We start from the raw sequence: 60,948 nt of genomic DNA, 5'->3' as shown, positions 1-60,948 counted from the left end.
GTCGGGTGCATTCTATCTGTCTACCTAACCTACCACCAGCACCGTACTGCTTTTTTTGCTGCCTACATCAGGGGGGGGCTTAGCTTCGTTTTTTTTGTGCCACGATATAAATTTAATCAGTGAAATAATTTAAATATTTTCCGATTAAACTGTGTTGTGCAACTTAACAGACGTCTACATTTCTTTTAATTCGAATATATCGAGTAACAGTCAAGGGTTGCCAGATGGGATTTTTTCTATATTTCAAGCAATGGGAGAAGTAAATTTTAAAGAGTTATGAGAAATAATTTTGTCCGATTATAGACTAACCGGTAACCGTTTACCGAATTTTGTAAATCCAGTGAATTTAAATTAAAACTTACTAGAGCAATAAAAGTGAATCCTAAGGAGTGAATTATTCAAAACTTACCAGGGTTATGGTCGTTTTTAGGTCTTTGGGAATACTTGTTCGATACCTACCTCGCGTAGGCGGATCCTTAGGAATAAGTTATTTAAAACTTACCAGTGCTATAATCGTAGATTTTTTGGAATACTTTGTTCAATACTTACCAAATCAATAAAAGTGGATCTTTAAGAGTATACTATTCAAAAACTTACCTGAACAATAATCGTAGATTCTTGCGAATACTTTTTTCAACACTTACCGAATCAATAAATGTGGATATTTAAAGGAAAATGATTGAAAACATACCTGAGCTATAATCGTAGACTTTTGAGAATACTTTGTTCAATACTTACCAGAGCAATAAACGTGGATCCTTGGGTGTAAATTATTCAAAACTTACCAGGACAATAATGACGGATATTTTGAAGTATATTATGCAAAACTTACCACAGATAAGTTATTCAAAACTAACCAGAGCAATTATGGTGGATATTTAGTAGGAAATTATTCAAATCTAACCAAAGCTACAATCATAGATTCTTGGAAATAATTTGTTCAATACTTACCAGAGCAATAAAAGTGGATCCTTCAGAGTAAGTTATGCAAAATTTACCAGAGCTATAACTGAATTTAATTCTTTTTCAATAGTTACCAGAGCTTTAATTGTGGGTTCTCAGAAATAAATTATTCAAAACTGTAATCGATTTTATATTGTTGGGAACACTTTTTTTCAAAACTTACCAGGGTGCATCCTTAGGAGTGAATTATTCTAAACTTACCAGGGCTATCATCGTAGATTCTCGGGTTTACCTTATTCAGTACTTACCAGAACAATACGTCTGCATTTCTATTTATTCCAATATAACGAGTAACTGTTAAGGTTTGCAATACTTTTTTTAATTCTTACCTGTGCTATAATCGTGGATTCTTTTTCAATACATACCAGTGTTTTGAGAATATAATCCAATCTCCCCCTTCGATTGTCAATTCTATTCTCTGGATCGATGATGAGAAAAGAAAGTACAACCTTATTTTTCGGATTAAAAATATGTTTCTTAAGTACTTGTGAAACTAATCTAACTTAACCTAATCGCAGCCACACATTTATTCTTATCTATCTAATATTGAATGGAGAACAGGACTGCTTATCATTTCATTCTTGTGGACTTATGCATCTACTAAGCGCATCGATATCTGTGCGTGTGGCTCATAACCATTATTATCTGAAAAATATGGAAAATGGAAAATATGTAATTTTTGAATATTGATTGTTTATTGTTAGATTTTCACAGCGCCTCAATCGCACTCAAAAGTATGTACAAAGTATTTTGTACACCAGAGTTATAATCGTGATTGGAATACATTTCAAAACTTACCAGAGCTATAATCGCGGTTGGATTTCCACGAATATATTTTCAAAGCTTATCGAATTTGTAGTAGTGCATTTGTAGAAATTTTCTCAAAAAAAAAGTGCAACAAAATCAAACGCCATAAAATTTTAGATAAGTTTAGATTTGTTCGAATTGATCACCTTTGGCACGAATTATGGCCTTGAAACGGCCGAATGTTGCTCTGCTTGAGTTGATCGACCCTTTGGTAGTTTTTAGCGCCAACCTAGCTTTCCAAAATACTTCAGACACAATAGTCCAACGGATTGGTATCTGAAGATTTTGGTGGCCATTGTGCGCTGGAAATAAAGCGAGGAACCTGAATTTCTAACCATTCTTGGGTGGCGCGTGCTGAGTGCGATGGTGCTGAGTCCTGTTGGAATGTTCAAGGTCTGCGGCCAAAATGTTTGTGTGCCCAAGGCTTTAATATACCCTCCAGAATATTTTCGCAATAATATTCGGCATTTATTCCGATGCCACGGTTGATAAATACGAGCAGAGAGCGACCATCGGCTGTTATGGCGGCCCACACCATCACCATGGCCGGCGCTTGAGTTCTGTAGTGGGATTCTTTAACGAATTTTTTGAGTTACCGACAAATATCGGTAAAATTAAAACGCAAATATGTGAATGAAAAGTCCAAATTAAAGTTGGCAACACTGTTGCTATCGGTAGGACTTAACGACTACTTAGTTTTGGTCGGTAACTTGATGAAATTTGTCGCTAATTACGGGAATTATAAGCATTTTAATTAACTCAAAAAATGAGTTAGAGAATCGCACTACTGGTGGCCTACGGAAATTGCACCTTTTCGTCGGAGAAAACCAAATTCGACCAAGCGAAGAAACTCTTTTGAGTCTATTTTCTTTCTTTTGTGCTGTAAGTTCTTGTACTTTTTGAAATTTCAATGGCTTTACCCCGAGTTCGACGGGGTTTCGATCATGTCGCTTCTTTATTTTTCGAACCATTTCTGCTGATGTTGCTGTTTTCTTCCGTCCACTTCCTTGACGTCGTTCTACGCTACTAGTATCACGGTAATGAGCGATGGTACGAGACACAAGAGATTTATTTAAATTTAAATGCTGGAGTGCTCTAACGACAGCCACTTGTGGTTTTCCAGCCAAATATAGGGAAATCACACTATCACGCTTGAATTCCATCACGAAAAACTCAATGTGCAACTATTAGTTATAAGAATTTTTTCTGGATTACTCTCTTTTGAAAAGGTTCTCTTTCTCATCTTCTTATATCTTCCCATCCCCCTCTTTCATTTCTTTACAAAACAAGAATCTTTTATACCCCAATCTGGCAACTCGCTTCCTCAAAAAAAACTTCATATGAAATAGTAATTCTAGGATCCGCAAACCTAAAGTGTAACTTCACGACAGACAACAAAAAATCCAACAACAACAACAACATTTCAGTGGAGTATACTTTTTTCATGCCTACCAATCAACACCTTGGCGCGTTCGCATGTACGATGCAAATCAGTCTTACATCCAATGACTCTTTGAGCTGTCGTCTCCTACGTTGTTTTTGGTGCGGTCAGCTGCCGTTCTGGTTTTTAGACGTTGTTTTAGTTTTAACTGGTTATGGATGTGGTTAAATGTGTGTGTGTGTGCGCGCAGTGGATAATCTGACCAACATCCATAGTTGTTGGTGCGGCTGCTGTTGTTGTTCGGTTGTCGTCTGAGACGAGTCGGGCCAGACTAGATATGTTTGTTTGAGGCATCAGATGTCAGGTTTGTTTGTTTTGGTTTTATTTCTTGCACTTTTGTGTGTTAAATCTGATTTCCACCTTTAACTAATGAATCATTTTATTTTAGGATATCTTGGGTGTTGGGGGTTTCTGTTGCCAGTTTAGTGTGTGTCGATGGCGAGGAGAAAAATGGAAATGCTTTTAGTGAAGTCGACTTTTAAACACCCTGTGGATTGCAAATTTGATTCTAGAGCTATAATCTGTAGCGAACAATGCCAAATAGTATTATTTTTAATTCCACCACATCCCTTGTATAGCACCCAATAATCATACCGTTAAGTGTGTCCCTTACTATTTTCAGAATTGCTCTACAAGTCAAGGAGGAAAGTTCGCTAGTACACTAAGCATTCAACAAGCATTTGCCAGACCAAGGACAGTTTGAATTGGCATCGGTTAACTGGAACACTGTACATCATCCTAAGATGTGGCGCAAACTCACATCACGTGTACTGGGAAGCAGCTACACGAATGTTAAAGGGGAGTCAGTGTTCACTTTTATTCTCCAGCGACCACAGTAGTGACACAAATATCAAAGAGGAGTCAGTATACAATTTTATTCTCCGTTATTTCAGGATAATGTATGAGGGAAAGTCATTGAGATCACCTTCACTAATCTGGACGACTCTGCTATTAGCAATTGTATTGTACGTGAAAATTTCTCCTTCTCAGACCACAAGATGATATTATTCGAGGTTGCTAAATGCGGTGCCCGACATAAATCTTATAGGAATTCCACGAGAGACAGACTGCTGCAGATTAAAAAACCTCACGTCAGAATTGAAACAGGATCCTCGAGGTCTGAAATCAACCAATGATGTCGAGAGAGCAGTGAATGTTGTCACAAGTGTATTTTGCTCAAGTTATGAGAATTGTTGTCCTATCACCTGCTCCGGGAGGAAATTCCAGCCGGTTTGGTGAACTATTCTCCGGAAAAAAACTAAGGGGGTCTTATAACAGGACCAGCCAAACTAAAATTAATACTGATCGAAACGCCTCTATGGCAGAATTAAATATATATAAAAGAGAGCCAGATCTCGAATCAGCTTTCGTGAGAGAGGATAGATAGGATATAGGTTACAGTGATCTTACCTGTTCTGACATATGGGTGCTTCTGATGACATTCCATTAAATACAGGACACTTATGTCCAAATTAAGCACTGGTGACAAAGTCAATAGCAAGGCGGTAGTGATTAACTGTATACAGATCGACTGAATAGGCTAAGGGTATTTTGTATAGCATAGCATTTTTTGTGGGGAGCGCCTAAATGTATGCTACAAAATTCTAAAAATAATGTTTAAACATGTTTTTCTTTGTACATTTGTTTATAACATGGAGAAGGAAGCGAGATAGACCCATAGTCACTTTTGGGGATCTTCATAAAATCACTTTCTGAGTCGATTTATGCATGTCAGTCCGTTTTCCCGCCCGTCTGCCCAAGAATACATGGATTCTTGTGGACAAAATACAGGTCACATTTAATATCCGATTGAGATGAATTTTTCCAAACAATATTTGTTTGGCTCAAGCACGAACCCTATTGAAATTAGTGATAATCGCACCAGATTTAGATAAAGCTCCCACATGTCTTCAACCGATTTCAGGTTAATTGTGCACCAAATAGCCAATATAAGTCCAAATTACCTGAATTTTGGTACATCCCACCAAATTTAGTCTAAAAGCAAGTACTTTAAATTTGGTTAAAATCGGCTCAGATATAGCTATAGCTCCCATATATATGTTTATCCGATTTGGGGTTTAAAGTCCCTCAGAGGCGTAATATGCATTCTACAACAATGATCTTTGGTACCAGATATCATATACAGCTCTGAAATAAATGAATCAAATACTTCGCAGAAATAGCTCTGCCAAATTTTATAAAGATCAGTTCAGATTTGGATGTAGTTCCCATATATATCCTCGACCGATTTCGGGTTAATTGTGCACCAAATAACCAATATCAGTCAAAATTACTTGAATTTTGACACATCCGACCGAATTTTGTCTAGAAGCAAGTACATCAAATTTGGTGAAAATCGCTTCAGATATAGCTCCCATATATATGTTTCACCCGATTTGGTGTTTTAAGTCCCTCACATGCGTAATATGCAATCCACAAGAATGATGTTATGTACCAGATATCTTATAGAGCTCGGAAATACCTTTGCCAAATTTTATAGAGATCGCCTAAGATTTGGATATACCTCCTTATATATCCTTAATCCGATTTCAGGTTTATTGTGCAAATAATGGCTAATATCAGTCCACAAGGAGTGAATTTCGGGACGTACGTTTCCATTTTGTGGAACTCAGCTCCGATATATTCATTTTTATACCTTCCATTTCATGATTTTCATGATTTTAGCGACAATATTTATCGGAATAGTTTCAAATGTGGTATTTGAAGTTCGAAATGGATTTTACAGCCTAAGACAGAAAATTATCTGAGCAGGGCCACGTCTTCGTATAGCCCCTATATTACGGTACCTCCGGATATTCGGTACTTTGTTGATTTTAGCGACATGTTTCATGTGAATTGTTTCAAAATTGGTATTTGAAGTTCATAAGGGATACTACAGCCTAGGACAGAAAATTGTATGTGCAGGTTCATGCTTTCATATAGCCCCCAAATAACTGTACCTCCCGATATTCGGTATTTTGATGATTTTAGCTACCTTATTCACCGGAATTGTTTCAAATTTGGTATTTGAAGTTCGAAATGGATTCTACAGCCTAAAATTGTCTGTGTAGGTCCATGTCTTCATATAGCCCCTATATTACGGTACCTCCCGTAATATAGCCCCCAGGCCCACGTCTTTTTATAGCCCCCATACAATGGTATTAGGTATAATGATGATATTAGCGACAATATTCACCAGAACTGTTTCAAATTTTGTATTTAAAGTTCGGAATCGTAACTACAGCCTATGACAAAAAATTACTTATGCAGCGCCACCCCTTTGTATAGAGTCCATATAAAAGTTTTCAATAAGGGATATATTTCGGCGGATTTTTTTAAAATTTTCATGTGCCTTCCAAATGGTGGAGGGTATTAAAAGTTCGGCCTGGCCAAACTTAGCAGATTTTTAACTTGTTTCATTTTCTGTATATCAGTTCTGGTATATCGATCTCTGTTAATTTACTCACTCTCCTCTTCGTCCGTCCATCTGTTGATATTTCATTCGTGGTCTACACATGTACAGGTAGTTTGTAGGTTTGTTGTTTTTTTTTTTTTTTGTTGTCGATCAGCAGAGTGGTCTTGAAGTTTGGCGAATTAATTATGCACACCTTCTGAGCTTTGTTTTGCTCTGAAGAAGGTCCTCACCTTTGGACTACTGTCTTAATTGCTGATATCGTAGTTTCGGTGGGGTACAAACATCATCATGAACATCAAATGGCTTTATTTAAATCTCTCGCAGACACACAGAGCCAGAGAACAGAGAACACCCAGATCCTTCATCATTCATGCTGCTGTTCGATGGGAGAAGTGGTGGGGCAGTGTAAGGGGTATGGTGGGGATTTGGAGTGCGGTTGCATGTCATTTCCTGTCGTGATGTTTGGAGCTGTGAATATAATTTGAATTGGCGCCTTGTTTTGAGTTTTTTCTTTCGGTTTTTTTTTTGGGTTTTATTAAGAAAACGGAGTTAGAGCATATCACGGAAATTTTACTTAATTGGCCCACCCAATATTTCGGGGGGTAAGGGGAATATAAGTTACCAGAAAATTTGCCACACATTTACATTGAAAATCTGTATATATATTTATTGGTATGTGTTGCAAAAAAATTTGCCACAACTTCTGTTAGCCTTATTTTTTCCCTCACAAAACTCAGCAGGAGTTAACTTGATATGACTTTCATTGAAATCAAAATCATGGAACCCATTCAGAGCTAAAGCCAAACCAACAAAACATAAATACAGTTTAAAGTTCATAACACTTAACAATGTCTTCAACACTACCCAACCATCATCATCCTCATCAGTAGATTTTGATATGCCATTTGAATTGTTGTTATTGTTTTTTTCTGCATCTGGATACAACCAAAGCTACATATTACTTTTCGCTTTAATCAAATCAGCAACTTTTAATCAGTCAAAACTGGCAAAAAAGAGACTGGAAACTACACACAGCGAAAAGAACACAGGCTGGGAACACACGCCAAAAATGAAGTCAAACCATCCATTCGGCCAGACCAGACCACATCCCCACGAAGATAGGACACAGTATGTCGCCGCCAACCTTCTGACTTGGGCACAGTTGTTGCCAGTGAAATGTGTTAAGTTGTGTGTTCTTCTCTTTTTTTTCTTCCGTCTTGTAGGATAAAGAAGTTCCTTTGAGGTAAAGGCTATGTGGTGCGCCATCACCTACAGACTTGTCTGCTCGTTTTTCAATCAGAAAAAATGTGGCTTAAAAATCACAATTATATTGAAGAATATGGCTAATATAGAACTATAGGAGAAGAAATAGGTGACCCAAGAAGTTTGTATTTTTAAGGGTTAAAAGACTAAAAGACTAAAAAATAAAAAAGAAAACTATAACTAACTTTAACTTTTAACAAAAAATCTCCAATGGTCTTTGAAATAATATATTAAAAAATCCATAACTCTGTGGTTCCTTGAAAAAATAATTTCAAAAAATCTGAAGGTTGCAGATTTTGTGTATTGAATAAAATCGAAATCAATAACATATAACCCAAATACACAATTTGCACACGAAATAGAGAACAAGTAAAAAAGCAGCTAAGTTCGACCGGGCCGAAAGTTTTTTACCCTCCACCGTCGAAAAATTCCGCTCAAATGAAAATCGTTATATGGGGGCTATACGAAGACTTGTTCCTGCATTAGTAATTTCTGTCATAGGCTGTAGTAATAGTTCCGGACTTCAAATACGAAATTTGAAACAATTCCGGTGAATAATGTCGCAAATATCATGAAAATACAGAATATCTACGGGTATTGTTATATGGGCGCTCTTCCAAGTAAAGTACTCAGAAGGAACTCCTTGTGTAGATTTTCAGACAATTCCATTGAAAAATGTGGCTACAATCATCAAAATACCGAATGTCGGAAGGGAGCGTTATATGGGAGATATACGATATCGTGGACCTGTGTAGACAATTCTCTTCCAGGGGGTAATGTACTCAGAAGGAACTCCTTGCGTGGATTGGGTTTTTGATTTTCAGACAATTCCATTGAAAGGAAGGAATTATCAAAATGCTGAATATCACGGGGTACCGTTATATCTTCTTGACCTGCTGCAGAAAAAAGACTGATCTGTGATTTTAGCTTCCTACCTTTATTCGTTTTGACTGTATCGTGATTACAACAGACGGACGGACGTGCAGGGCTAAATCGTCTTAGAATTTTGCGCTGATCCAGAATATATATACTTTATATATATTTTTTTCTTAAAAATTATTTTTTTCAAGGACAACAAACGTGGAATATTAAAAAAAAACAATTATTAATATTTTCAAGGACTAATAAACTAGGATTTTCTTTTTTTTTCTTTTTTTCTTCAAAAAGCAAGGTTAACCGTGAATTTTTTTCAAATTATTTTTTCAAGGACCAATAAACTTTGATTTTCTTAAAAATTATTTCTTCAAAGAGCGAGGATAAAATTGGATCAAAGAGCAAGGATAAACGTGAATTTTTTAAAGAATATTTTTTCAAGGACCAAGGATAAATGTGGATTTTTTCAAGAATACTTTTCCAAAGACCAAGAATAAACGTGGATTTTTTTAAGAATATTTTTTTAAGGACCAAGGATAAACGTGGATTTTTTAAAGGATATTTTTTGCAAGGATCAAGGATAAACGTGGATTTTTTAAGAATATGTTTTCAAGGACCAAGAATAAACGTGGATTTTTTTAAGAATATTTTTTCAAGGACCAAGGATAAGCGTGGATTTTTTTAAGATACTTTTTCAAGGTTTTTTTTAAGAATATTTTTTCAAGGACCAAGGATAAGCGTGAATTATTTTTAAGATACTTTTTCAAGGTTTTTTTTTAAGAAAATTTTTTTCAAGGACCAAGGACAAACGTGCAATTTTTTAAGAATGATTTTTTAAAGACCAAGGATAAACGTGTTTAAGAATATTTTTTAAGGACCATGGATAAACGTGGATATTTTAAGAATACTTTTCCAAGGACCAAGGATAAACCTGGAATTTTTTAAGAATATTTTTTCAAGGATTTTTTAAAGAATATTTTTTTCCAGGACCAAGGATAAGCGTGGATTTTTTTAAGATACTTTTCCAAGGACCAACAATAAACGTGGATTTTTAAGGACCAATTGGATTTTTTTAAGAATACTTTTCCAAGGACCAAGAATAAATGTGGATTTTTTAAGGATCAAGGATGAACGTGGATTTTTTTAAGAATACTTTTCCAAGGAACAAGGATACACGTGGATTTTTTAAGGACCAAGGATAAACGTGGATTTTTTAAGAATACTTTTCCAAGGAACAAGAATAATCGTGAATTTTTTTTAGGACCAAGGATAAACGTGGATTTTTCTAAGAATGCTTTTCCAAGGACCAAGAATAAACGTGGATTTTTCTAAGAAAAAAATTCAAGGACCAAGAATAAACGTGGATGTTTAAAGGACCAAGGATAAACGTGGATTTTTTTAAGAATACCTTTCCAAGGACCAAGGATAAACGTGGATTTTTTAAGGACCAAGGATAAACGTGGATTTTTTTAAGGATCAAGTATAAACGTGGATTTTTTAAGGACCAAGTATAAACTTGATTTTTTTACGAATACTTTTCCAAGGACCAAGAATAAACGTGAATTTTTTTAAGGACCAAGGACCTTAGATACATATTTTCAAGGAATTCATTTTTAAAAAAATATTTTCAAAGAATTCAATTTATAATAGCCCTTAGAAAATTCTTAAAATATCTTTTTAAAGCAACGTTTTATGGTTATGGTTTTATATTTTGTTTTTTTGATTTTTTGAGAATCCTCGTATCATTCCGTTGCAGTACTTGGAAAATTTTCTGAATATATTCTTAAAAAAATACTAATTTCACGCTTTTGTGGTTCTTTAGCAAATATTCCTGAAACTAAACCAAACCAACAAGACCATGCTTTAGCTTTGCAAATAAATCATCGAACCTCCAAACACACCTTGAGCGAAAAAAAGTCATACCCAACCTCCATTCACAACGTCCGAGAATCTAACAAAATTTACATACATTTCGTTTGAAAATTCGTTGGCATGAATTAGAAGATCACCAAACAAATAAAGAGAACAAAAAACCCAAAATTGTGGGGGCTTAACCCTGATGTCAATCGTAAGCACGAGACCATTAATGTTGGCTACCGTTTTTGGGGGCCGTAAAAAAAAACAAATCAAATTGCCTAACGACATTGAGATCATCGAAACGTTGTAGACTGCGTGCAGATTGAATGGACTTTCCGTTCAGTCACACACAAAATCACATGACATAAATCACCTTAAATATCGCCATAAAAATCATCAGGTTCCGAAAAGTGGCCACACGCAGTCTGTTGCATTTTTTGGAGGATTTCTTAGGAAAAAACTAATAAAGAGGAAGGAAAAATTGTCAAAAAGGAAGGTATTTTTGTGAATGCCAAGTAAATGATGGCGCATAGGTGTCTGTCAGTCGGCAAGGTTGCCGCCTTGACAAAAATTGACCAACCACACAATAATTCTTCCCAGTAACAACAACAATGCCACTGGCCAGATACATTAAAGCTGATAATAAACTTGTTAAAAAATGTGTCCAAATGTGGCGGCACAACATCAACCGAACAATAAAACTGTTGACGCAGGATTTTTTGACGCTGTTGATCAAAATGATTAAAATGCATTCACTCAGATGCACACGCACACAGACACACATTTAGAGTTCCTACCACAGACCAAGCATTCTGGCCATGGTCAAAAATAAAAATAATGTTCATAACTAAAAAGCCATGATCGCACATAAAGAAACCATAACAATTTCTTAATACTTGGAAAAGGGTGTTACAAAATGGATGATGTTTTTTTTCAATAGGGACAAATGTGGCCTTTTTTAAAATATTTTTTCAAGGACCAAGGATAAACTTGGAATTTTTAAAAAATATTTTTTCAAAGACCAAGGATAAATTTGAATTTTTAAAAAAATATTTTTTTCAAGTACCAAGGATAAACGTGGATTTTTAAATAAAATTTTTTCAAGAACTAAAAAAAATATTTTTTAAGGACCAAGGATAAACATGGACTTTAAAAAAATACTTTTTCAAGGACCAAAATAAACATGGATTTTTAAAAAAATGCAAAAACCAAGGATAAATGTGGATTTTTTAATTTTTTTTTTAAGTACCAAAAATAAACGTGGATCTGTTAAAAATATTTTTTCAAGGACCAAAAATAAACGGGGTTTTTTTATAAATATTTTTTCATGGACAAAGGATAAACTGGAATTTTTAAAAAATATATTTCAAAGACCAAAAATATACGTAGATTTGTTAAAACATGTTTTTTCAGGACCGAGGATAAACGTGGATTTAAAAAAAAATATTTTTTTAAGGACCAAAGATAAACGTAGATTTTTAAAGAATTTTTTTTCAAGGACCAAGGATAAACGTGGATTTAAAAAAAAAAAATTTTTCAAGGACCAAGGATAGACGTGGATTTTTTAAACACATTTTTTTTCAAGGACCAAGGATAAGCACGGATATTTTAAAGAATATTTTTTCAAGGACCAAGGATAAACGTGGATTTTTCAAAAAATATTTTTTTCAAGGACCAAGGATAAACATGGATAAACATTTAGAAACATTTTTTTTCAAAAACCAAGCAAAAACTTGGATTTTTTTTAAAAAAAATTTCAAGACCAAGGATAAACGTGAATTTATAAACAATATTTTTTCAAGGACTAAAAAATATTTTTTAAGGACCAAGGATAAACGTGGATTTTTTTCAAAAATATTTTTTTCAAGGACCAAGGTTAAAGCTGATTTTTTAAAAAATATTTTATCAAGGAGCAAGGATAAACGTGGATTTTTTTTCAAAAATATTTTTTTTAAGGACCAAGGATTAAAGCGGATTTTTTAAAAAATATTTTATCAAGGACCAAGGATAAACGTGGATTTAAAAAAAATCAAGAACCAAAGATAAACGGGGATTTTTAAAGAATTTTTTTTTCAAGGACTAAGGATAAACGTGGAGTTTAAAAAAAATTTTCAAGGACCAAGGATAAACGTGGATTTTTAAAAAATATTTTTTTCAAGGACCAAGGATAAACGTGGATTTTTAAAAAAATATTTTTTTCAAGGATCAAGGATAAACATAAGTCTTTTAAAAAAATTTTTTTTCAAGGACCTCGGTTTAAAAAAAAATAATTAGAATTTTTTTAAGTACCTTCTGAGCCATAATCCCCGATTTATTAAAAAAATAATTAGGATTTTTATAACATTTTTTCAGGGACCTTCTGAGCCATAATCCAAATTTTTTATAAAAACTTATTAGGATTTTTATAATATTTTACTGAGCCAAAATCCTGGATTTAAAAAAAAAGATTTTTATTTTTCAAAATCTTTCTGAGGAGTAATCCTGATCTTTTTTTAAATTATTTCTTAAATTATCATCATAGTCATAATCGTGGATTATGGAACGCCAAAACATATCCCCTATTTCATATCTTTATGTACATATGTGCATGAGCCAGACACATACAAATACACAAACATACTTTGCATCTTCATGGCATCTTAGCCACATGCCATTACACTTTAAAAAAGGCCTTGCCATTCTGTGGCGATTTTCATAACCCACCAGACGAACGGGCGGGAGTTAGTAACCTGGAAACACCGGCGGAATGGAAAAAGAATTGCTCTTTTTTGTCCATTTGTATTTTAAATCAGCATGAAAATTTCACAGTAATAAAGTTATCGTTTGCTTGGAGTTTCTTTTGAATTTGTTCGCCAGTAATGCAGAATGGCTTTTTTGTCTGCAGAGAGGAGAAAAAAAAAAAACAACAGCAACAAAAGGCCGTTCGTTTGTATTTTTTTTTGGAGATTGCGATAAAGTTAGAATTTCTTAGTTTATGGCTTGGCTGTGAAGGCTTGCATATTTGGTTTTATTTATTTTTTTTTGTTAATATTTCTTAGGAATCACTCCTTGTGAGAAAAGCAATTCTTAGACCGTTTGAAGAAGGAGAAGCAGATTCCGGTGATTTTTGGATCTTTATCGAAATAGTTATCCACACTTCTTCCTCAGCGAATGTTGTGGCGACGATGATGAGAAGAATGATTTGTGATTTTTTTTCTGCCAAAACAACTTGGCAAGGGAATATCTGTGAATTTGTCAGTAAAAATGATTTATTAGAAATTTTTGGAAAATTTGAAAACATTTGTTTTTGTTCTTAGAAGCTTTTTTTGTTTCGTTCTTACAAATGACAGGTCTTCCTCTCTCTTTGAATTTGAATCCGTCATCTTAGCTTAGAAGTTTAGTCATGGTTCTGTTAATCCATTCCAGAAATGGCTCGATACGGGTAAAGACATAAATCCTATTTGGCTTGCAGGTTGATCGACTGTAGGACAAAATTCCAAACTGCAGGTTCATCTCTGAGTTGAGCAAAGGACTACCGGAATCACCCTGAAATTGTGAAGCAAAATAGCTGGAAGACGTTTAAATATTCCTTTGTAGGTCATAGATTTTCCATAGCTAGAAGAACATTATGAGGGTCCACAATAGTTAGGTGACCAGAACAGCTTTTGAGAAATTTAATAACTAGAATAAATTTTATAAGGTTTAATCGAAACCCAGTTGAGGGAGTCTATAGCTAAGACATTTGAAAAAAAAAACTTTTAAATGACTTCTAAAGTCTAAGGACCTCCTAGTGGATTTTAAATTTTGAAGGCCTGGGAGGACTATCAAAATTTGAGAAAGCGTTTTTTTTGTTTATAGAAAGAATACTTCGGAAGCTAGTTTATATATAAACGATCTTGTAAAGCCCTTATATCTATTATATCTTCAAAAACTTCCAAGGCTAAAAAAGCTTTTAACATATTTTTTAACCTATAAGACTTCTTAAATGTATTTAAAGCTTAAAGGCCTAGTAAAAGACATCTAATGTTAGCAGAGCTTTTGAAACCTATATAAAAGCTATTAAATGTTGTCTCCAGCTGGAGGAACATTTCCAATTCTAGAAGTGCTTTTAAATCTCTTTTTAAGCTAGAAAAGTTTGTTAAGGCCTTCGCTGGCTAGAAAAGATTTCGAAGGTCCTTATAAGCTTTTTTATAGCTAGAATACCTTGCAAACCTATTTTCTATATAAATGGCCTCGTGAATCTCTTCTATAGATGTAGGGCCTTCTAAGGATATTTTTTGATTAAATAACAGTCTTAAAGCCTAGAAGGTGTGCAAAAAAGCTAGAAGGCCTTTTAAATTGTGTTCAAAGCAAGAAAAAGCTTTTGATGGTAGTTCAAAGCTAGAAAAAAATCTGAAGGTCTTCTCTCAATACCTGTGAAAACTTCTTATAGGAAAAAGGTCATGTATATCTCTTCTACAGTTATGAAACCTTCTAAGGCTCTTCTATGTTTTGAAGACCTTCCGAATCTTGTTAAATATAAGACCTTTAAAAGTTTAGCCAAAGCTTCAAAGTCTTGAGATCGATTTTTAAAGCTTCCTGTATGTAAAAGAGCTTTTGAAGCTCGTCTATTGTTAGAATATTCTGCAAAGTTAATGTATGACTGAAAGGCCTTGTGAATAAATGTTATAAATAAAAGGTTCCATGAAAATAATCTATGCATAAAAGACCTTCTTAAGGTCTTTTGTAGATAGGCGACCCTTTAAAGCTCTTATACGGATAGGTATTCTAGAAAAAGTAAAGTTTCAAAAAGTATTCTGTAGAAGGTTTTCTATGTGCAAAACGGCTTCAACCAACAGCACCAGAAGATCTTCTATACACATGAAAGCTCTAGGAGGTCTTATATACATATATAAGATCCAAAATATATTATTCGCATGGAAGGATACATATAAGAACTTCGGAAGCTCTATTATACACAGAAAGCTTTCTGCGATGTTTGTTTTGGTAGAAGCCTTTCGGAGCTCTTTTATCCATATACAACCTTCTAAAGCTCCTCTATGAACATAAGACCTTTTCAATAACTTCTTAAACTAAAAGACCTATGAAAGCTCTTCTATAGAGATGCATTTGGTTACTGAGGTATATTTTCTATGGAATAGCATTCGAAGATATAGAAGAGGTTAAAATAAGTTATTGCTATAGTAGAGATTTGACATGCTTTGTATCTGCAGAAGAGCTTAAGAAGATTATCGTTGGATAAAAGAGCTTTCGAAAGCCTTCAACGTATAGAAGAGCTGCAGAATGTCTTCAAACGTATAAAAGAAGTAGGAGATTTAGAAGCTTCGAAAGACCTTCCGAAGCTCTTTTATAAAATGGAGTTTTTCTAAAGGTTTTACTGTTAATTGAACCCCTTTGGGAGCTCCTCTTTCAATATAAGGCCTTCTGAAGCTCTTTTACAGAAAGAAGACCTGTCAAAGCTCTAACATCGTTAAAAGCTCTCCTCTATATTCGTAGCTGCTTCTACAGATAAAAAATGAAGCTATTTTATAGTTAAACGTATCTTCTTTTATACAATGACGATTTTCTGAGATTTTTTTTGTCGATGAGAGGTCTTTGGGTGCGTATCTAATAATGCAGGATCATCTATAGGTCTTTTATAGATAGAAGTCCTGCCAAAGCTCTAATATTGTTACAAGCTCTCCTATATAGTCGTACTTCCTTCCACAGATAAACAAAATCTTTTTGGGAACAAATCAAAGCTCATCTATACTTTAAATGTGTTCTATGTATAGGAAAGCTCCAGATTATCTTAAATCCATAGGGGAGCATCAAAAGGTATTCTAGGCATGGAAGAGATTCTTGGGCTTTTTTATACATAAAATACCTTCTCAAGTTCTTGTATATATCAAAGATTTTCTACTTTTTTCTGTTATTGAATGGCATTTTGAAGCTCCTCTATGAATAAAAGACCTTCTGAAGCTTTTGTATAGATGTCAGAGCTTTAAAAGCTATACTAAGGCTAGTACTCGTTTTCAAGCTTCTCTACCTATTTGTAGGTACTTCAATGCATAGAAGACCTCTTCGGAAATCAATTGAAGCTCTTCTTTATAATTTTTAAGCTATTTAATTTACTTACCTCACATGGTCCCATCGATCCTTGGGCTACGGCACACAGTTCCATTGAAGTAAGAAAACTAAATTTTCTTTGGCGACACATCTCATTGCTTATGACGCGATGCGGTATGATTTTCAAGGCGAAATTATCTCCAACTCCTTCTCTTCGATTCTCATTATCACTGGAACCAATAACATAGCCCATCTCCTCTATTTCATTATTAGCTCCATATTTGATTTTTTGAATATTACCCTCCTCTAGAATTAAGGGTTTCGCCAATTTCACCAAGGCAATATCATGACCTTGTAATGGATAGAATTGCGAATGCTTAACAAAATGAGAGATTCTGTAAAGCACCTTGATAGGTTCTGTTCTGTTGCTCAATATGGCGACATAATCACTGGGATTTTCACTTCTTTGAAAGCAATGGGCAGCTGTCAGAATTATTTCTTTGTGAACAATTGTTCCAAAACATTGATGTTTGGTTTCATTTCCAATTTGGCGAAGTTGTATTGAAACGAGAAATGTAACTGATTTTGCCACAAGGTCCACATCGTTCTTAATATGGGCAGGTTTTGTTTGAGGAGAAGTGAAGTGATTGCCAAGAATGTTGATTAGAATAAAACAGAGACGGAACATTTGCGGCTCCGAAATAAAATTGTTTTTGAAATGTTGTTGTTGAAAATCACAAAATTTAATTTTTGACATAAATGTGGATAATCATAATTTTTGTCGGAATTAGGAGTGGAAGTATATCCTATTATAGCATCTAGTTTTTCTCAAAGCGAAGCAGATTTATGGAAGCATAGCCTGAGCCATAGTTTATCTAAGAGATTTGAACTTAAAAGCAAATATTAAAGCTGGATAGTCTAAAAATAAATGAATATCAATATTTCGGATCCATATTTTCCACAAATCTTTTTCTACATCCTCTTTGCCTCAGAATTTAATTTTCCGCATCTCAAGTGTGTCATTTACCTATCGGTCTCTAACCTATAGTTTCTAACCCATGCACTGCTCCATGTCAAAAGTTATTATGTCCCACAACTCTCTTACATGTGGTGGTGTGCCAATCAAAGCTTATTCCGAAGAACACACACATATCTTTGTTTTAACAATTTGTGTGTCGGAAACGAAGGCTTAATATCTCAAAGGATACACGCCAAGTAAACAGGAACAAGGAAAAAATACAGAATGTATGTATGCCAAGCAAAGCGCCCTTTAATATGTTTGCTGAGGAGATTAGTTCATAATGTGTGTGTAACGTCAAGTCAAAGCCACAAAGGATGTTTGCTCATCACAAAAAGCTTATGAGACAACAAATTAATGTTAGCTGTCCTGAAAAGGATGTCACGTTTTGTTTGTGTTATACTAAAATATTAAAATAATAATTAAAGAGGCCCCGTGGAAATAATCAGACGCTAATGACGTAATGGCATGTAATTACAGTTGGAAGAGAGACGGCTGAGACACGGCGGCTGATATGACATGGATTGTAAACTAAAAGTTGTTTAAGGGGAAGTAGGAATTTGAATGCCTCTAAAGAAGAACTTCAGAAGGTCTGTTTTCTATAGAATAAATTCCGAAAGTCTTCTAGCTAAGGAAGAACTATGGAAGGTCTTCTAGCCTTAGACGGGTTTGAGAAGGTATTTTAGCTGTAGAAGGGCTTTGGAAGGTCTTCCGTGTCTAGAAGAGCTTTAAAAGGTCTTCTAGCTACAGAAGAGCTTCAGAAGGACTTCTAGCCACAAAAGAGCTTCAGAAGGTCTTCTAGTCAAAGATAATCTTAAGAAGGTGCTTCAGCTATAGAAGAGCTTCAGAAGGTCTTCTAGTTATGGAAGAGCCTCAGAAGGTCTTCTAACCACAGAAGAGCTTCAGAAGGTCTTCTAGCAATAGAATAGCTTTATAAAGTCTTCTAACCATAGAAGAACTTCATAAGGTCTTCTTACCGTAGAAGAGCTGCAGAAGATCTTTTGGCTGTAGAAGAGTTTCAGAAGGTTTTTTTTTAGCTATATAAGAGCTTTAGAAGGTCTTCTGGCTATGAAGAGCTTTATAAGGTCTTCTAGCTATAGAAATGCTTTATAAGATCTTCTAGCTATAGAATACCTTCAGAAGGTCTTCCAGCTATAGAATAGCTTCAGAAGGTTTTCTAGCAATAGAAGAGCTACACAAGGTCTTCTGGCTATAGAAGAGCTACACAAGGTCTTCTGGCTATAGAGGAGCTTCAAAGGTCTTCAAGCTTTAAAATATCTACAGAAGGTTTTCTAGCTATAGAAGACATGTAGAAGGTCTTCTAGCTATAGAAAACCTGTAGAAAGTCTTCTAGCTATAGGAGGCCTGTAGAAGGTCTTCTTGCTATAGAAGACCTGTAGAAGGTCTTCTAGCTACAGAAGAGCTTCCAAAGGTCTACTGTGTATAGGAGAGCTTTAGAAGGTCTTCTGTGCATAGAAGAGCTTCCGAAGGTCTTCTAGCTATAGAAGAGCTTCCACAGTCCGTCTTCTGTGCATAGAAGAGCTTCCGAAGATCTTCTGTTCAAAGAAGAAGGGCTTACGAAGATCTTCTGTGCGAATAAGAGCTTTCTTCTATCTATAGAAGAGCTTCCGAAGGTCTTATATCTATAGAAGAGCTAAACCACCTACAGAGTGTCTCTTTTATATTGGAAAGCTCCAGAAGGTTACCTCTCCCATACTAAGATTCTTTACACATGAGTCCACTAAGGTTGCCTCTAGAAAAAAACGTCCCAAAGTTATTCAATAGCTGTTAGACTTAAAATAGAACCCCTTCTGAAGCCAGAAGACCTTTTGGAGCTAGAATAGCTTATAAAGTTTTTCAGTAAGGAGCAGGAGGCTTCCTAAAGCATTTTATGACTTAAAGACCACTGCATATTTATTAAAGACCATGCTTAAAATTTGCTATAGATCGAATATCTTCCAATAGGTTGTCTAAAAATAGAACAACCGTTAAAAAGTCTTCTATGGAAGCCCGACATAGAACGCTTCCCAAAATGCAAAGTATTTACAATTCCGACCTGCCGAAGATAAAGACTGTTGCTCATATTCGCGAAAAGTGTATCTCACACATGCCTTCCTCTGCATGACTTTGTAAACAATATTTATTTTTAGTTCCGCAGAACTGGATTCTTCGTATTAAGCTTTTGTGACCCACTTCGAGCTGAAATTCTTTAAATAAAAATAAATCCAAAAAATTTAACTTTCACTTATTTTATTTGAAAACAGAGACCTAAATATCGCGCCCGAACGTACTCATTGAGATGAGTATTTGGAACGTATAAAAACGATCTTCAATGCAGACACAAGATTCAGTGGCGTTTCAGATAAGAAGATTGATAAAACCGGAACATAATGCACACAATTATTTTTGCGTTGGCTTTCATCTGCATTGGAATTCTTGCGGTGGAGGATGCAAAAAATCTCACAACAGAGGTGGAGGATAATTTGGAATTCTCCACTGTAACCGAGGAGGAAACTGAAAATCTACTAAGAGCTTGGAACAATAATTTCAATTCGAAATACAATGATTCTCGGGTCAATGGCGGCGTCACCGTTACCCAAATTGTTCCCTATCAGGTATCGCTGCAGGCATATCGTCGCAATCGTTGGCATCACTTCTGCGGTGGTTCGATAATAACTCCGGATCATGTTTTGACCGCCGCCCATTGTGTGGATAAAATGCAACCCCAGGAAATACACATTGTGGCGGGCACTTTGACTTGGGCCAAAGGTGGTGATCGCCATCGGGCCGTGTCCATACGTAAACATCCGCAGTTTTCAATGAGTTCAAAGATAATCAATGATGTGGCCATACTGAAGGTATCACCAGCATTTAATTTACACAAATCGACGATTAGTACCATACATCTGGGTTCTACGAATCGGATAGGAGAAAAGGTAAATGTTCGTATAACGGGTTGGGGTTCGACATCGCCCAGGCCAAATACTGGTTTACCGGAAAAGTTACAGGAGTTAAGATATCAAACCATATCGAACTCGGAATGTAGCAGACGTGGCTTTAAGGTGACACAAAATGAGATCTGCGCCATGGATGTAAAGGGCAAGGGATCGTGTATGGTAAGTGGAGAGCTTTAGAAGGTTTTCTAGGTATAGAATAGCTTCAGGAAATCTCTTGTCTATGAAAGAACTTTAGAGTTTCAAATGAGGTTATATTTTGGGAAGAATAGGAAGGTTTCAGAAGGCCTTCTTGTTATAAAAGAGCTTCAGAAAATCTTCTAGCCAAAGAAGTGCATCAGAAAGACTTCTAGCTACAGCTATAGGATAGGTTTAGAGGGTCTACTAGATATAGAAGAGCTTAAGAAGGTTTTCTGTGTATAGAAGAGCTTAAGAAGGTCTTCTGTGTATAGAGGAACTTCAGAACGTCTTCTGTGTATAGAAAAGTTTCAGACGACCTTCAAGCTATAGACGATTTTCAGAACGTCTGCTAGCTATATAAGAGCTTCAAAAATTCTACTAGCAATAGAAACGCTTCAAAAAGTCGTCTAGCCCTAGAAGAGCTTAAGAAGGTGTTCTAGCTATAGAAAAGCATAAAAAGGACTTCTGTATATAGAAGAGCTTTAAAAGGTCTTCTAGCTACAGAAGAGCTCCAAAAAGTCTTCTCGCTGTAGAAGAGCTTCAGAAAGTCTTCTTGTTATAATAGAGCCTCGGAATGTTTTTTGTCTATAGCAGAGCTTCACAAGGTCTTATATCTATAGAAAAACTTCGGAATGTCTTGTAGCTATAGAAGAACTTCGGAATGTCTTCTGGCTATAGAAGAAGAGAATTAGAATGTATTTTAAATATGGAAGAGCTTTCAGGGATAGACGATCTCCGGAGCTCGCCTATAGATATAGACGGCATCTAGAGCTTACCTAAAGGGATATATGCCCTTGAAAGATATCCTAAAAGGATAGACGCCTTCTACAGCTCGCCTATGAATATAGACGACCTCCATAACTAGAGCTCGCCTATAGAAATAGTCGCCCTCTAGAGCTCGCCTATAGAAATAGTCGCCCTCTAGAGCTCGCCTATAGAAATAGTCGCCCTCTAGAGCTCGCCTATAGAAATAGTCGCCCTCTAGAGCTCGCCTATAGAAATAGTCGCCCTCTAGAGCTCGCCTATAGCAATAGTCGCCCTCTAGAGCTCGCCTATAGCAATAGTCGCCCTCTAGAGCTCGCCTATAGAAATAGTCGCCCTCTAGAGCTCGCCTATAGCAATAGTCGCCCTCTAGAGCTCGCCTATAGAAATAGTCGTCCTCTAGAGCTCGCCTATAGAAATAGTCGTCCTCTAGAGCTCGCCTATAGAAATAGTTGTCCTCTAGAGCTCGCCTATAGAAATAGTCGTCCTTTAGAGCTCGCCTATAGAAATAGTCGCCATCTAGAGCTCGCCTATAGAAATAGTCGCCATCTAGAGCTCGCTTATAGAAATAGTCGCCCTCTAGAGCTCGCCTATAGAAAAATAGTCGCCCTCTAGTGCTCGTCTCGCCTATTTTTGGAAAAACTTTTAAAAAATCCTTGTGCCTTTAAAATTGTTTCGTTTTATTTATATCTAATTTGTTTTGTTTTACCCTTGTCGAAATAACACTACTAATATGTTTCACCATTTCTTCCATGGTCCTTAAATTTTGTTCTTTATTAATTTTTTTGGTCTATTTCATTTTCTATGCAGGGTGACTCAGGTGGTCCATTGGTCACGACACGCAAACCCACACAACTTGTTGGCATTGTTTCCTATGGCACTGTGCCTTGTGCCCAAGGCATACCAGATGTCTACAGTCGAGTTTCCAGTTTCTTGCCATTCATTAATAGAGTCGTACTCAATGAAATACCGTGACGTCATTAAAAAAGGAACGAACAAGTGATCTTCATATGGGAAAGTTAACCTGCCGCACTGTCAAATGGCGTCCGTCAAAAACAATAAATAGATAATAATTGCAACATAAACAAAAACCATGAAATTATTTTTGAAAATCTTCAGCGATTGAGTCGGAAATGTTAGTTCAAATCTATGCTCTAATACAGTTTTTTCCACTTGGATATGCATTAAATTGAAATTGTAGTAGAAGCTTAGAGAAAAAATAGTGGTTGTGAGAACATAAAGAGGATGAAACATTTAATGTTTAGGCTTCACAGTTGTTAAGCTTCAAAAAATATGAAAAACAATCGCATTCGCCTAAAAGTATGCACCAACCAAGGAAGTTATGGACAATAAGTGCCCATTTTAGTTATTTGCAATAAAGTGACTTAAAATGGGTCCAAAGGGGTTTTATTTTCATCACAAAGGCTCCATAAAAATTATTTATTTGTGGTATTTGTCCAATTGCCTTTTTCCACTTTTATAGAGATAGACGCCTACAGAGCTCGCCTATAGAGATAGACACCTCTAGAGCTCGCCTATAGAGATAGACGCCTCTAGAGCTCGCCTATGGAGATAGACGCCTCTAGAGCTCGCCTATAGAGATAGACGCCTTCTAGAGCTCGCCTATAGAGATAGACGCCTTCTAGAGCTCGGAAGTTATGGACAACAGGCAAGGAAGTTATGGACAACAGGTGATTATTTGAAATCAAATGACTTAAAATAGGTCCAGGGGGTCTTACTTTCATCACAAAGGCTCCATAAAAAAATTATTTATTTGTTGTATTTGTCCAATCGCCCTTTTTCCACTTTTATTAACAAACAAACATACTAATAATTTCCACTGATATTTACATGCTCGTTCGAAACTATCAACCGCTCACACAGTCACGAATAGTAAATGACAAAAACTGCAATCATAAATTAATTTAAATCAATCAATTCAATTTGTTTGTCAATAAATTCTCTTAAATGAGAATGAATGTTAGCCTTTCTTGTCATAGGGTGTACGAGTGTGTGTGTGCGGGTATATGTGTAATTGTTTCGATCTTTCTCGTTTATTTATTCATTTAAATGAATTTCCTTGGCGACCCATTTGTACATGGCTGTGCCATTCGTACACCCCTAAGTCATCAATAATGAATGGGTGGAAGAGTGGGCAATGCAAACACTACGAATAGAAGTCATTGGAAATAGTTATAAACAAATAAATGATGGAAACTTTTGTTGTTATTGTTGTACTGTATTGTTTGTTGTATGTGTATAATAAGCTGGGTTGAAATTGAGGATTTTTGGGGAGATAATTTCATGGAAAGTTCTTTGATAAATGGTAGTCTATGGGACCTCTAGAGCTTATCTGTAGCATAAACGCCCTCTAGAATGCAAATTCTGGAAAATAATCCCCCCTAGAGGTCCTCTATGGGATGTGCGCCTTCTATAACTAGTTTATGGGATAGATACCCTGTAGACCTTGATAGATACCCTTGTACGTCCTGCAGAGATAGTTTTAGAATAAAATACCTTTAGAGATAGCCTATAGGGTACCATTCCACCACAGTTCGTCTATTGCATAAACGCCTTCTAGGGCTCGTTTATAGTTTTCCTGAAAATATACACTTTTTAGAGCATACTTGGACGCCCTCTAGTGTTTGTTTATAGAGGTATATAGTTCGTCTACGCATATGAAGATCCTCTAGAGCTCGCTTACAGAAACAGTCGCCCTCTAGAGCTCGCCTATAAAAACGTCGCACGCTAGTGCTCGCCTATAAAAATAGTCGCCCTTTAGAGCTCTCCCATAAAAATAGTCGCCTCTAGAGCTCTCCCATAGAAATAGTCGCCCTCTTGAGATCACCTAGTCGCCTCTAGCGCTCGTCTATAGAAATAGTCGCCACCTTGAGCTGGTTTCTAAAGATAGTCGTCCTCTAGAGGTCTCCTATTCCTATTGAGATATATGGCCGCTCGAGCTCATCTATTGAGATAGACGGCCGCTCGAGCTCATCTATTGAGATAGACGGCCGCTCGAGCTCACCTATTGAGATAGACATCATCTAGAGCTCAGCTATTGAGATAGACATCATCTAGAGCTCAGCTATTGAGATAGACGATCTCTAGAACTCACCTATTGAGATATAGGACCTCTAGAGCTCACCTATTGAGATAGACGACCTCTAGAGCTCACCTATTGAGATAGACGACCTCTAGAGCTCACCTATTGAGATAGACGACCTCTAGAGCTCACCTATTGAGATAGACGTCATCTAGAGCTCACCTATTGAGATAGACGACCTCTAGAGCTCACCTATTGAGATATACGTCATCTAGAGCTCAGCTATTGAGATAGACGATCTCTAGAACTCACCTATTGAGATATACGACCTCTAGGGCTCAACTATTGAGATATACGACCCCTAGAGCTCACCTATTGAGATAGGCTTGGAGAACTCGCCTAAAAAAATAGACGCCATCTAGAGCTCCCTTGCGTATATAGATGCCCTCTAGATCTCGCTGAGTATCATAGTAGATCTCTAGAGTTCGCCTATTGAAATAGACGACCTCTGGAGTTCCCTGAGGGTCATAAGCGACGTCTTAACCTCGCCTATTGAGATAGTTGCCTTCTAGATCTCGACACAGAGAGAGACTACAGGCGAGCAGTGAAGAATTAAACGACTTCTGAAGTTTACCTATAGTCAAAGAGATGGACGACCTCAGGGGCCCGCCCATAGAAATTGACGAACTCTAAAAGTCACATGTGGAGATTGACGACCTCTAGAAGTCCAATAGGCATCTATTGATATGGAGTTTGACGCCATCTACAGCTCGTTTATGGCCGTAGATGCCATCTGGAGCTCTCCTATGGAGAAAGACGCCATCTAGAGTTCGCATTTGAACTTCGACGACATCTGGGGCTTAGTGCTTCAGTAAGGCCAATTATATCGTAAATTAGTTTTTTCAATATTTTATTTTTTTAATTTTTTTTGTAGCAACTTCGACCCGCTCTACTGTATTCGTCTTAACTCTTACAATGGAAATTTACATTTTGTTTTATTTGGAAAATAAAATTCTTTCGGAATGAATGAATGAATGGATGATGGTGAGTAGTGTTGCAATCAAAAGTGATCATCAGACACAATTAAAATTGATTTCACTTTGTTTCCGCTCTCTCTCTTTCCCCCTCTTCGTCATACAATAAATTGCATTTTGATTTATAGAATGTGATTTTTCATTTCAGCCAGTAGAGCTGGATCCCACGTGAAATGGGGGCTGTGACAGTAATTAAATTTGGAGCTACAATCGAAAATATTGATAGACAAGGAAAAAGTCGATATAAAGCTTCTTTGGATCCTTGAAAACAGATTTAGAAAATTCTAATCTTTAATTTCAAGTATGGAAACTGTTGATGAATGCTTTTATTGGCATTAGACCGTATTTAAATTTGGAGTTATGAAAGAAAAAATATCCCCAGGGAAGGAAAAAATTGTCCTAATCTGTGATTTCGGATCTTAAAATTTTAGATGAACATATTTTGATTCCTAATGAACATTAATAAAAGTTAATTAAAAATACAAAATATCCCTAAGGAAGGAAAAAATAGTCTCTTGGCTGTTTAGGGTCTTGAAGGCAGATCTAGAAAATCCTAATATTTAATTGTAAATTTCGAAATTCTAGATTTTAGTATTTTGATATTGAATAAAATCCAAATTTCGAAATTCTAACTCACTCTAACTCTCTCCTCTTACCCTCTTACTCTCAACACTCTGAAATCTTCCACAAACCTCCCATCCACTTGTGTTTTTTGTTTGTTATTTGGTTTGCCCTCGTTTGTTTTTTTTTTATTTTTTTTTTCGATTCTCCATTCGCCATGTCTTGGACTCTGTCATTGTCAATTAAATCATATCTCTTAACTGAACATTTATATTCATGTTAATGAATTACTTTGGCATTTTTTTTGTTGTTGTTGTGCCCTCAGTTGTTGCTGCTGCCGCTGATGTTGTTGGTGAATGACTTAATTGAAATGATTTCAATAAAGTTTGGCATTTGGTACGACTTCTGTTGAACTATATGCAATGCTGACCCTTCTGTATGAAATTGTCTGAAAATATTTGTATTGAAAAGGTTGTATACGGTTCGGATGTTTATAATCAATATAATAATAAGAAGAGGAATAAAAATTTTAATAAGCGAAAAAGATAATAGAAAAAAAAAAGAAAAAAGTAAAAAAGCTGTAGTTTCGGCCGGGCCGATCTTTGAATACCCTCCACCATTTGGAACAATTTTGACAATTTTCAAAAAAAAAAAAAAAAAAAAAAAAAATCCGTTAACAATTCTGTTCAAATCTTAAAAATACCGAATGTAGCCGTTTCATTAGGGTCTATACGACAACGTGGACCTGCATAGGCAACTATAGTCGTAAACCATTACAATACTCAAATGCGAAACTTGAAGGAAAAAATCTGTGAATAATGTCGCTAAACTCGTCAAAGTACCGAATATCGGGAGGTACCGTTATATGGGGCTATATGAAGACGTGGACCTGTATAGACAATTTTTTGTCATAGGCTGTAGTACCCATCACGAACTTCAAATACCAAATTTGGAAAAAATTCCGGTAAATAATGTCGCTAAAATCATCAAAATACCGAATATCGGAAGGTACCGTTGTATGGGGGCTATACGAAGACGTGGACCTGCACGGACAATTTTCTGCCTTAGGCTGTAGTACCCATTACGAACTTCAAATACCAAATTTGAAAAAATTCCGGTAAATAATGTCGCTAAAATCATCAAAATACCGAATATCGGAAGGTACCGTTGTATGGGGGCTATACGAAGACGTGGACCCACATGGCTCATTTTCTGGCTTAGGCTGTAGTATCCTTTACGAACTTCAAATACCAAATTTGTAAAAAATTCCGGTAAATAATGTCGCTAAAATCATCAAAATACCGAATATAGAAGAGGAACAGTTATATGGGGGCTATACGAAGACGTGGACCTACATGACCCATTTTCAATACCAAAAGTCCTGAAGACATAATACACATTTGAGTAAATTTTTATCAATTTACTTCATTTCGTTCGGAAGCTAGAGTGATTTCCACAGACGGAGTGACGGATCCCTTGGGTCATTATATAAATCGCAAAATCGACATAGAATTTTATGCTGATATATATACTTTGTGGGGTCTAAAATGTATATTTCGAGGTGTTACAAACGGAACTTAATATGCCCTCCATTCTATGCTGGAGGGTATAAAATTTTGAATAAATTAAAAATACATAGAGGAATAAATTTTAAAACTTGTCTAAAATAGAGTTGTAAACATGGGCTTTAAATCTGAACTTAAGAGAAAAATTTCTCCTAACAGAACTTTTTCCAACTACCTTGTTCAGTAGTGGAATTCTCTATCTCATTTTTCGAGTTACCAAAAAAAATCGATAACTTTGAAACTTAAAATTTTAATATAAAAAATAAGTTAAGGTTGACAACATTGGTACCATTTTAGCGATTACTTTGATTTCGTCGCTAACTTACAGACAAATTTCGTTAATTATCGAAATTATAAGTAATTTTGTCGGTAACTCAAGAAATGAGTTAGAGAATTCCATTACAGATCTCTGTTCCATTATTTTTTTCTTGATTTGAAATTGCATTGCAATTCACATCTGAATCATTCTCCCATATTATCCATCATTAATGCCTTTTTCCGCTTTGATGAGAAAAAGTCCTTCCATATTGTTTTATAATTATTTATAATTTCCTTGATTATTTATTTTGTAATTTATCACTTTGTTCAAAAGTTGGAATACATTTCTAAGCACAATTTCCATTAGCACACAAACACACATGTATGTCTGCATGTGTGTGTGATGTGTAAATAAAGGATATTGCCTTTTAATTTTCATATTTACGCGCTTTGTTAAACAAACACAATGGCAATCAAATAGAAACTAAATTAACATTTCTAACATTCAAAGTGAACAACTACAGATGACACTCGACGAAACTCGACTTTTTGAAGTGTCTTCCGTGTATGGAGGACCCTGAAGAGCCTTCTGTCTATGGAAGACATAACAAGTGTCTTGGGTCTATGGAATACATTTAAAAGGTTTCTTTGAAGACATGTGCAGGGTCTTCAGCCAATAGAAGAACTGTGGACGGTCTTCTATGTATAAGAAATCTGTATAACGCCATTGGTCTATAGACGACCTCTAAAAGTTATTTTTTATATAGTACCTGCAAAATTTATTGTGCTTTTAGACGATCAGTAAACCCCCTCTGGCTATACAAGAAAGGCCATCCATCATTAGAGTATCTGTGAAAAGTTTGATATACCACTAAAAAATCTTCTTTCTTCAGAAGACATGCGAAAAGTCGTCAGTTCATTGAGGGATGTGAAGGACTTTTTCTGTTGATGGATGAACTGTGAAGAGTCTTCTGTCTTTAGGATTGTTATTCTAAACATTTTTGCCTATAAAGCAACTGTGAGGGGTCTTCCGGTCACGGAGCTTCAATGAAGGGTCTTTTAACAATAGAGGAGCTGGGAATTAACTGCTGCTTATAAAAGATCTGTGAATCGCCTTCGGCTACAAAAGACCCCAATAACCTGTAAAAATCGTTATTTTTCCATAGGAGATCTGTTGAGGGGTTTCTATATACATTAGACCTTAAAAAGGTTTATCTTCCATAAAAGACCTTCGAAAGGTATTTTTTTTATAAAAAATAATTTCCCTCTCTGAGAGAAATGTGAAATGTCCTTGGTCCGTAAAAGACCCAATAAGGGCCTGTTAGCTATAGATTCTTCTCTCTACGAAAGAACTTTGAGGAATTTCTCGTCTACAGAACGGTGCAAAGAGTCTCTTGGCTACGAAAGACCTGAGAACCATCGATCGATATATTGAAAGATAAGAGGTAGAATTTTGTATGGACTCGACTTTTCAAACATTGTTGAGGTACCTCTGATGTAGAGGTACTAAAAAATACAAAATGGAACCACAATTTTACCGAGCGATCCGAATTGACTTGACTTTTAAAAAATTATATTAGGTAAGTTTGGATTTTTGGAAGTTCATACTTCAAGTGTATAAAAAGGTACAAAAGTGGTACCAACTTGTTATGTAGCGATCGTTAAGAGCTTCTACTTTAACATTTTGTACGAGGTCGAAATTGGTGTAGAGAAATGATATAGGATGGAGCTGCTGGAAATTTTGTACTTTAAGGGTACAAAATGATACAAAATTGTATGATCACTCTGGTCTATAATTGTGAGGTAATATGAGAATTCGGGTATTTCGTACTTAAATTTACGGAAAGGTACAAAATTGTCCAAATCTGTATTGATCGACCTGTAAGAACTTGGTGTAGGGGGTTTTGAAGGGGTTAAAATAAGGGTGATTCGAAAAGTACTAAAAGGTACAGAATGATACTTTACCGTTTTAAAGCGGATGAAAGCTAGAACTTTGAACAATTGGATTGGTCCACACACGAATTTGGAATTCGGGCAAAAAATAGGGATATTTAGAAACTCGTTTGTCAAGGGTGCAAACACTACTGAAAAGTTCCAAAGGGTACGGCATTGTTATTGAGCCATCGAAAAGGATTGAAGCATTGAAATTTTTCATGTGGGTCCTTGTAGGTGTAGAGGTTCGAGTTAAGGCGACAGTTCTGGAAATTCGTACTTCTAGTGTATGAAAAGGTACATAATTGAGCGATCGATAAGAGCTAGAACTTTAAGATTTTGTAGGAGGTTTTAAGTGATTTAAAGTGATGAGATGAGGCGGGATTATAGGGTACGAAAAGGTGTAAAGATGAAAAATTGCTATATTGCAATTTCCTTTTTTGTTTTATTTTTTTTGAAATTTTGCCTCATCCAGTATAACGCAGGAATACTGATAACATGAAGGCTATAAGGGTATGAAGTCGTCCTGAAAGCAACTAGGATTCAGCTCTATACATTTACTCAATATCATATTTAGTAACATTTAGTACTTTTTGTAAAATTTTGGAACTCATTTGCAAAACCGTCCCTTATCTCAATTCTGACACCAACAGAGACCTCAATATAAAACTTCGGGATTCCAGCTCTATTCCTTCACCCAATGCCAAATTCAGTACCATTTAGTTTTTTCAACAATTATGGTACACATATCCATAACCACCTCCATATCTTAACCACAAACACCAACAATGACCTTAACATAAAATTTCGTAATTCCAGCTCTATCGGTTCCAACTCAATTGGTTCTCCAAAAATTTAAATTGTATTAAATTTTGTACCATTTTGTACACAAAAGTGCAAATTTCCAGAACCAACTCAATACCTCAGTTCAAGAATGTAATAATAATCTTATTTCCAAATTTCAGGATTTGAACTCTGTTGCTTCTCTCAAAATTTAAACTGTACCGAATGAAGTACCATTTATCACACATAAGTACGAATTTCCAAAACCACCTACACTCCTGAGTCCTAGAATGCAACAACAATCTTATTTCATAATTCCCGGGTTCCAGCTCTATTACCCTAATCGAAGTTGTACCAATTAGTACTTTTCGTGCACATAAGTACTCATTTTGAAAATTTCCTCCATATTCAAATTTCAGGATTCCAGCTTCACCCATTCCTCCTACCGTTAAGTACTTTTTGTATACATAAGTACACACTTCCAAAAGTAGTTCCTTACACTACGACTCTACTCCTCAACCTTCATTCTTATTCTAAATGTCAAGTTTTTAATTCTAAGCGTTCACATGATACGAAATGGTACCAAATTTAGTACACTTATAGTGCGAATTTCCAAAAACCCATTATTACATGTATCATACACTCCATCAGTGACCCTCATGCCAAATTCTAGCTCTAGTGTCTCCTCAAATACAAAGGGTACCATATTTAGTACCTTTGATATTTTTTCGTACCGTTACAGTATGAATTTTAAAAAACCCAGTCTCATCTGACATCTTTGGTCCAAGAGTGGCCCTCACCCAAAATTTCAAGATTCTAGCATTAGCTGTTTCGTCTAGGCGTCGATGGTTCGTTAAGACAGACAATTCTATGCCGATTTCGATTACTAGAAGTTTTCCAAATTTTTCGAAGTTTTCCGATTTTTACGATTGTTACCCGTCCTAATTTCCATAGGAATAAAATGTACATATGTCTATGTTTCTCCACACACAAACACCCATATCTTCTCAAATATTCCACAACAAGTAATGAATTTCAATATTCAGTTAATATTATCATCACCCATCCATCCGTGGCATACGAATTTCAAATCTTTGCCGCAGCGGAAATGTGCGTATCATGGAAAATTATGTATGCGGGAAAGCTTATGAGCGGAATTTGAAAATAAAGTGGGAGAAGGCGGCAATAAAAAACCAAACTCAAATACATAACTGGAAAAGTTTGCTAAGTGTTTCAACGCGGAATCTGTTTCTGCTTCTTTTGTGTCACCTAAACTTTGCCTAGTTACCATACTAAAAATTCCAGCTTTGGGTTCCGCGTCAAGACACATATGTTGTCAAAGGAAAATGTGAAACAGCGACACTATTTTTAGATAAAGTCAAAAACAAAAAATAATGGGAGTCACTTTGCATATGCAAATACCATAAAGAAGATACAAGAAGCTCTGTGACTTCTTGCGAGCCTGGTCGGGCTGGGGGGGGAGCTTTTAGATGTGAGAACGTGTTTTTTGTTATGCTATGATTATGATACTTAACTTCTAAGCGAACATCCGCCTTTTATCCTTTTGTTTTATATTTATTTTCATAAGAATGTTTTCCACGCGGTAACATATTCGTACAAAGATAACTTTATGTGTCACACACATACATATGTGACATATCGCGTGCCTTCCTTTTAAACACTTGACAACCCCAGTGCAAAGAAAGTAAATCGTTGAAAAGGATATGCGCATACAGATATAAACCCGCCGTTATAATCATAAACTTTTGCCATAATTGTTTCCGGTAATAAAAGATAGAAATTTGTGTGTAAAACATCCGTTTTATTTTCAAGAAGGGTTGGGGGGAAGTGGAGGCGTGTTGTTATGCTAATTTTAAATTTTGGCTTTGAGAGAGAGATTGTGGGGAGGGGTAGAGGCAACAATAACAAGAGAGAGGGGTGGATGTTGTTATTGTTGTTGGTGGTATAATGTTTCTTTAACAATTAACATGTGATGACTTATATCCTTTGGATTAAGGAAATGTAAAGGTGGAAGGATTCAAATCGAAGAGAAACATATTCTCAATTGTCGAATTTAAATATAATTTTTTAAGGACCATCAGAGCCACAAACGTGGATTTTTAAAGAATATTTTTCAAGGACTTCAAAGCCACAAACGTGGATTTTTTAAAGAATATTTTTCAAGGATCTTCATAGCCACAAACGTGGATTTTTTAAAGAATATTTTTCAAGGATCTTCAAAGCCACAAACGTGGATTTTTTAAAGATTATTATCAGGGACTTTCAAAGCTACAGACGTGGATTTTTTAAATAATATTTTTCAAGGATCTTCATAGCCACAAACGTGGATTTTTTAAAGAATATTTTTCAAGGATCTTCATAGCCACAAACGTGGATTTTTTAAAGAATATTTTTCAAGGACCCTCAAAGCCACAAACGTGGATTTTTAAAGATTATTATCAAGGACTTTCAAAGCTACAGACGTGGATTTTTTAAAGAATATTTTTCAAGGATCTTCATAGCCACAAACGTGGACTTTTTTAAAGAATATTTTTCAAGGATCTTCATAGCCACAAACGTGGATTTTTTAAAGAATATTTTCCAAGGATCTTCATAGCCACAAATGTGGATTTTTTAAAGAATATTTTTCAAGGACCCCCGAACACACAAACGTGGATTTTTTAAAGAATATTTTTCAAGGATCTTCATGGCCACAAACGTGGATTTTTTAAAGAATATTTTTCAAGGACCCCCGAAGACACAAACGTGGATTTTTAAAGAATATTTTTCAAGGATCTTCATGGCCACAAACGTGGATTTTTTAAAGAATATTTTTCAAGGATCTTCATAGCCACAAACGTGGATTTTTTAAAGAATATTTTTCAAGGATCTTCATAGCCACAAACGTGGATTTTTTAAAGAATATTTTTCAAGGACCCCCGAAGACACAAACGTGGATTTTTTAAAGAATATTTTTCAAGGACCCCCGAAGACACAAACGTGGATTTTTTAAAGAATATTTTTCAAAGACCCTCAAAGCCACAAACGTGGATTTTTTAAAGAATATTTTTCAAGGATCTTCATAGCCACAAACGTGGATTTTTTTAAAGAATATTTTTCAAGGATCTTCATAGCCACAAACGTGGGAGACGTGGATTTTTTAAAGAATATTTTTCAAAGACCCTCAAAGCCACAAACGTGGATTTTTTAAAGAATATTTTTCAAGGATCTTCATAGCCACAAACGTGGATTTCTTTAAAGAATATTTTTCAAGGATCTTCATAGCCACAAACGTGGATTTTTTAAATAATATTTTTCAAGAACCTTCAAAACTACAGACATGGATTTTTTAAAGAATATTTTTCAAGGATCTTCATAGCCACAAACGTGGATTTTTTAAAGAATATTTTTCAAGAGCCTTCAAAGCTACAGACATGGATTTTTTAAGAATATCTTCTTCAAAGCAACAGACGTGGATGTTTTAAAGAATATTTGTTAAGGGTATTCAAAGCTACAGACGTGGATTTCAATTTTTTTTAAGGATCTTCAAATCTCGCTCTTTGGACTGCTTGGATTTTTCATTTTATTTTTTCAAGGACCAGGGCACTTAAGAAAAAAAAATTTTTAACTATCAATAGACTAAGATTATTAAGATTATTTTAGGGAATATATTTTTAAGGATCAAAAGACTAATAATCCACGGACAAACATAAAAGCCTGAACCTAGTCATAGATGATTTCTCACCAGTGTACTCTATATCATCACCAACCCAAAGAACCTTTACATTTTGATCTAAATTTGTAATATCTTTTTAACATTTTTGTTCCACAAAAGGAAATTAGTTACAGTTTTATATATTAAGCAGGTGTTCTAAATTATTTCACATAAACATACATACATATTCATATATGTACGTGTTGATTACACAAAAGGCAGAAAATTACATGCAGCTGTATTTCAATGATTTTTTTCGGCATGAAACATTAAAAATTAGTTACAATTTTTTGAGATAAAGTTAAGACACAAAAAAAAAAAAAACAACGACAACATGTCGGAAATAAGAATTGAAAGTCACTTGAGTTGCATTTACCAAAGAAAAGTTAAGACCTTCACTCCACATACGAAATGTATTAGGGTGGATTGAAAGGGAAAATCCAAAAATATTTGTTTTAAAATGAAAAGTGGATTTTCAAAAAAAAAAAAAAAAAAAAAAAAAAAATCATTCAAGGACCATTGGAGAACAAAATTGAGTTTTTAAGGAATATATTTCAAGGACCATCAATGTCTTAAGAATAGATTTTTTTAATAAAAATTATCAAGAACATAAACGTGGATTTTTTAAATATTTTGTTTAATGATTTTTTAGGGGGCAAAAGTAGATTTTTAAAATATTTTTCCACAATTTTTTAAGGACCGAACGAAAATGTTTTAAGTATTTTTTCAGGGATTTTTAAGGACCAAACGTGGATTTTTAATTATTTTTTCAGGGATTTTTTAAGGACCAAACATGGATTTTTTAAATATCTTTTAAAGGTTTTTAAGGACCAATCGCGGATTTTTAAAACATTTTTTAAGGATTTTATAAGGACCAAGCTTAGATTATTTTACTTTTTTTTCAATGAATTTTTAAGGACAAAATATTGATTTTTTGAATATTTTTTAAGGATTTTTTAAGGACCAAAGGTGTATTTTTTAAATATATTTTAATGATTTTTAAGGACCAAACGTGGATTTTATATACATTTTTTTAAGATTATTTTAAGGATTATACATGGATTTTTCTAATGTTTTTTTTAAAGAATTTTATAAGGACCAAGCGTGGATTTTTAAATATTTCTTTGAAGAATTTGTAAAGGACTAAACGTAGTTTTTTTTTAAGTAACAGATTTTTTGAAATATTTTTTTTTCAAGGACCAAACGTAAATTTTTATTTTTTTTAATAATTTTTTAAAAACCTAACTTTTTAAAGGCTTTTTACTTAAGGACCAAAAGTGGATTTTTTAAAATTTTAAAAAATTTAGTTTTAGACTTTGATGGTCCCTTAAAAAAAAATGTTTCAAAAATCGAAGTTTCAGACTTTGAAGGTCCCTTGAAAAAATTTATTTAAAAAGTCCACGTTTAAGGCTCTGATAATGCTTGAAAAATAATTATTTAAAAAATCCGTGTTTAAGGCTTTGATGATCCTTGAAAAAATATTAAGAAAAAAACCCACCTTTAAAGCTTTGATGATCCTTGAAAAGATTACTTAAAAATACACGTCGAAAGCTTTGATGATCTTAAAAAAAATTATTTAAAAAATCCACGTTGAAGGCTTTGAAGATCTTTGAAAAAAATTATTTAAAAATTCCACGTTGAAGGCTTTGATGATCCTTGAAAAAAATTATTTAAAAAATCCAAGGATTTAATGATGCTTAATTTTTTTTAAGGCTCTGATAATCCTTGAAAAAATTATTCAAAAAATCAACGTTGAAGGCTTTGAAGATCCTTAAAAAATATTCTCTAAAAAGTCCACGTTTGTGGCTTTGAGGTTCTTGAAAAAAATTCTTCAAAAAAATCTACATTAGTAGCTTTGAAAGTCTTTCAAAAAATATTTCTAAAAAAATTCTCTGAAGGTCCTTGAAAAAATATTTTTAAAAAATCTGAAGCTTTAAAGGTCCTTGAAAAAGTATTTTTTAAAATATTCTTTAAAAAATCCACGTCTTTAGCTTTGAAGGCCCTTGAAGAAATATGCTATAGCTTTAAAGGTCCTTGAAAAATATATTTAAAAAATCTTTGAGAAAATATTCTTTAAAAAATCCACGTCTGAAGCTTTAAAGGTCCTTGAAAAATATATTAAAAAAATCTTTGAGAAAATATTCTTTAAAAAATCCACGTCTGAAGCTTTGAATGTACTTGAGAAAATAGTCTTTAAGAAATCCACGTCTGAAGCTTTGAAGTTCCTTGAGAAAATATTTAAAAAAAATATTCTTTATAAAACCACACCTGAAGCTTTGAAGTCTTTGAAGAAATATTTTATAGCTTCTTGAAAAATATGTTTAAAAAATCCTTGATAAAATATTCTTTAAAAAACCTACGTCTGAAGCTTTGTTGGTCTTTGAAAAAATATTAAAAAAACAAGGGAACTGATGAGGATTGGTGGCTCTTTCCGAAACCTGGGTATTCCCTGCCTTACCCCCTGGTAAACATTACCATCGTTCTCCACTAATAAACAAACGTTGTTTTTATAAAAACAGCAATAAAGGGATAAGCCTGACCATTTTGCAACAACAAAATACTACGGTATCCCGAACAAACAAGCCACACTGTTCTATTTATAGACAAGGCACGGTCGACGAAGGGGTTTTTGTTGTAACAGACAAAACCAACTTACATGGTTATGCTACTTCGTTCAGGTTGAACGAAAGCATAACAAGTGGAGAAAGATGAAAATGTTTATAAGTGCGGTTGTAAGATTTAGAAGACTTTCCAAAAGAATTTTAGTTTTATATAATTCTTTGGTTCCTCTTCTATTGAGCTTACGATCTCGTCACTTGGGTAAAAAAAAAAAATGTTTTTGTCATAGAAGTTATTTTTAAAATAACTTCTGGGGAGAATATCCCAGACAAAAACAAGGGAACTGATGAGGATTGGTGGCTCTTTCCGAAACCTGGGTATTCCCTGCCTTACCCCCTGGTAAACATTACCATCGTTCTCCACTAATAAACAAACGTTGTTTTTATAAAAACAGCAATAAAGGGATAAGCCTGACCATTTTGCAACAACAAAATACTACGGTATCCCGAACAAACAAGCCACACTGTTCTAATATTAAAAAACCTTGAGAAAATCTTCATAAAAAATCCACGTCTGTAGCTTTAAACGTCCTTGTACATTTTTTGTTAAAAAAATCCACTTTTAAAACTTTGATAATCGTGGATTTAAAGAAATATTTTTTTCTGAATTAAGTTAATTTCCACCCTAATATAAATTGTTATACCTTTCTTACATACATATGTATGGATTTGTGATCGTATGCAATATGTTTTAAAAAATTAGTAAAACAATGGCACAAAACAAGTACAACAAACGAACGGAAAAGAAGTAGAAGAAAAAAAAACGTTCATATTTTTGTCAAAGTTCATAGTTGAAAAACGTGCTGCGTTTTCTTTGAATCCCGTCAACGGTCACATCATCGCCATCAGCATCGTCAAGCGCATCAACATTTGGCCAAAACAAAAACAAGAAAAAAACCAACTGCATTAAGGCTGGCCGACATGTACGGAGCATGTTATGCCCCTTTGGTAGCCTTCAGTAGCTTAATTTTAAAGACACACATTCATATGTGAGAGAGCATGTGTTTGTATGTGGGGTACATATGTATGTACGAACACATGCTGCCCAGTCGAACGAATTCACATTGCCATTATTCCACCATTTTGGCTATGAATATTCGTAACAAATCTTTTGCTTCTTCTTCGTTCTGCTGGCTTCTTTGCTGGGCAATGCATTATTTTTTTGGGAGCTTTGAGAAATTGATGATGCCACCATTAACTGGCGTTGCTGTTATCCAAACGGAGATCATGTGCAAATTTACTATTGACACAAATGATAGCCAACGGTAATGTTTTCGACAGCCAGGCTGGCTGGCTGGCTGAGAGGAAGGCTGACTGGCTGTTTGGTTACCCATATTGCCGATGGCCCATTATGATGATGCTGCTTGCTGATGATGCTGATCCATGAAGAAGACATGATCACCGGAGTAATGGTCCGTTGTAGATTGGTGTCATCATGTGAACTTCACGTAAATAGGATTGGGAATATTTGCCATGGTGGTTTTTTGGTTTTTTCTTCTTCTCCTAACTTACATTCCAATAGGGAGAGAGAGAGAAAAACTAAACACTTGTTAGAGTGGGGTATGACATGCTGGCTCCAGCGATGACAACTTTCTGTCCATATTTTTTTCTTTTTTTTTTTCTCGATAAATTGACTTTCTTTTGGTCTCTACAAACATCTAATCCCATTCAAAGATCAAATAAAGTTCAATTTAAAAGCGATAAAAATAAATAAATAAATATTTCTGTTTTTTTCCAACAACGTGGCATGAAGCGTGCCAATTCCGAAGACATAGTTTATTTTTTTCTCTCCAAATATCAATTATTAATTGTCTATAACACAAATCAATATATTTTGCAGTGAAATGCAATTAAACTGCACTTTGAAGTGCAAAAATTAACTGCAAAGTGTTTCACAGCAAAAAAATAAAGAAACAGGCCGACGGATAGGCCGATAGAAACGAGTGGCACAATTAATCTGTTAAGAAACGCCTACACACACAGACCAGAAGAAATCGATTGCTGGCTAAAAATAAATTTAAAAAAAAAAATGTAGTTACAGTGGTCGACAATTTTTTTATGGAACTTGGAAGCAATAGAGACGTAGGATATCCAATAAATGGGATTCCATATGTTACAGACCTACATATGAAGAGACTGATTTATATGGAAAACCCAAAAAAGGAAGGAAAAAAGTTGGCCAAGGCCGATTACCCTGTGCCACAAAAAGTTTTTTTTTTATAATAGCAGAAGAGTTGCAATAAATATTGGGAAAATCCAGCGGTTTAAAAAGACGAGGCGTAGTTTTGAAAGTTTATATCGCAAAGTAACCTAAATAGAGGGATCAATTTAAACAACCCCCCCCTATCCCCTATTTTGAATTCGGGAGGGGGCGACTCACTTAGGACGTACCGGGGCGTTATCTGTGACAGTATTCACCAAAAAAGTGAACAGTCCGATCGGAGATTCGTCAGTCGGCATCGATGAGACAGTCCACCAACTGCAATCGATGTAGGCGTCGACTCAAACGTGGCCACAGCAAGAAGAGGTTATAAGATTTCAGTAAAATACTGCACGAAGTTTATTGGCCGAGTCCCCTCATAGATTACGGAGAGGGAAAGAATTTTGATCAAGATGAAAGCCAGGATGGTAAGGAAATTCAAGAAAAAAAACTAGACACTGAGATTCAGACAGCGTGACCTCACCATAGTTCCACGGAGAGTGTTCCCCGCGGTTTTCTTGTAAGTTTTAACTCTCTTTGACGAAGGGATGACAGTGATGTCCAGTTCCTCACCAGATAGAGGTAAATCGTTCCCAAAACCAGAAGGTCGATCGGCACCGATAAGACAGTCCTCCAACGGCAAGGTGTCATCGATATAGGAGCTGACGGTGAATCTACCCACAACCCCACCACCCACAAAGATGCCAACCTAAAAGAGACAAAAGCAAGAAGGGTTTATAAGAGTTCAATAAAATACTACAAGGAGTTTGTTCGGCGAAACCCCTCATAGATTACGCAGAGGGAATGAGTCTTTAGCAAAATGAACCTCAAGGTTGTAAAGAAAGTCGAGAAAACCCCAAGACACTGAGGTGCAGACAGGAAAGTGTTGTCCTTGGTTTCGGGAACGTCTCTACTCTATCTGCTGAGAAACTTGACATCACTGTCATTCAACCATTCAAGAGAGTTAAGAGACCCCAGGAAACCACAGGGAACATTCTCCCTGGAACTCAGGCAAGGTCATGCTCCAATAAGATTCGCGCTTTCGGCTCCAATGAGACTGTTCGGTAATGGCAAGACGTGCCATAGATGCAAGAGCTGGTGATGAATTTACCGTCAACAATATAACCCAAGAAGACTTCGACCGAAAAAAGAGGCCAAAGCAAGAAAGAGTTTACTGGCCGAGACCATTCACAGATTAAGGAGAAGGAACGAATCTTGATCAAGATGAATCTGAAGGTAGTGAGTCATCATCCACAACTTCCAAGTTGTTTCCTTCATCAACATTTTCTCACTCTCCCACTCATTGACCTCAATAGGAAGGACAGTCCACTCGTAGGCCAAACTTTCATTGAGGACGCAACTTTTGATAGTAAGATAGCTCTCACTATCACACCAATAGCGGAAATATGGATTTTATCCGCATAGTCGAAAACCCTCGCAAAACAGCGAAACGACATTAGCCCCGGTAGTTCAGATGGAAACCGAACCTTTTTTATTCTCGGCGTTGAAGAGAGGGCAGTCCACTGATGAACCACACCCCAAGGACAAGAAAACATCGGCGGTTGAAACCTCCTTGCCGAAACATGCGGGTAATGGTCGCTTGACTATCAATACATATAATCACTGGTCCTGTTATTCATTTGCAGAGTTCTCATACCTTTTCCGCTCCCCTTTTTCCTCTCAAAAACCGTAAAAGTCATATTTATAAAATCCACGTTCCATGTTTCCATATTTAAAATACTGGGCAAAATATTCACGTTTCATCCCTTAATGTCCTAAATTTCTTCTTTATATGATTGCCAAGAAATCATCGGGTGTTCAAACGTTCTTGCCGAAAAAATGCGATTCCGATCCCGTCGTTCTCCGAAAAAAATATTCTCTAAAAAGTCAAAGTGTGAAATTTTGAAGATTTTGAAAACAATAGCTTATATAATTCTACGTTTGAAGCTTAGATGGTCCTTGAAAAAATACCCTTTAAAAATCCGCGTTTGAAGCTTTGGTGGTCCTTGAAAAAAAATTCCTAAAAAATCTTCGTTTAAAGCTTCGATGGTTCTTGAAAAATATTCTTAAAAAAATCCATATATAAAGATCATATATAATATGCGATTTATATATATCTTGGGAGTACAGTACTCGTTCTCGTTACTCAAAGAAACTTGTATATGCTTCAGTTCTTTGTTGATCAGTGTAAAATTACTTCTCCGAACTTAGTTTGATTAGAAACAACACCAACAGAAAAACCACAAATGAAACGCACTTTCAAAGCACAACAAAGCTTGGATAGCCACCGCCAGATGTACTCGCACACAATTGACCTGAAAACGCAAAGAAATTCATTGAAGATTTTTCCAATTTTCTTCCAAGAGAAGCTTGCACACACGCATTCGTGTGGTGTAGCATTGAAATTCCAAGGAATTGAAGGAAAAAAAATAATTGCGACCACCTAGCTCTCGATTTAGGGGAGTGGGCAGGCGGGGGAATGAATAAATACAAACATAAATGTATACCCTACTTATTGGACTATAAGAGGAGCTGGTAGTGATTGAGACTTAAGCATTGTTTAGTAATACGCCTATTATTTGTGCTCCGAATTTGCGAGATTAAGATATTGTCAAAAATTATGGTCATGGATATTTGAGCGATTTAGTATTGTTCTGTCCAAAGTGTCCAAATGCAATTGCAATCAGGAATCTCTAATTCAAAGATTTCTAGATGAATGCTAATGGTCTTTATTCTTAACCCGTTTCTTTTAGTATTTAGGAGAAGACTCATTGGAACTGATGTGTTTTGCCGTTGGGCGCATATTGAACAGTTTTGTAATACATAGAAAATAAAAGTCCAGGATCACAGATTTAATTTGTTATCTGTAATTATATTAACCAATGTTTCTGAATTCTGGCGCCCAAATGTGTTATGTCTTCGTGTAAAAAATCTAGAATTGTCAAAAATTTTTAATCATAGGAAACATTTTATTCAAGGATCTCTAGATGCATGATTCCTATTCTAGACCCATGTGTTAGAGTCTTAAATAGTAGAGTCATTGAAACTGAAACATTTTTTTACGTTGGGCGCCAGAATTCAATTCAATGCATATTTAACAATGATCGCTAAAGGCCAACAGTTCGTGTTAGGCCTTTTTTTAGTACTCAAAATCCACAATTTGTTCAGTTTGACAACATTTTGAAATCAAAACTTTGTACACTGCACTAAATTGTTTACACTTAATAGAAAAGTTTCTCCATTTTCGACCATAATTTAGGCACATTGGGCAATTTTATTACAGATGGAAAATAAAGCTAGGTCGATTGGGCATCATTATGATCCATACAATTTAGAGCCCCATAATTACTCTCTTTATGTTTTATCTGTAATTACAGTGTTCAATGTGTTGGAATGCTGGCGCCCAAATGTAGAGAGCTTCAATGGAAAAGAAAAAAATTGAAGTTATTAAATATTTCCAATCCTGGACAACATCTGATTCAAAAACTTGTAGAAGAACGCGAGGTACCTCTATTCTCCACACATTTCTTGGAGTCCCTGAGAGTAGACAGGTGGATACTCAAATATTTTACCTTTGGGCGCCAGAATTATTGTTAAATTTTATAATATATTGAAAATAAATGCCCGGGATGAGAACTTTGTTCAACATGCCTGAATTATGGGGCCATGCAGAGATGCCTCCTTTTACCAAAAAAAAAAAAAAAAAAGGCAGACAGACAGATTATTATTTGTTAACTGTTATAAAATTGGTGCCAAAATACTGTGTGCCTCTTAGCAAAAAATTCTGAACTTGTAAAATAATCTCAATCAATGGCAACATCTAAATCAAGGACTTCTGGACGAATACCAATGACCTCTATCTTGGAAATTTGTGGAATAGTTTCATTGGAACTCACATATTTTAGGGTTGGCGCAATAATTAAGGCATATTGTACAATTTCCTTACACATAAACATTTATAGACCAGTACCAGGTCATTTATTTTCTATCTGCAAAAAATGTGCCAATATGCCAATGGTAGAGTACCCCCTGGAGCACAGTTGATCTTGGACTTTTTGAAATAAACTCATTGAAACTCACATATTTAACTGTTGGGCACTAAAATTAAAGCATATCGAACCATTTTATTACACAAAGAAATTTAAATACCAGGATCAGGGTTTTTATTTTCCGTGGCGCCCAACGGTAGAGTGCCTCCCCTACCAAAAAAAAAAAAAAAACTAAAACGGTAAAATAGTCTCAGTCATCATCTTCATTTAATACAACAAATACCATTGCGAGTAATGATGATAATAATCATTAAATTATCAAAACGAAAAACATCTATAGAAATTATAAAAAACCACAACAAAATAAGAAAAACCCAATGCCAAGCATGGCAGCAGCAGCGCCATGGACACCAAAATCTTCACATAAACTTGTAATTGTAAACTTTTCACTAAAGAAATGTATTCTCTCTCGGCTTTAATTCCCTCTATCTGAAATCAAAAAAAAAAAAAAAAAGCAAATAAAATCGAAAAACCAACGGGAAAAATTGCAACACGCACTTGCTGCCGCCGCTGCTTATCAAATTTCTATGACCACCAACCACTAAAAGTTTGAGCTTTGAATGCAATCAGCATTTTGGTTTGCCACCATCAGTTTGGGTTAGACGACTTTGGCATGGTTTCAGATGCAGTCGTCTGTCCGTCCATCCGGCTGACCAGCCATTCAGCCAGCCCTATTTCACACACCTACTCAAAGTGTGCGGTCAACGAAGACGACGATGAGGATGCTGCGAATGATGCAGTTAGGTGGAGTGTCTGTTTGGATTGCCGGTTTGTGGGTATTACTTTCTGGTGGTAAAAGTTTGTTTTATTCTCTCTTGTGGCGGTGTTCCTGTGGCATTTCGTGTTTGCTTTAAGAGAAGACAAAAATAAAAAAAAAATTCTATAAAAAATACTTTGTGGTGCTATAGTGGTGATATGAGCAGAGATGGGAAAACTTGTTTAAATAAATATTTTCTAAGGATCAAAAGACCAATAAACGTGGATTTTTTAAATAAATTTTTTCAAGGACCAAAAGATCAATAAACGTGGATTTGAAAAAAAATCAAGGACCAAAAGACCAATAAACGTGAATTTAAAAAAAATCAAGGACCAAAAGACCAATAAATGTGAATTTAAAAAAAATCAAGGACCAAAAGACCAATAAACGTGTATTTTTTAAATAAATTTCCCCAAGGATCAGAAGACTAATAAACGTGGATTTTTTAAATAAATTTCTTAAAGGACAAAAAAACCAATAAACGTGGATTTTTAAATAAATTTCTTAAAGGACAAAAAAACCAATAAACGTGGATTTTTTAAATAAATTTGTTAAAGGATCAGAACACCAATAAACGTGGATTTTTTAAATAAATTTGTTAAAGGATCAGAACACCAATAAACGTGGATTTTTTTAATTAATTTCGTAAAGGACCAAAAGACCAATAAACGTGGATTTTTTAAATAAATTTTTTCAAGGACCAAAAGACAAATAAACCTAAACGTGGATTTTTTAAATAAATTTCGTAAAGGACCAAAAGACAACTAAACGTGGATTTTTTAAATAATTTTTTTCAAGGACCAAAAGACAAATAAACATGGATTTTTTAAATAATTTTTTTCAAGGACCAAAAGACAAATAAACGTCGATTTTTCAAATATTTTTTTAAGGACCAAAAGACAAATAAGCGTGCATTTTTTAAATGTTTTTTAAGGACCAAAAGACAAATAAGCGTGTATTTTTTAAATATTTTTTAAGGACCAAAAGACCAATAAACGTAGATTTAATAAAAATAATTTCAGGTATTTTCAGGTCCATATCTTGGATTTTTGAAATACATTTTCCAAAGGTTTTCGGAGCCTTAAACGTAGATTTTTGAAATATATATTTTCAAGAACATTTAGAGCATTAAACTTGGATTTTTCAAAAAAAAATTTTCAGGGACATTCAGAGCCTTTAACGTGGATTTAAAAAAAAAAATCAGACACTTAAACTTGGATTTTTTGAATATATTTTTTCAGGGACATTCAAAGGTGGATTTTTCAAATAATTTTTTTCAGGACATTCAAAGCCGTAAACGTGGATTTCTTAAATATTTTTTTTTCAATGATATTCAGAGCCCTAAACGTGGATTTTTAAATAATTTTTTTTCAAGGATTTTCATAGCCAAAAACGTGGATTTTTTAAATAATTTTTTTTCAAGGATTTTCATAGCCAGAAACGTGGATTTTTTAAATAATTTTTTTTCAAGAATATTCAGAGCCTTAAACGTGGATTTTTAAATAATTTTTTTCAAGAATATTCAGAGCCTTAAACGTGGATTTTTTTAATAAATTTTTTCAAGAATATTCAGAGCCTTAAACGTGGATTTTTAAAATATATTTTTGAAGGATACTCAGTGTCGTAAACCTGGATTTTTTAAATAATTATTTTCAAGGATATTCAGAGCCTGAAATGTGAATTTTTAAATAAATTTTTGTCAAGGATTTTCATAGCCTTAAACGTGGATTTTTTTAAGGATATTAAGAGCCTTAAACGTGGACTTTTAATCAATTTTTTAAGGATATTCAGAGCATTTAACATGGATTTTTTAAATATATATTTTCAAGGACATTCAGAGCCTTAAACGTAGATTTTTTAAATATATATTTTCAAGAACATTCAGAGAATTAAACGTGGATTTTTTAAATCAAGTTTTTCAAGGATATTCAGATCTTTAAACGTGGGTTTTTTAAATCAAGTTTTTCAAGGATATTCAGTGCCTTAAACGGGGATTTTTTAAATAAAGTTTTCCAAGGATATTCAGAGCTATAAACGTGGAATTTTTTAAATGGAATTTTACAAGGAACCATAGACGTGGATTTTTTAAATATTTTTTTCAAAGATTTTCAGAACCATAAACGGTGATTTTTTAAATCAAGTTTTTCAAGGATATTCAGAGACTTAAACGTGGATTTTTTAAATCAAGTTTTTCAAGGATATTCAGATCTTTAAACGTGGATTTTTTAAATCAAGTCTTTCAAGGATATTCAGATCTTTAAACGTGAATTTTTTAAATCAAGTTTTTCAAGGATATTCAGATCTTTAAAAGTGGATTTTTTAAATCAGGGTTTTCTAGGATATTCAGATCTTTAAAAGTGGATTTTTTAAATCAGGTTTTTCTAGGATATTCAGAGCCTTAAACGTGGATTTTTTAAATCAGGTTTTTCTAGGATATTCAGAGCCTTAAACGTGGATTTTTCTAAAAAAAAATTTCAGGGACATTCAGAGCGTTAAACGTGGATTTTTCAAAAAGAATTTTCAGGGACATTCAGAGCCTTAAACTTGGATTTTTTAAATATATTTTTTCAAGGATATTCAGAGCCTTAAACGTGGCTATTTTAGATATATTTATTCAAGGTCATTCAGAGCCTTAAACGTGAATTTTTTAAATATATTTTTTCAAGGATATTCAGAGCCTTAAACGTGGCTATTTTAGATATATTTATTCAAGGTGAATTTTTTAAATATGTTTTTTTAGGGACATTCAGAGCCTTAAACGTGAATTTTTTAAATATTTTTTTCAAGGATTTCCAGAGCCATAACCGTGGATTTTTTTAAAATTTTTCAAGGTCATTCAGAGCCTTAAACGTAAATTTTTTTAAATATGTTTCTTTCAGGGACTTTCAGAGCTTTAAACGTGGATTTTTTAAATATTTTTTTTCAAGGATTTCAAGAGCCATAAACGTGGATTTTTTTAGTTGTTCTTGTTTTAATATTTTTTTGACGCCGAAATATTTTCTCTTTGCCCACCTCTGCTGCTGTTTATGAAATGTTTAAACGGTCTTCCCTTTTAATTTGTCTTCTGTTATGGCCGTTTTGATCTGCCGAGTCTTATTTATGAACATTTCCTTAAGGCTATGGAATTTCATGAGTTTAAATCTTATCGCAACAAAATTTATTTCAATTGTTTAGTGGCTGTTGTTTATTTTACTCGGCTATTTTATGAGATCCCAATGCTAGCTGATTTGTTTTGGGGGGTAATATTTTGCATGGCAGTGTGGCATGCAACAGACTATCAATTCCGGTAGTAGAAAATGAAGGTTTGAGTTTCATTCAAAACGGCATCCTAAAGGCAAATAAAAAAAATCAATTTCACTTTTGGTGTTGGATATTTGCACTAGAAATTACAGCTAAAAATCAATAATTCTTAAAACACCAATCATTAGTAAGGCAAGAACATGTCACAACCCCTCGGTGTCTAATTTGTGTTGTTAAATGGCGCTAATGATGCCTTCCTTCACCCAGGGCTGGCCGTTGACAACAACCAGACCATTGAAGACGTTTTCCGTTTTCTTTGCCATTTATCTCTAAATCCATTAGTGAAATCAAGACCATTTGTTAAATATCTTCTTGCGGGCCAAAGGATAACAAAGTGTTCCGGGAGCCCTTCCATTTAATTGACGCCCAACCATCCTATTCAGCAGTGGTAATTAAAAACACCTTTCAACTGTCACATCGTTTATTGTTTTTCATGTAATCTGCATTGATTTGAGTTTTGATTCCTTTTTTTGCACACAATATTGCCACTGTTGTCGCTCTCTCTCTCCTTTGGCTTCAGAGTGTGTGTGTGTACAGTGATGGCGAAGGATAATTTGTCAAAATATCCATTTGACATGGTCTGGTGTGTATGAGATTTTATTGGAGTTTCACTAATGATCCGTTACTTCAACCGAATGATGAATGATATCAAAAACTAAAACAATACGTTTGCAAATTTTATTTATTCAGCTGAAGATATTCCGGCCAAAGGAAAACGAGAGAGAATTCATTGAGGAAATTTAAGGATGTGGGCTAATCTGATGTACTGATTGTTGGGGAATCGAAAATCGTAAATATTAAATTGTACAAAAATCTATTGAAAAAATCCTTGATGGTCCTTGGAAAAATCCTTGATAGTATTTTTTAAAAACCCAGGTTAAAGTCCAAAATGATTCTTAAAAAGATTTAAAAAAATTTAAAAAAATGTAAAAAATCCACGTTTAAGGCTCTGAATGTCCTTGGAAAAAATATATTTAAAGTCTGAAATGATTCTTAAAAAATATATTTAAAAAATTCACGTTTAAGGTTTGAATATCCTTGAAAAAATATATTTAAAAAATCCACGTTTAATGTTGTGAATATCCTTGAAAATATATATTTAAAAAATCCACGTTTAATGTTGTGAATATCCTTAAATAAAATATATTTAAAAAATCCACGTTTAATGTTGTGAATATCCTTAAATAAAATATATTTAAAAAATCCACGTTTAAGGATGTGAATATCCTTAAATAAAATATATTTAAAAATTCTACGTTTAAGGCTGTGAATATCCTTAAAAATATATATTTAAAATATCCACGTTTAAGGCTCTGAATATCCTTGACAAAAATATATTTAAAAAGCCCACGTTTAAGGCTGTGAATATCCTTAAAAATATATATTTAAAATATCCACTTTTAAGGCTCTGAATATCCTTAAAAATATATATTCAAAATATCCACGTTTAAGGCTGTGAATATCCTTAAAAATATATATTTAAAATATCCACGTTTAAGGCTCTGAATATCCTTAAAAAAATATATTCAAAAAGCCCACGTTTAAGGCTGTGAATATCCTTAAAAATATATATTTAAAATATCCACGTTTAAGGCTCTGAATATCCTTAAAAAAAATATATTCAAAAAGCCCACGTTTAAGGCTGTGAATATCCTTAAAAATATATATTTAAAATATCCACGTTTAAGGCTCTGAATATCCTTGACAAAATATATTTAAAAAGCCCACGTTTAAGGCTGTGAATATCCTTAAAAATATATATTTAAAATATTCACTTTTAAGGCTCTGAATATCCTTAAAAAAATATATTCAAAATATCCACGTTTAAGGCTCTGAATATCCTAGAAAAATATATTTAAAAAATAAGCGTTTAAAGTTCTCCACATTTAGGGCTGTGAATATCCTTGAAAAAATATATTTAAAATAATTATTCTCTGAGAATATATTTTGCTCTTCAGTAGACCAAGAAGTCTTCTTATAGAAGAGCAGAAGGTCTTCTCATAGAAGACCTTCTGGTCTTAAGAAGACCAGAAGGTCTGTTCATAGAAGATTAGAAGGTCTGCTCATAGAAGACCAAAAGGTTTGCTCATAGAAGACCAGAAAGTCTGCTCATAGAAGACCAGAAGGTCTGCTCATAGAAGACCAGAAGGTCTTCTCATAGAATATCAGAAGGTCTTCTCATAGAATATTAGAAGGTCTTCTCAGGAAGGCTAGAGGGTCTTCTCATAGACCTTTTGGTTTTCTCATAAAAGATTAGAAGGTTTTCTCATAGAAGACCAGAAGGTCTTCTCTTAGAAGATCAGAGGGTCTTCTCTTGGAAGATCAGAAGGTCTTCTCATAGAAGACCAGAAGGTCTTCTCATAGAAGATCAGAATGTCTTCTCATAGAAGACCAGAAGGTCTTCTCATAGAAGACCAGAAGGTCTTTTCATAGAAGACCAGAAGATCTCCTCATAGAAGACCAGAAGGTCTCCTCATAGAAGACCAGAAGGTCTCCTCATAGAAGACCAGTAGGTCTTCTCTTAGAGGACGAGAAGGTCTTCTCTTAGAAGACGAGAAGGTCTTCTCGTATTTAGTTAAAAATGCACTTTTATAGCTACTCTAGTCGTGCAAAAAAGTTTATGGCTTCCCAGGCATTGAAAAATGTTTAAAAACCACTTTAATTAGTTTCTTGGTCCTTGAAAAAAATATATTTAAAAAATCCGAATTAAGCAGTCTTTTGGACCTTGAGATATATATTTAAATGTCCAGGTTAATTGGTCTTTTGGTCCTTGAGATATATATTTAAATGTCCAGGTTAATTGGTCTTTTTGTCTTTGAGAAAATATGTTAAAAATCCAGGTTAATTGGTCTTTTGGCCCTTAAGAAATATCTCTAAAAAATCCTTGAAAAATATATTTAAAAAATCCACGTTTATAGCTCCCTTAGTCTTTAAAAATATATATTTAAAAAATCCACGTTTATAGCTCCCTTAGTCTTTAAAAATATATATTTAAAAAATCCACGTTTATAGCTCTCTTAGTCTTTGAAAAAATATATTTAAAAAATCCACGTTTATAGATCTCTTAGTCCTTGAAAAAATATATTTGAAAATCCACATTTAATTCTGTGAATATCCTTGAGAAAATATATTTAAATACCGAAGTCTACTGGTCTTTTCCTTCTTGAAAAAATTAGTTTAAAAGTGCAAGTTTAGTCCTTGAAAAGTTATATTTAAAAAATCCACGTTTATGTCTCTGGTGGTCCCTTTAATAAATTTGTGGCGTATAAATTCCCTTACACGGAATAAGATTCATATTTGCTGTTAAAATTCCATCACTAACGCCTCTCACGGCAGAGTATGCAAACTTAGCACTGTTATGTTATTAACATAAATAAGTCTCTGTTAAATAAATTTGCCTCTGCAAAAATTCTTGTTATTCATTTTTCCTTTTGGAATCTTATCAGAGTTGAAACTTAACGAAAAATCTGTGAATACTCGAGCGCTCATAGCAAACACACTCACTTTCATACAGGGTGATAACAGCAGAGAGCAAACTCCGCCTCCCTTGTGAAATACGGAGTAAGCACTCTATTGAGTAATTCTCATTGAGAATACTCATGGCAACAAGAGTATGTGGTTGGTGGTATTTGTGTTTGGAATTCCAACTGTGTATGTTTACCTTATACCAGTAAATGTGTATGTTTGTAGGTGTTTTCTCCCCATTTGTATGTACGCTAGCGTGTGCGTGTGTGTTCTGTTTGGGGTTATAGTTAAATGTATGCCCTGGGTTGTCTGTTGTCTCGCTCTAATAAATATGGGGTCTTGGCTTGTCATACACTCTCACATTGGAGCCTCTTGCTTGCTTTGATACAAACACATACACACGGCCGAAGTTGTGCTCTGTTGTTGGTATGTCTCATTGGAAAAAGGGGAGCCTGGCATTTAGTGACACATTAAATTCGTTGTGGGTTTTTTTTTTGTAGCCGCAGCGCAAAAAACGAGAAAGATTTTTAGCTATTTTGTTGCTGTGCTGAGTTGAGTTTCCTCTTGGTCTTGCTTTTTTAATTTATTATAACAAAAATTTAAAGGGAAATGAAAGTTGGTTGGTGTTTTTTGCTTGACTTTTTTGGCTGGAAAAAGGAAATTTAAAACTAGGGACGGCATTTTTTAGAAAACAATTTTATGTTTTGTATCTGTTTCAGTAGCTTTTTTGTTGCACGGGTTTTGCAAGGAAATTAGATGGGGGAATCAGGGACAAAAATGTAATTTTTCTCAGTTACATTTTGTCGTTACAGCAAAAAAAGTTTTCAATTACAAATGAGGCAGAATGTTAAAATGATGTGTCTCTAAATTTATAATTATATTATAGTTGGTATTTAATACTGTTGTGGTATATTTCGAAAGTATGTTTGTAATAGAACAACTTTGACAACAGTATTATATTCCAGTGTGGTTTAAAATGAAAAAATTATTATGGGTTTTAAATTAATTAAAAAAAAAGAGTTAGATTTTTAATAATGGCCTTAAATTACACTTAAACTTAGAGGAATTGACATATGATTAAAATAAATTTAAAAATCCATATTTTTGGCTTTTGTGGCCCCTGAAAAATATTAAAGAAATGCCCACATATGGCTCCGGCGGTCATTGGAAAAATACTTAATAAATCCACATTTTTAGCTCAGGCTGTTCATGAGAGAAAAAAAATTTTAAATTTTTTTTAATATTCGTTGAACAAAAAAATTATAATAAATAAATAAAATAAAAGTACACCTTGATGGCTTTTGAAAAAAGTAATAGGGCAGTTCTAAAATCATTTTAAAAATTCAAGTTAATGGCTGTGAAAAATTTTCAAAAATTCAGGTTAAGGGCTCTGAGGATCCATAGAAAATATATTAAAAAAAATACGTTTTTGGATATGATGGTATTTAAAAATCATTTTATAAAATGACATATTTATAGGTATGATAAGGATTTCATACTTTTGTTGAATATATGAAGTGGCGCCCAACATTGGGCTTATGATAAATGACCTTTTAATATATTTTTATTTTGAAAAAATCCAAAAATTGAAAAATATTTTTATATAGAAAACTTTAGATCTAGACATTGAAAATGGCGCCCAATATGGGACTGAAATATGATTTTCTAACAGTTTCAAATACTTACCTTTATAAAATTTAAAATAGAACTTAGGTTCAATGTATAATTTCGTTGAAAGTCGAAATGGCGCCCAACAAGGGAATTACAATAAATGTATGCCTAAAATATAATTTTAGGTTAAAATACTTTACCACATTTTTATAGGAAACATTTATTCTCAACATTTTTTTTTTTATTTATTGATAGGAAACCTAAAATTTTGGCTATGTAACAATGATAAACTCTTTGTCCATTCGGTAACATATTTTGGACAGATAAAAATATTTTCTGTTTAGTTCGAAAACAGGTAGAAATCCTTATTAATTTCGACCTCTATTGATATACTTAGAAAAAACATATATTACAATTCACATTTAAGGCTCTGATGATCCATAAAAAATATGTCTGAAAAAATGAAGGGTTTATAATCTGTGAAAATCTTTGGGAAAACAAATATTTTAAAAATCCAGAATTAAGGCTCTGATGGATGATGAAAAATATTTAAGACAAACCCACGTGTTTTTCTCTGAGGTGTCTTGGAAATATATAAAAAATACTTTTATTTCTTTTATTAAACTTGAAAAAATATTTTAAAAAATCCATATCTATAGATTGGATAATTCTTGAAAGAATTGGGTTTTTGAAAAGCTATTTAAAAAAATCATGTAAGGGTCTTTAAAGAATTTTTTAAAAAATCCTTTTTTTATCTTTCAAAGATTAAGTTACTTTCTGGAGAAAAGTATTTTGAAATTATTTTAAATTAAACAAAGACTATAGTCTTGTGGGCCGACATTGTGATACCCTTCAATGCTATAATATATTGGAAAGTCCCTTTAGTTCCAAACTCATTTTGGTCAATTTCGTTTGCGAAATAATGCCATACAGTCCTGAAAAATTTTATCTTGGGTTATTGTCCGGGAGAATATTTACCCCCTTAGTCACCCAAAAATTGTGTTTTATTTTGTCCTTTAATTATTATCCGATGGTCATCCAAAATTATAGATTTCTGCCTTGTTCTAAAATATAATGTCATTCGAAATCCCTTGTCGATTGGTGTAGAATTGTGACCATTTACAAGATCAGTACTTTTTTTACTTTTGAGGTTTGGACAAAAATTTGGTTTTGAGGTTTGGACGATATTTTGGCCAATATTTTGTGGTGTTAGAAACACCTTTGACCCGATCAAACTTAGAATGCTCCCAACACATAGTGTGGTAGGAGTATACAAATCCCAAAAATGAATCTAATAATTCTTGAAACAAAAATATTTAAAAGTCCACAATAATGACTCCGGAGGTCTTCAAAACATTTTTAAATTACACTGCTCTAATGGCCTGTAAACGATATGCTTAAAAAATGTTAGTTAATGGCTCTGATGTCCTTAAAAGGACTTTCAAATAATCCTTGATCAAATATTAAAAAAACACGTCAGTGGCTCTTATGATTCTTAAAAGAAATATTTCAAAAATCCATATTAGAGGCATTGAAGATCCTTAAATAAAAATTTTGAAAATATGAACAAGTTTAAAGATGTTCGTTTGAAAAAAATAAAAAATATGAAATATCAAGTCAAGTGACTCTTACTGTCCTAGAAAAAAAAAACATATCTTAAAACTGCACAATTTGAGCAGGATGATGCCTGAAAGAATATATCAAAAATACCATCACAGATCTATAAAATTTTTAAATTGCTATACCCTACGATCTCCTGCGATATTATATTAATTTTCTTCAGTTGGAATTAATCAAAAAGCTCCTTTCCTTGTTAATTTAGTTTTTATCTTTTGAATTTTGTTCTATATATTTTATTTTAAATTAAATTAGCAACAATTTTATTTAATTTAATTTCGTTTTTTTTCTCTGAATACTGCAACAAAGTTAATAAAATTAATTGTCACTGCTAATATTGTTATCAAAATAAATATTCGTGCCATTGAAACAAAACGTGTGCTGACAATTAGAGAAGAGGAGATTGTTTAAATTATTTACCTAAATTTTTGTTAAGCTTTATACAATGTATTATTTGTGAGTGGTCTCTTGGATGCATTTAAAATGTTTGCCAAACAGACAGCAAAAAAAAACACTAATGAAAAATCTTAAAACGTTCTAAGAACAAAGGGAAATCATAAATGAAGATTAGACTGCACATAATCGGAGGAATAATTGCAGATAGAAAAAATTAAAAAGATTTTGTTGGAATCAAAAAAGAAGAGAAAAAAAGTTGCAAAATCTTTCAGGGGTTTTTGGGAAAAATATGGTATAAAGTAGGAAAAAAATAGATAATTCTTGCAGTTTACCCATCTGGTGTAAATGGGCCAAAAATGCCTAAATTTGGCTTCGTTTTATTTATATTTCCTATAAATTCTAAGCTCTTTTTAGATTTTACATAGTTTTCAATATTTTAAGCACATATGGTACCCCTTTAACCTCAAAGATGATGTGATGGAGGAGGATTATATGTTCCTTGGCTTTTTTTACTCAAAATTTTATTTTACATTTAATAAAGCATCAATAAGAACATGAAAAAGATGTTGTTCTTCAAATTATTCATTTGATGATCAAATTAACCCTAAAATGACAATTTTGTGAGTTTTATTGCAAACGTCTATTGGTTTCTTATTATTTTGATCTTTTAACCCTTAAGATGGAGTAGTATTGAAAAAAGGATACGTTTTGGGTAGTTTTCAACAAATTTTGTTTTGCAAACAATTAACAAAAATTGAGAAAATGATGATGATTTCATGTTTTTTTTTTTTTGCAAAAATAATAATAATATTTCATGGATGTCTTAGGGCTGATTATGGATTTAAAATGTATTAACCCTTATTTGACATTTTTGAGATTTATTCTCAAATATATTTTCCATCCATTTTAAGATATTTTTTCATTCATTTCATTATTTAAACCTTAAGATGATGCATGATTAAAAAAGTTAAAATTGCGCCAAAAAAAAAAAAAAAAAAAAAAAAAAAAATCGGTGCCCGAAAGGCAAAAAGTGATGTCAATGAGTTGAGTTGTGGTTTTACTCTTTGCCATAATATTCTGATTTTTAATGAAATTTTTAAGTTGATTTTGCTTGGGGGTTAAATGACCCCTTAAATGGCAATTTTGTGATTCTGATTAAAGGTCAAAGAGTTGGAAGAAATGTTCCTTATTCTTTAATTTGTTCATTTGAAGATCAAATTAACCCCAAAATGGCAATTTTGTGAATTGTATTGCAAAAATATATTGGTTTCTTATTACTTTGATCTTTTAACCCTTAAGATGGGGTATATTTAAAAAAGGATACATTTTGGGTTGTTTTCACCAAATTAAAAAAAAAATCAGCAAAGAAAAATTTTTAATTCTTTTCGGTTTTTGCAAATGTATGTAGTTTACTTAAGGATATCATCTTACCCTTAAATATTGATCTTCCACGGTATTTAACCCTTAAGATTATTATGTGATTTAAGGAAAAACATTTTGTGCAATTTTTTTACCTAATTTTGTCGTAGATGCTGGGGTTAAATGTCAAGGAGTTGATAATATGTTTGCAAAAATATTAACCCTTAAATGACAATTTCATGCTTTTTTCTGCAAAAGTATTATTGTTCTTTCCTAAATCGTTTTCCAAATGTCCTCGCCTTTGATCTTATTTAACTCTTAAGATGTTGCATTATTAAAAAGGGATATATTTTGTGCAATTTTTTACCTAATATTTTGTAAGAAAATCAGTAAAATATGTGATTGCGATGCTGGGGTTAAATGTCAATGAGTTGGTGATATTTTTAAAGGAATATTGTGGTTAGAATTAACCCTTAAACAGTAATTTCATATATTATTGCTTATTTTTCTTAATGTTTTACAATTTCTGACCTTTGACCTAAATAGACTCTTAAGATGTTGGTTGCTTAAAAAAGGATATATTTTGTGCAATTTTTTATTAGAAAACAAATAAGGAAAGGTCAAAAGTCGGGTGGGGCCGGCTATATGTTACCCTACACCACTATGTGTATTTAGTAGAGTTCCGCAACAAAAAAATTTAATATTGGGAATTTATGTGAAGTAGTTTATACCAACTATGAACCTCATTTGAATGCATATCATGGTTTTAGAATATTCACAATTGGAGAACTATATCCAACTCTGAATTGCTTTTCAACAAATTTGACGGAGGCATTTGTACCTGTAGTATCAAATAACATTGTTGTATAATGTATGATATGACTTCGATAAGAATTATGTTAAACAACTTTCATTGGAGCAATAGATATACCGGACAGAGTCAGAATTATAAGGAAAAATTCGGTAGAATATTAAAAAATCTATCCAATTTGGGCTGATATTACATATACGATGAAAAAAACCGTAAAATCTGATGAAGATGTATATCGAAAACTGAAGCGATCTCGATAAAATTTGACAGAGGTATTTTCGAGCAGAATCTGATTTCCGTGTCAAATATCATTGTTGTGGAGTGCATATTACGCATGTGAGGGACTTTAACACCAAATCGGATGAAACATATATATGGGAGCTTTAGCTATATCTGAACCGATTTTCTCCGAATTTGAGTTACTTGCTTCTAGATTGAATTCGGTCGGATGTACCAAAATGCAGGCCATTTGGACTGATATTAGCCATTTGGTGCACAATAAAAATGAATTCGGATAAAGATATACAGGTTGAGATAAAAAACTGCAACAAATCCAAACGGCATAAATTTTATTTTTTTTTAATTTTAATGAAAGCAAAAAATGTCGGAAATAGCATAAAATTTTAGAAAAGTTTAGATTTGCTCAAATCGGTCACCTTTGCCACGAATTGTGGCCTTCAAACGGCCAATGAAACCGTCACACGCTGCCCGAATTTTGCTCTGCGGTATTTTAGCCCATTTCCGGCGAAGCGCTTGCTTGAGGTGATCGATACTTTGGTATTTTTTAGTGCCAACCTTGTATTCCAAAATACTCCAGACACAATAGTCCAACGGATTAGTATCCGGAGATTTTGGTGGCCATTGTGCGCTGGAAATGAAGCGAGGAACCTCATTTTGTAACCATTCTTGGGTGGCGCGTGCTGAGTCCCGTTGGAATGTCTGAGGTCTGCGGTTAAAATGTTTGCGTGCCCAAGGCTTTAATACACCCTCCAGAATATTTTCGCGATAATATTCAGGATTTATTCTGATGCCACGGTCGATAATTACAATAATTACGCGAAGCAACTCTTTAGCTCTTTTGAGTCTATTTTCCTTCTGTTGCGGTGTAAGTTTTTGCACTTTTTGGATGACTTTACCTCGAGCTCATTTTTCAATATTTGCCGAATTAAATATTGCAATATGTTCAGCCAACGAGTCATTTTTCGGCCACTGCGACGGGGGTTTCGATCAAGTCGCTTCTTTACTTTTCGAACCATTTCTGCTGATGTTGCTGTTTTCTTCCGTCCACTTCCTTGACGTCGGGCCACGCTATCAATATCACGGTAACGAGACACAAAAGATTTATTCACATTTAAATGCTGGGGTGCTCTAACGATAGCCACTTGTGGTTTTCCAGCCAAATATAAAAAAATCACACTATCACGCTTGAATTCCATCACGAATAACTTTTTTTCTAGAAAATTCTCACCGAAATGCTTTTGTATGCTTGTAAACAATATAACTAGCTGTCACTCGAATAATTTTAACAGCTGTCGGACGAGTGGTTTAGAAATGACAGCAGTCTGAAGTTGGTTGCAGTTTTTTCATCTCACCCTGTATATGGGCCATTTAGTGCACAATAAACATGCTATCGGATAAAAATACATATGGCAGCTACATCCAAATGTGATCCGATTCCGAAAAAAAATTGACAGAGGTGTTTCTGGAATGTATCTGATATCTGGTAACGCAGAACGTTTTTGGGTGGTGCATATTACGCATGTGAGGGACTTAAAACTCCAAATCGGATGAAACATATGTATGGAAGCTATATTTCGGTTCAGATTTCACCAAATTTTATGCACTTACTTCTAAACTGATGTCCAAAATTTGGCCTGATATTGGCCATTTGGTAAACAATTAGTTTGAAATCGGTTGAAGATACATATGGGAGCTATATCGAAATTTGAACCGTTTCCCACCAAACAAATATTGTTTGAAAAATTTCATATCAATCGGATAATAAATGCGATCAGCATTTTGTTCACAAAAATACATGGATAGACGGACTGATATGCATAAATAAGGACAGCTTAAGATTTTAACCCTCCATTTTAAAATATATACCTCAATCTGTTCAGAAGATTGGCAAAGCAGAAACGATTCTGTATGAATATGAAATTATTTTTCAAGTTCCAAAACCCAATAATTTCTCTATGTTTTTTATTTCGAAAAAAATGTGAGAGAGTTGATCATGGTTTTAACTAAAATATATAATTTTTTCCCAAGTTATTTAGAATACAAGATAGAGCTAGAAATCTTTGGAGGTTCGTATATTGGTCCAGACTCTCTTGAATTCTCCACTGTCTATTATTTCACACATATGTAGTATATCCTTCACTGAAATTATGATATTGGAATCTTCCTACATTTTTATGTTCGAAAATATTTTCCCAATATACCTTTCTTTCAAATTACTTTCCTTTTTTTATTAATTTTGGGTTTTTCTTTTTTTTCCTCTCAAAAGATTAACGGACATATTTTTTATGATTATGCGATTTTGCACCCAAAAATCTGTGGGTTTTTAAAAATTCCTAACAGCTAACAATGAAACAAAAAAAAAAAAAAAAAAGGCAAAAAACTCAGCCATAACATATTTCACACATCAAAGAAAATGTGTCTTAATTAAAATTGTTCTTTTTTTATGACAAGAGAAGCGAACTATGAAAAGGATCTCTGCAAATCTCTCCCTTCGAGTACTTCAAAATGTCTAAATTAAATCAATATTTTGAACAATAGTAGAACAAAGAATAACTAACTCAGCATAAATTTCCCTATGCACGCTCGACACAATAGAAATAGATTTGTATGTAAAAAATATTCTAACGCATATGAACGAACAACCATTCAAACATACATATGCAAACATTTCCTTACAAATTACAAATAATGCCAACATCAAGAAATTCAATCGGTGCTTGCGCCAAAGAAAAGAAACTGCTGAGGTTTTCTATGCCAACAACAATGGAGCCAGAAGAAACTCAAAACCTATTTGAATAGCAAAAGAAAGGAGGAAAAGAAATCAAAACATGGGAAGAGGAGCGTCTGCGTGTTCGTTTTTAGAAATAGTAACAACAGGTCAAAGGTGAATATTGAACGTATTTGCGTTTTGGGGTGGGGTGGTAGTCTACCAACCTCAACAACAAAGCCATGCAAAGGCAGCCTGTAATAGTTATTTGAAATTACTTTTTTTGCAAAACTCCACACACATTTGTTTTACAATCGGTAATAATCATTAACACCCTGCTACCCAAAAAAACCAAGCATTTCTATTTTTCTCCATTGAGAGTAGGGTGTTACCCCACCCCTTGATATGCAACAATTTGCCATGCTATTTTATTGTCCTACCCATTTGTCCACCACACATACGCACCCAACAAGCAGGGTGTATGCAAAAATATTTGCAAAGAGGATGGATTTTTTTTGATAAATTTACGGGACAGTTTTTCATGACACATCAAATTGTTACACTTAACGCTTTCCCAATTTTTTCCAATGGAAAATTTGTCATTAATTTTTTTGTTGTTTTTGGTGTAGTTTTTCAGTGGTCATGCAGAGTTTTGAGTTTTGTAACGACTATTTTTTTCTTCATTGGAGATTTTGATCATCAATTGACATCATTAATATTTTTGGGGTTGTATTTGGGTTTGATCACAGCGCTATGGCTATTGGAAGAGAATAAATAGGTGGTTTGTTGTAATTGTTGGTGTGACAAATTGAGATTTTATTGCTTTTAAAAAAATTGACAGATTTTTAGGGGAATTTCGGTTTTTTTTGGAATTTTTTAAACGTAAAATCTAACGGTTTTTTTAATTGGAAATATTCGAGATTTTCCTTATAGTATATTAAGTTCACCATTCCGTTTGTAACTCATCGAAATAATAATTTTGGACCTAGCAAAGTATATATATATATATATCCGTCCGTCTGTCCGTCTCTTGTAATCACGCTAGAGTCAAAACGGAAAAAGGAGGGAAGCCAAAAAATCTGTCTTTTGCCTGAATGCAGCTCAAGTTCGAAGGTGAACTATATTGGTCCACGATATCGTATAGCCCCCATATAACGGTACCCCCCAATATTCGATATTTTGACGATTTTAGACACATTTTTCAATGAAATTGTCTGAAATTCTACACAAAGAGTTCTTTGTGAGTACTTGACCCCCTTGGAAGAGAATTGTCTATATAAGCCCACGATTTCGTATATCCCCTATATAACGGTACCCCCGATATGTGGTATTTTAATGATTATAGCCAAATTTTTAATGGAATTGTC

The 60,948-nt window shown here is 34.0% G+C and overlaps 1 protein-coding gene across 1 annotated transcript; it reads right to left on the bottom strand.

Annotated features, from left to right (window-relative positions):
• Nucleotides 1–13,957: 13,957 nt before the first annotated feature.
• On the bottom strand, nt 13,958–17,025 carry LOC109613170 (tryptase-2-like). The gene is made up of 2 exons (XM_020037729.2): nt 16,717–17,025; nt 13,958–14,144 (listed from the first exon to the last, which is right to left on the bottom strand). Exons 1-2 carry the CDS (start codon nt 16,897–16,899, stop codon nt 13,983–13,985), a joined length of 345 nt encoding a protein of 114 aa, XP_019893288.2. The 5' UTR covers nt 16,900–17,025; the 3' UTR covers nt 13,958–13,982.
• Nucleotides 17,026–60,948: the final 43,923 nt, after the last annotated feature.

Source organism: Musca domestica, unplaced genomic scaffold (genome assembly GCF_030504385.1).
Source record: "Musca domestica strain aabys unplaced genomic scaffold, Musca_domestica.polishedcontigs.V.1.1 59, whole genome shotgun sequence".
Classification (NCBI taxonomy): domain Eukaryota; kingdom Metazoa; phylum Arthropoda; class Insecta; order Diptera; family Muscidae; genus Musca; species Musca domestica.
This window is presented reverse-complemented; position numbering and strand designations above follow the sequence as displayed.

Bases quoted from the DNA above. Each gene is read 5' to 3' on its own strand.
- LOC109613170 (XM_020037729.2), bottom strand. From the start codon at position 16,899: ATGGGCTATGTTATTGGTTCCAGTGATAATGAGAATCGAAGAGAAGGA. The intron at 14,145-16,716 runs GTAAGTAAATTA...TCACAATTTCAG, and splicing joins GATCGATGGGACCATGTGAG to GGTGATTCCGGTAGTCCTTT.